Consider the following 72,089-nt stretch of genomic DNA (forward strand, 5'->3'; position numbering starts at 1 on the left):
GTTTATATGTGCCCTACAAATGGTGGCAACCAGTTCAGGATCTACCCCAGCTCCTGCCCGATGATAACTGGGATAGGCTCCAGCATGCCCGCGACCCGAGTGAGGAGAAGCAGTACAGAAAATGGAATGGATGGACTGTTTGTTGTTTCTCACCTCTTAAGTTTGATTGTTTATTTTTTTGTATAATGTTTTGTGCCACATTCTTTAACTTCAGAATTCATTACAAATTATTAACAATGATTACACTGGGGAACAATTTGAAAAAAAAAAATCTGTTACGTTAGATCTTTATGCTGATTAAGACTAAAATTGGCATGCTGATTCCAAAATTGCAGTCAGGTTTTTTTCTAGCACATCAAGTTTACCCTCCAGATCAGCAAAATTCCACTGATGAGCTGTAGTAAGACTTTCCAGCTGATTACGATTGGACTCATCTAAAGCAACGTTGGAACTTGTTTGTGCAGTCACAATTGAGACAGTGCAGTGAGAGGTGTGTGCAGCTCCCAATAGGTCAGTACTATCAATATCTGCATACAGAAAGCTAGCATAGTCGGAATTAAAAGGATTTGTGCTGGCTTTTCTCTTAACCTTGTAACCATGGACATACCATTGTAAGTTCCATTTCGTTTCGTTATGCTGTTTTTTTAGGTTACAAAGCTTGTAAATATTCCATTTTAGTGTTTTATTTACATAGATACATACATTTTTCATATTTTTTAAGAAAACGGGGATCCAATAGTTCAAAAACTTCATGTGATAGAGGAAAACTGAGATCAGTTTTGGATTCCACACCCAAGAATTACTTAAAAACAGGTGTCAGACCTAACCCAACAAAAATTGTGTTCCCTAGTGTTATGATGTGTTGTCGGTTTCTGTGTTTAGCAAGCTTTTAGATGATACTAACTTTTTCAAAATAGGATAAAGATTAAGAAAGTTATTAAAGTTTTGCAGCCGCAATTGTGACTGAACCTCGGCACATTGGCTGAGATGAGTCAAACAAACGCCCTTTCATGGTGAAATAGGGGCGCGGTTTAACTATCACGAGAGTCATTTAGAATGAATTCTGTTCCACTAACATACGCACGTAGTGTGACGAACACTGGCTGATTTTGCATATGCTCTCAACTTGTGCGCAGAGTGACAACATTTCATGTTTTCACCTCTAATGTACCATATTAGCATATACCAAAAAATTTAAATCAGTCCGAATCATTCCTGTGTTCTTCCATCACAGTCTGGTTTGGTGCTGCTACAAAAAAGGACAAACTCCGAATGCAACGGACAACCAAAACTGCTGAAAAGATTGTCGGTACCCCCCTACCCACCCTTGAGGACTTGCACGCTGCCAGAACTAAGACAAGAGCGTGCAAAATCCTCTCGGATCCTCCACATCCCGGTCACCGGCTCTTCCGGCTCCTCCCCTCAGGTAGGCGCTACCGATCAATGCAAACTTGAACTAGCAGACATTCCAACAGCTTCTTCCCTCTTGCAATCAACTTCTTAAACAGCTAACCTACAATTCCATTGCAACATGCTGCCATTTTTTTGTCTTGAGTTTGTTGTCACATTTCTGTCGGGCCATTTATACATACTCGTGCACTCACTGTAGTAGTCTCGCCACGCTGCACTATTTGCATATCTGCTGTTGACCAATACTGGCCACTCATGCCAGAGTACATCTCCCCCATTTGCACACTGACTGAGGAGTATCTGCAACATTTGCACTATCAACATTGTCCCAGATTATCGCGCTACTAGTCACTTTAAACTGCATACATTCCTTGACGTCTCGGCGCCCTATGCACAATGGTCATTGCACCGGACGATTGCAATATTAGTCATTCAAATTGCTCTAAGTGCTAGAGGACTCTGCATCTTTTTGCACAATTGTCGAAAAATAATAATAATAATTTGTACCGACATTACCAGATAACTAGCAACCCTTTATTGCTCAGTGACTGTTTTCTTCTCAATGTCTTTATGTCTCAAAAGTGTTCTCTGTCAATTGACTGTCTGTTGTCGTACTAGAGCGGCTCCAACTACCGGAGACAAATTCCTTGTGTGTTTTTTGGACATACTTGGCAAATCAAGATGATTCTGAGTCTGATTCTGATATTTACACCCTGTATAATATTTAATGTAGCATATTAATAGACTATTTATAATGTATATAGATCTAATTTACTATATTTAAATTATATTAATGTGTAATGTACCATAATTATAATTTTTCATGTCTATAAACCTCTATTTACATCATGTAAAATGTAGTTTGTGTCCTCTCGTAAGAGGTGGTGTACATTTAAGAAATTGCATTCAAAGACACACCTTCAGTGCACACAAACTAAACATGACAAGCTCAAAAGTCCTCTGAAGACTTTTTACCCCCCATGTATTAGCCTGCCTTATTTCATTTGCCTGATCAAAAATCATTTCGAATTGTCATCAATCGCATCCTTCTCATCCTCCTCATCATCATCCTCATCATTCTCATCATCACACGTGCATTTGAGGCTTGTGAAGGATTCATCCTGGGATTTTTATTTATTTCATCACTCCCCGCAGTCTTCTGAGGGAATCAGATAACGACGTCGCTAACGACGATGCAGGCAGCTCATCTGATGCCTGACAGGAAATAGCTGCGGGCGGCGCGGAAACGCCGCACACATAAAAACGTTAAAAAATATATATTTAAATCAGCGAGTACTGAAGTGTTGAAACGTCACTGTGGACGTCGGCTCAAGGTGGAATGTAGCGACATGGAATATGTTACTCTTATATTATACTGATGTGATGCGCATGATACTGGCTGAATGTGGAAAGTAGTGACTTGTAATATATGACAATGAGATTACATTACATTCCCGCTGTGTTACTTTTTAGTATCCATCCATCCATCCATGTTCTGAGCCGCTTCTCCTCACTAGGGTGGCGGGCGTGCTGGAGCCTATCCCAGCTATCATCGGGCAGGAGGCGGGGTACACCCTGAACTGGTTGCGCTTTTTAGTATTTTCACCAAAATTAAAATGTCATTCTCGGTCAACATAAAGACCAGAAATATGCCACAGAGTAAAAAAACAGAAAAATGAAATAGTGCTGAGACTAGCATGGATATCGGCTGAAAGTGGAAGGTAGTGACTTGTAATATGTTGCACTACTAGTCTAACATATCACAAGTCCCTTTTTTGGGGCTGAAAGTAACTACTTTTAGCCTTTCTCGCCGTTGTCAACATTTATTTGCACGCACAACCCAATGTTTACTGAAACTTTAGAGCAGGTGTGTCAAACGTACGGCCTGCGGGCCAGAACCGGCCCATCTAGTGGTCTAAACCGGCCCACGGGCGCTGTTCTGCCCATCACTCAAGTTTTAGTTCATTTCTCTGTATATACTCTTATTTTGAAACTCATGTTTTTATTTTGACACAACTACAATAGAAGCGGAAGTGCTGTGAGTCACGTGATTAAATAAATGCCAGCTTTGTTTTTGTTTTTTCTTCAGTGCAACCTCGCGAAATAATCCATATTTTAACCGAGGCTCTAGAAAGAATCCCCAGAGTAAAAAAATTAAATCCCCGACACTCTCGGACACTTGCGTGTAGTTAATAAGCCTCTCGCCAGTTTTCACAACAACTCTCTCCTTGCACAATAAAAATAATCACGACTAGAAATAATCAATAAATCCAGAGTGTAAATCGCCTTCAGATGAATCGATACAGGATTTAGTGAAGGGATTAAAAAACTTTTGACACTCTCAGGAAAGCCCCAACACTTCATTAAAACGCTAAATAATACAGCAATTGTTTGTTTGTTAATTAGGATGTTGCGCTCTGACTGCTAATTTCTACATTATTTGCGTGTGTGTGCGTGCACGTGTGTGTTTGTGCGTGTGCGTGCGTGCGTGTTTTCATTAAACCCGGGCAGCTATTGTTATGCCGTCTGCTGTTTATCAGTCCGCCGCTATCACTAACACATTTCATCATTCACTGCCATATTGTCGCGGCAAACAATGAGCTGCCGCCACACACAATGGAGTCTGTCGGGAGCCTGTCAACAATTTTATGTTTGTGATCTTCAGGTGTCTCGCTGCTTAGAGGAAGTTTAACAGGAGCGGCCGTGTTAGTCAGAAGACCTTGTGTACTGCATTCCATGCGCTGTACAATTTCTCCTCTTTCTTACATGACAAAAGACAATTCTTGGTCAATTATGTAACTGTTAACAATTGCACATTTGTGATCACGAGGCGTCTCGATGTTTCACCTAAATGCGACAGCAGCTGCTTTCTTACTCAGAAGACCTTGTATACTGCATTTTGTGCATGTCTGCTGTGCAATTTCTCCTTTTTTAAGTCAAATAAGTGTTAACAATTGTATGTTTGTGAAGTCGAGGCAGCTCGATGTTTAGTAGCTGACGTGTGTGTCAAAAGACCTTGTATACTGGATTTGTGTGTTTGCTCCCGACAATTCTGTCCTCCCTCCCTTGCAAGATAAAAGACAAAAATTGTCCGAGTAACTGTCAACAGTTGTATGTTTGCGATCTGAATGTGCCTCAGTGTTTAGTATAAGTCTGACAGCAGCTGCCGTGGAAGCCAGAAGACCTTGTATACTGCGTTCCATGCCCTGTACAAGTTCTTCTATTGGTTGCAACATAAGACACAATACTTAGTCAAGTAACTGTGAACAATTGTATGTTTGTGATCTCGAAGCGACTCAGTGTTTAGTACCTGCCATGTGTGTCAAAAGACATCTTTGTTCAGAAAAAAATATTTTTTCTCTTTTTTGTAAGATACTATCCAACTCTTGGTCGAGTTATTGTTCATAATTGTATGCTTATGATCTCATTGTGGCTCTATGGTTCGCAAAAGCGTGAGAGCATTTGTCGAGTGTGTCAAACGAATATCTTTGGTCAGAATGTAAACAGATGAAGAGAGGAAGTTGCACGGCAACTGTTTGCTGTCGAGTGTTTTCTCAAAGCTTGTTCATTCAAGAGGGCCCAAGGGTGCATTTATTTTATTATTTATTTTGTGCTCCCCGAAGAGACACGCTTGGATGCGCGCTGAGGTGCTGATGATGGTGTCGCAGGAGGAGAAGAACGCATTTACTGGAATGAGGTGTTTATCGGCATGAGACATTCAATAGGATGAGGCATTCATTGGCGTAAGGCATTTCATTACCATGAGGCATTTACTGGAATGTGGCATTCACTGATGGGGGGGCATTCAGTGGCATGAAGCGATTGCTGGAATGAGGTGTTTACTGTCATGAGGCATTCAAGAGGATTAGGTATGCATTGGCGTGAGGCACTTTTCATTGTCACGAGGCATTCACTGGTATTAAACATTGGATGACACGAGGCATTTATTGATGAGAAGTGTTCATTGGCTTGCAGAATTAATTATGGATAGTGTTGGTGCTCTTGTATGAAGCATTCACTAGCGTAAGGCATTCACTGGAATGTGGTGTTAACTGATGGGAGGCGTTCACTGCTGGGAGGCATTCAGTGGAACTGCATGGCGAATGTTGCTATTTTTTTTGTCATCCTGGTGAGTTTCTTTGAGATCCCTGTGTGAAAACAAGACAAGCTTGAAATCTCTTAACATGTTGAAATACTAAAGAGGTGGCGTCAAATTTTCGGTGCTGTCCCCGATGTTGGCGTCAGAGCCAAAGAGGCGAGAGACTCTTTGTGAGAGTTTACCCCCTCGCAGCTGAAGAACCCCGAAAAGGTTACCAGGTGGATGATTGGCGGCTGGTATTTGCCGAGGCGAGGCGAAGGCAAAGCGCTGCCGTGTCGAGGGGAAAAAAAATCTCTCTCCTCTTGATGCCTCGTACTCCTCTTCCTCTTCCTCCTCCTCCTTCCTCTTGATGCCTCTTTGACTCTGCGGTCAGGACAAGCAGCGGAACAGAAAAGATGCAAAAAATAATAATTTAGTGCCACACAAACCTGCCTGCGTTATGGACTGAATGAGGCGTTAACTGACATTAGGCATTTAATGGGGTGAGGCGTTCACATACGTAATGTCTTTAAAACCTTAATTTGAAACCAAAACATTGGCTAACCGGTCATTTCATGACAGTTAGCCAATGTTTTGGAACTCCAAGCCTTGAAACATAACAACAAGCCTTGAAACATAAAGCTTGTCCCTACCTTAAAACCTTACCCCTGTTTAGGTTTTAAAAAATCTATTTTAAAAGCCCAACCCTTTTTTGAAGCACCAATTTGAAACCATAAAACAAACCTAAATCCCTACTTGAAAACCCTCACCCTGGCTTGAAACCATATTTTGAAACTCTGACCCTTCTCTAAAACTAACTTACTTAGGCCACTTACTTAACTGCAATTTACTTAACTTACTGAACTAACTTTAAACACTTACTCTGGCCTAAAACTATAATTTGAAACCTTAACACTGGCTTGCACCACTACTTTGAAACCCTAAGCCTTGTTTAAAACTCTCACCCAGAGAAACCCTTATTTGAAACTCTCACCGTTCCCCTAATTTTCCTGTTGGCTGACCATCATCCTACTTGCGCGCTTCCAAACGTGATATCGCCATGTTGCGTTAGCGTCACGTTCGCATTCCTCTCCTCTCATTTGAACTTTGAACCCCGCTGCAATAGGCTGCGCCGGCCGCCGCCTCCGAACAAATGAACACTGGAAATGTGGCCGCTCGAGGTTAAAAGCAGCCGCCTCGTCGTTTCATTAAAGGTGAGGCGTGACAGCTCACTTCCGACAAGCCTTTCTTTTCGTTTTTCGTTTTTTTGTTTTTTTTTAAAGCAAAGCTCTCACCGCCCGTGTGACATTTGGGCTGAGATTGCTTTTCATTATTGTGCTCCATGGATGCATTGTGGGTAAATATGACAGGTGGAGGTCACCTGGGGAGACGAGAGTCTGTTTTGCAAAGTCAAGCTTGAGGGAAATGTTGTCGCCTGTGTCGCAGAAAGAAAACGCAACACAGTAAAGCTAGGAAAGAGCAAATAAGGAGCAACAATGGGTTATATACAAACACAGTGATGCGCTGACACAACAAAAACGATTGGACAAAACAAAATGTGGGGAAAAAAAACGTTTTGTAACAATAACCCTGGCTTGAAAACCTAACTTGAAATACCAACCCTGATTTGAAACCCTTCTTTGAAACCCTAACCCATGTTTGAAACACTAACCCGGGCTTGAAACCCTAATTCGAAACCCTAACCTTTATTTGAAGCCTAAACAAGTTTGAAACCTTAACTTGACAACCTAACCCTGCCTTGAATGACTAAATTGAAACCACAACCCTTGTTTGAAACACTAATTTCAAACCTTGACCCTTGTTTGAAACCTTAATTCAAAACGCTAACCCCATCTTAAAACTAGAGGTGCAACAATTAATTGGTTAATTGACAACTAATGGATTTTCAAATTAATCTACAACTATTTTGATCATCGATTATATTTCTAGACTATGTTTAACTTAAAATTGTCCAAATCCTCTGAATTTCAGTCTCTCAAGAGTAAATATTCATTATGATTTCTGCAGTCCTCTCAGAAAACAGACTGATTGTTTTTGTGTTGAATCAAAATAAGACTTTTACAAACATCCGCTTTTACTTTGGAAAACAATGATCGAAATTTCTATTTGTGACATTTTACAGACCAAATCAGTAACTGAATCATAATCACTTAATGTTTGTGCATTTTCTGCAATGTCAATGGAAATATTGTCCTGTTTTTGATTAAAGGGATGTAAATCATAAAAAAAATTATTATTCAATTAAGTGAAAAAATATTCAACAGATTATACAATTATTAAAATAATCGTTAAAACCCTTACCCCCACTTGAAACCCAAACTTTAAAACCCTGTGTCTTCATACCCTAATTTAACACCCTAAACCTGGCTTGAACCCCAGCATTTGAATCCTTACCTGTGTTTGAAACCCAAACCAGGCTTGAAAACCTAATTTTAAACCATAACTAGAGAGATGTCTTGATGCAAAAAAGGAATAATAAAATAAAGAGTCCTACCACTGATAAATGTTTCTAAGGATACAGGTATCCAGTGATACACATATCCAGTGACATAGATGTCCAATGATATACAGTAGGTGTCTTTTGATACAAGAGTCCAGTTTTCAATAATACAAATTTGGGTGCATCCTTTCCAGTGATACAGGTTTAAAATTATGCAGCTTTCCAGTGATAAAGGTGTATCTGTCCAATGATAAAGCTGTTTAGTGATATATATTACCATTGGTACATGTTTTCAATGAAAGGCTACCACTTACACGTTTCTAAGATGTGGGTGTCCAATGATACAGGTGTCTATTGGTACAGGTGTCTGAGAGTGAGCAGAAGTGTAGTCAGTCCCAATTGTGAATTTTTTTAAGTCCAGGTTAAAAACTATTCTTTTTTTGTACAGTGATACAGGTGTAGAGTAATACGTTAACACTGACAAGTATTTAAGATACAGGTGTCCAATGATGCAGGTATGCAGTGATACGTTGCCACTGACAAATGATTCTAAGATGCAGGTGTCCAGTGATACAGATGTCAATTGGTGTAAATCACAAACGATTCGGGTGTACCTTTCCAGGTGTTCACTGGTGCAGGTGTCCAGGAGTACAGCATTCCAGTAATATATATGTTCAGTGGTACAATTATCCAGTCATACAGGTGTCCAATGGTGCAGGTGTCCAGTGATACAGCTGTTCAATGATACAGATGTACTGTGATACAGATGTTCAGTGATATAAGGGTCCAGTCATACAGGTGTCTTATGATATAGGTGAAATACAGCAGTCTAGTGATATCAGTGTCCAGTAGTACCGGTGTCCAGTGATACAGGTATTTAGTTATACATTAGTCCAATGATACTGGTGTCCAGTGATACAGGTTCCCTTTCAATAAAACAGGTGCACAAGTCCCTCCATACAAAAGTCATTTGATACAGCTGCACCTGTCTAATGATAAAGGTGTCCATACACATTTCTAAGGATACAAGTGTCCTTGATACAGGTTTCCAATGAAACAGGTGTCCAATGGTACAGGAGTTTAGTGATGCAGGTATCTTTTGCTACAGGTGCACCTGTTCAGTAACACAGGTGTACAATAATACAGGTGTTCAATACATGTTAGCTGAGTTACATGTTTATCAAGATATAGATGTCCACTACTACAGGTATTATGTCTACACAGTTTTGGTCATTCAAGTGTCCTTCAAAAAAGGTGCTCCTGGCCAACAATAAAGGTGATAAATGATATAGGTGTCCACTAATACTGGTGCCCAATGATACAGCTCTTCAATGACAAAGGTCTCCAATGATACAGGTGTTTCGGGATACACGTTTCTAATGATACAGGTTTACAGTGTTATATGTTTTCAATGACGTGTCCAGTGATACAGGTGTCCTTTGAAGTCTTATCTTTGTCAATTAAAGGTTTGCTTTTTTTTAAATTGTAAAACACAAGCCCTCATGCAGTGCACAGTGATTTAGTTGTGCTGTGACGTTATGTCAGACTGACACAATCAGAGCTTGTTTTGCTCTTCACGTCTCAGAGAGAAGATGAATGTCCTGGAGGTGAAATACTTGCGCATCAACTTCACCCTTGTCTGTAACATTTTCGGCTTCAAAGCAGGAGACGCGGTTAAACCGGCGTGTTCTCCTCGGGGGGCAGCAATGAGAAGTTGAAAAACAAAACAGGCGGTATGTGAAGAATAACTTTCTTCTTCTGTCAGATGAAAATGATTACACGTGTCTGCTTCATTCTTTAACAAGACCCAAAAACAAAGCACAAAAACTAGTTTGGAGTTCCCCATGGACCTTTACTAGGGCCTCCTGTGTTTGACATGGAGCTGACACAATCTTAATTTTTTTTTTTGTTTGTTGTTTTTTCATTCAATTCATGTGTGGATGCCATATTATATATACAGTCGTAGTAACAGTAAATTGTCCAGGCCTTAGGCCTCTTTGCTGGTGTCAATCAAAAGGGAGCATTACTATCAGTCGTGAACTGTCAGAAAACATCCAAAAACAATGTAAAAAAAAAACGAATCAAAAAGCAAGTCAAGAACTGTCAGAAAACAGTAAGAAATCAAGTACTGTCAGAAAACAGTCAAAAATCTAATTTAAAAAACAGTTACAGTAAAACCATGTCAAGTACTGTCAGAAAACGGTCAAAAACCAAGTCAAATACAGTTAAAACCAAGTCAAGAACTGTCCGCCAATTTTGCCTACTCTGAGCCTGGTGTCGAATCTTCATGATCTTTCTGAGGATTCTCAGAAAGTAAAAAAAAATCTAATTAGCCCCCCACACCAGTTTCACAGATCGACATGAAATTGGGTGGACATGTCTTTCAGAATAGGATGAAGGGAAAAGTCTGAGCGACTCATGCACGAAATAGAACAGTAAGTTATGTGTTTTGGTTTGAAGTTTTGGGTCATTTTGGTCATTCAGGCAAACTCGACAGATTCACCCCGAAAACCAGTTCAACCAATTGCCACGAAATTGGGTGGATATACCGTACCTATCCTAACAGCATATGCAAAATTGTCTGAAAGACCTAAGCCTGAAAATAGAAAAGGAAGCTGGCCATTTTGTTTTTAAACAGTCATTTTGGGAAATTTCCAGAGCTTGTAGTTTGACAAACTCTAAGTCCCAGTCAGAAGCAAATAGACAAATGAAATACTCGGTGATTCTTTTTTTGTCCCTACCATGCAGTATATGTGGAGCGTGGTGTCAAAAGTTTACGGTCTTTAAAAAAATATATATATTTAAATAGCCCCAACACCAGTTTCACCAATCAACACAAAATTTGGTGGACACCTCTATCACAAGAGGTTGTACAAAAAAGTCTCAGGGACTAATGCACGGAATTGGACAGGAAGTTGTCCATTTTGGTTTGAAGCAGCTATTTTGGGTCAATTCAAGGACTCCTACCACGTAATTTGCCAAAATGAGCTCCAATTAAAAGCAGGTATCCTAGACAGATGAGCGACGCTGAATTTTCGAAAACCTTTTTACTGATGCCATCTAATGTGGGTAGAGCATGGCATGAAAGTTAGAACAACATACAGTAAAAGGATTGGCTTTAAAAATAAAAAAAGGTAGAAGCAAGGGCTTATTCATCACTAGTTGCCGCTTTAGTCATTATAATTATTTGTATTGTTATCTGAATCACATTGGCAAGGTCAACGGAGGGTCATTGGGGGTTGTTCATGTTTTGAACCTCGTTAAATATTGACGTGTGAATGTGGTAGCATTGAAAAGCCTCGTCACTCAAGTGCGTGTGTCCGTGTGTGTGTGTGTGTGTGTGTCTGTGTATGTGAATAATTAGAAGATGAAGTGCCTCCTCTTTTCATGGCAAACACAAGCCGACTGAATTCCCTTCAATGACTCATTATCAAAGTTCAGTGTGAGGTTGGCCCGGACACAAAAGAGCCGCTGCTGATGTTCAGCCGCATTCAAATGAAAGATTTCAAGAACACGCCGCAGACTCACCAACAATTTGTGTCAATAACATATTTTTTTCCTCGACACCTGAGAGCCAAAGTGCACTTTAATCCACCAGCCCTGAAGACACATGAAAGGTAAAAGGTTCGACGGCGACGCTTCAGCAACTGCAGGACACGCGCTTGTCCTGTCAACAAGGAGCACAGCATGTACTGTTTTCTACTGATAACAGTTCACAACGGCATAAGTGTTCAGACATACAGGTGTCCAGTCATACAGGTGTCTAGGGATGCATGTGTCTAACGATGCAGGTGCCTGATAATACCATCCATCTATCCATTTTCCGTACCACTTATCCTCACTAGGGTCATGGGCGTGCTGGAGCCTATCCCAGCTATCTTCGGGCGAGGGTACACCCTGAACTGGTCACCAGCCAATCGCAGGGCACATATAAACAAACAACCAGTCACACTCACACTCACACCTACGGGCAATTTAGAGTCTTCAATCAACCTACCACGGCTGTTTTCGGAATGTGGGAGGAAACCAGAGTAAACGGAGAAAACCCACGCAGGCATGGGGAGAACATGCACACTCCAAACAGGCAAGGCCGGATATGAACCCGGGACCTCAGAACTGTGAAGCAAATGTGCTAACCAGTTGTCCACCGTGCCGCGCCTGATAGTACCGTCGTCCGATATCTATTTCAGTTGTCGGACAGTGCAAGTGAAAAGACAGATGTCAAATGACACTGGTGTCTCATCATACAGTTGTCTAATGATAAACAGTAAGTGTCTGAGGATACAGTTTGTGCAGTGATACATGTGTCCAATAATACAAGTATCCCGGGATAAAGGTGTCCAATGACACGGGCGTCCAGTGATAGAGGTGTCAAATGGTACATGTCCAAACTTACAGGTGTCTAATGATATACTGTAACTGTCAAGGGATACTGTACAATTGTTCAGTGATATCGAAATTTGGTGATACAGGTGTCCAATGATACAAGCATACAGAGAGACAGGTGTCAAGTGATGCAGGTTTCTAAGGATTTAGTTGTCTAACCATGCCTGATAATGCAGATGTTCAACGATACAGGAATTCTAATGATCCCGTGGTGATCAAGGTGTCCGAAGATGCAGATGTCCTATCGTACAGGAGTTTATGATACAAGATGATACAAGTGTCCAGTAATACAGGTCTCTAATGATACAGGTGTCCATTAATAAAGGTGTCCAGTGATACAGTCATCGAATGGTACAAGTCTACAGTGAAAGTCAGAAAGTCATTGATAGGGTTCTCATGTCAAGTGGCAGGTGTACAGGTGTGCAATGATGCAGATTTCCAAGGATATACCTGTAAGTGTCTGACGATTTATGTGTCCAATAATACACATGTACAAAGATACAGGTGTCGAGCATTACAGGTGTTTAATCAAACTGGTTTGCAGTGATACAGGTGTGTGGCGATACCAGTATCAAGTGATACAGGTGTCCAATGATATAGGTGCCCAATAGTACATACAATATGTTTCTAGTGATACAGATGTCGAGGAATAGCATTATCAAGTGGTATAGGTGTCCGATCATATACAGCAGGTGTCAATACAAAACATACAATACATGTACACAAGAGACATGTACTGTATCTAATAACACTTTCAGTATGTACAATGCTACAGGTGTCAAGTGTGCAGGTGTCCATTGATAAAAGCAGGGACATGGATTCCCTATGGTGTCCAGATACAGATACAGGTGTCCAGTGTACAAGCATCGACTGAGACTGATGTCTGACAACAAATACGGGTTCCAAATGCTACAGGCATGCAGTGTGCAAGTGTCATAATTAAGGTCTCCAATGATACACGTGTAAGTGCGGGAAATATCCTCGTGGGACCAATATGTATCTAAGCTCAAGTGTAGGATTAATTATGTGAGCTTTCCCAGGTTTTCTCATTTGTTATTTTTAATCGGGAGTCACAAGCTTGTATGCTTCCTGTTGTGCAAACACGTATGACGATGATGATGACAATGATGAGTCCCTCACGGCCACGTGCGTATCAAGAAGTTAGCCGAGGCCTAATGTGTCACATCCGGCAGAACACGGCCAATGGTCACATTTCATGCGTGTCCATCCTCGACCGGGAAGAAATAAAACACACAAACAGTTGAGTACACTGACCAGCTACACCAAGAGGTGCCATAGTCCGCAGCCGCAGAGGATGTCGTCACAGAGACCACCAAGACCCGTGTAGACCAGGATGGACAGTCCTCCGGGCCTGGGGAAACTGCAGGAGACATCCCAGCTGGCAGACCCGGAACACACCTTCCAGCGTGGAAGCTCCCGTGAGGCGGCGCTGGAGTTAAAAAGACTAAAAGATAATAGCACAGGAAAAAAAAAAAAAAACTGAAGGACCATAATAAATGCAATAAAATAGGATTTAAAAAAATGAATATACGTATGAATAAGTAAGTCGTAAATACAGTAAGTGTCCAAATAAATAATGAAGAAATCAGTCTTGAGCCTCGTTTTACAAACATCAACAGTCTCTGCGGTCCTGATGGCCTCTGGCAGGCTGTTCCAAAGGTGCGGACTATAGTGGCTGAATGCCGCCTCTCCGCTAGTTTTTGTTGTAGCTGTTGGAATAATTAAAAGGCCGGTGCCAGAGTACCTCAGGATCCGGAAGGGTTGATATTTGATGAAAGCATATCAGATATATAAGCTAGACCAAGACTGTTAAGATATTTTTACCAAAATAGTATAAGAACCTTCAAATCGATCACAAAACACACGGGGGAGACAATGCAGTGATCTTAAAACCGGTGTAATGTGTTCCTGCCCTCTGGTCTTCTTCAGCACACAAACATCTAAATTCTGCAGTAATTGTAGGTTAGATGGTCTTTTTTGGGAAGACCAAAGAGCAGGGCATTGCAATAGTCTAAACAACTTGTTGGATATGTTGTACATTTGATATAATAAGAAATGTCTTTATATTACATAACTTGGAATTACACAGTAACTAGACATTACTGCGATGCATTTTAATGATTTATTTGTTCAATTATGCCAATTTGTTCCACTCATGATACACAATACTCACATTATTAATGCTATATTGACAATAAACTAGAAAGTGTAATTTCTGTAGAAATTGCATGTGAAAGCTGAAGAGCTGATGTTGGATTGAAATGCTGGGAAAGGCCAAATGGAAGAAAAGACTGAAATTTCTAATGATAGTGCTACATTTGTAAAATTTAGTCATGGAAAGTGTGGAAATTTGGGAAAATCTGTCACAAATCGTGCGCAATATTTGCTGTAGGAGCTGAACAGCTAGAAGTTGGGATTGTTTCAATCAGTTCAGAAATGTGAAAGCAGGAAGTTATCATGTCAAATCTCTGGATTTATGAATGTTATTGCGAAAATGTGGGAATTTCAGGAATAGGTCCGTATATGTCCTGAATGAGTTTAACAGTTTGAAGTTGAAAATGGTTTGAACCGGTCAAAAAATGTGGAAGGAAGCGGTGTAAAATGTCTGCATTCATTTGGGAATGTTGATATGGAAAATGTGGAATTCTGAAAAATGTGACCATGTGGGAAATGTGAAAAATAGTTGCCAAGATGTTGTGAAGGCTCTTAAATTTGGGAATTTCATTCCGAAAATCTGGTAATTTTGGAAATGTTGTAAATAGGTCCACATATGTCCTGAATGAGTTTAACATTTTAAAGTTGCAATTGTTTGAAGTGGTCGAGAACTGTGAAAGGAGGAGGTCAACGTGTAAAATGTTTGCATTAATTTGGGGATTTTGACATGGAAAATGGGGAAAAAAATAAACGTGAATTTTGGGAATGCGGTACTGTAAATAGTTCCCACGATTTCATTAATGTGCTAAAAGATTTTAAAGTTGGAATGATTTGAATTGGGAATGAAATGTGGAAGGAGGAGATCTGTAAAAACCCCTGGTTTCAGAATTTTAATCTCAAAAAGTGAACATTTTGGAAATTTGATAAATAAAGCCATACAGGACATACAGTACTTAATAAGATGAACATTTTCAAGAAATGTGAAAAGGAAATGTGTAAAATGTCTGCGATAATTTAAGAATTTTGAAACGGAAAATGTAGAATAACGAAAAATGTAGGAATTTTGGGAATGTGGAAAATAGTTCCCTTAATGACCTGAACAGTTTGAAATTTTAATTGGAAAAACTTTAATGTTGAAGGTCTCAGTCACTTGATTTTTTTTTCTTTTTTTAAATGTGGAATTGAGGGGAAACTATGAATTTTTGGAAGATGAAAATACAAGCCTGAATGTCTTTAATTTTGTGAATATTTGAATAGTTTGAATCAATTGAGAAATGTGGAAGGACATAAAAAAGTGGACAGAATAATAAAATTAAAATCTTTTGAGGCAGATTAACATTAGTGGATGCTCTGCAGAATTCTTATTTATTAAATAATCATTATTAATAATAAATAATTAATTAAATTGTCAACTAAAAGAATACTGTGTCCAAATCAGGATACCTCAAGCTCAGCTCAGGTCATGCCTCATATACTGCATGAAAGGTCTCGGAATGCTTTTCACGTAAAAAAAAAAAAGAAATACTTTCTAGAACTTTCTCCCATCTCCTGACTGCATCTCTGGAGCTCAGCCACAGTGATCTTTGGGTTCTTCTTGACCTCTCTCACCAAGGCTCTTCTCCCCCGATTTTCTAGGAAGTTCTAGGAAGGGTTCTGGTCGTCCCAAACGTCTTCCATTTCAGGATTATGGAGGCCACTGTGCTCTTAGGAACCCTAAGTGCAGCAGTAATGTTTTTGTAACCTTGGCCAGATCTGTGCCTTGCCACAATTCTTTCTCTGAGCTCTTCAGGCAGTTCCTTTGACCTCATGATTCTCATTTGCTCTGACAGTGAGCTGGAAGGTTTTATATAGACAGGGGTGGGGCTTTCCTAATCAAGTCAATCATCCATCCATCCATCCATTTTCTGAGCCGCTTCTCCTCACTAGGGTCACAGGTGTGCTGGAGCCTATCCCAGCTGTCATCGGGCAGGAGGCGGGGTACACCCTAAACTGGTTGCCAGCCAATCCCAGGGCACATACAAACAAACAACCATCCGCACTCACATTCACAGCTACGGGCAATTTAGAGTCTCCAATTAATGCATGTTTTTGGGATGTGGGAGGAAACCGGAGTGCCCGGAGAAAACCCACGCAGGCATGGGAAGAACATGCAAACTCCACACAGGCGGGGCCGGGGATTGAACCCAGGTCCTCAGAACTGCGAGGCTGTCGTTCTAACCAGTCGTCCACCGTGCCGCCTTCAAGTCAATAAGTATAATCAAACACAGCTGGACTCCAGTGAAGGTGTAGAACCATCTTAAGAATGATCAGAAGAAATGGACAGCATCTGAGTTAAATATATGAGTGTCACAGCAAATGGTCCGAATACTTATGGCTGTGTGATATTTCTGTTTTTCTTTTTTAATAAATTAGCAAAAATTTCAACAATTACGTTTTTTTTTGTCAATATGGGGTGCTGTGTGTACATTAATGAGGAAAAAATTACTTAAATGGTTTTAACAAATGGCTGCAATATAACAAAGAGTGAAAGATTTAAGGGGGTGTGAAAACCTTCCGTACCCACTGTACGTTCACAGTGGGGGTGGGTTGCAAAAAGAGCCCATATTTGCAGCTTAATCGCGTCCTTTAAACCAAGTGACTCTTCTGGGAGGACATTTTTTGCAGCGAAAAACAAAAAAAGTGATCCATGAGGAGCCTCCGGGGGCCTCCCAGGAACGTTCTCTCAACACACTTGGTTGGGGGGAGTTGTGGGAAAAGATGTTTTCAGTCGGTGGTCATCCGCTGGTGGCGAGGGCGAAGGGGAAGTTCTCAGAGGAGAATGTTTCCGGAGCTTTTTGAAGGGCCCGGGTAAGAGAGCGTTTATGTGCGGGAATTGAAATGAGCTTGTTCCCACAGGATGAGACTGATGATGGGAATAGGGATGGGAGTGAGGAAGGGAGGGAGGTTCGGGGTGCAAGTGGGGGAGCTCCAATTATTTCTTCATGGGAAAACACTTGAGGAAAGACACAAGATGAAAGGAGATCAAAACGCTCTTTTTTTTGTTGAGTTATCATAAATACAGAACTCACAGAGGACAACAGAACAGTCGTCACATACGTACAACGCCGAGAACTATTCTTGCTGCTTTTGTTTACATTAAAATCTGTTGACACCGTATGCAGAATTATTAGGCTTATTAAGTCTCATTTTTGAAGATATTTTTTATTAATTATCAACCACAGTGCTTGAGGTTAATCCAAAATGTGAATATAATGCTGGCTATTGTCAGGAGTCGGGTTGGGAGTTGGACCTAGATGCAGAGAGGAGAGGGAAGGCAGTTTGTGAACAAATGTTTATTGTAGATTGGAAGCAAACAAAAGGGGCTGCGAGAACTAGATCCGGGATTAGCAGGGTTCTAAGGAGGACCAGTCTGGCAGCATATGAGTCCGGGTTGTCGGTGGGCCACAAGAGGTGAGCGCTGGTTTGCGGGGACCAAGGGCTGACGGCAGACTGGGGACAAAGAGCAAGAATGGGTTAGAGATAAAATTACGAGGTCTTCGTGAAGCAAAAGGTGGACAAGGCGGCTATGCTACGAACTCGACATAGAGCGTTGATAGCCTGGCGACGAGTTGGAGTCCTACAGAGTCTTAAGAGTAGTCATGTGTAATTCGGATGATAAGATGCAGCTGCTAGACTCCAACATGTCAACCCTGCAAAGCACTCATGACACACACACACGCACACACACACACACACACACACACAAGGGCTGGACTCAGGGTGCTGAAACAGCAGCCCTGGCAGCTATAGTGTTTTTGCGACATACAACCCTACTAACTATTCATGCTGCTGATCACGTTCACTTCTGGATATATACTGTAGTATCTGTTTGTAGCTTTAAAGCTAACTTTCTGACGACAAAGAACAAAATATCTAAACGCCACTTGTGGTTTCCCACAATGCCTTTCTTCCCCGTTCTGTCGTCCAATTAGTGAAGCCTCCCAGGATGCACTGCAGCATTTGTCTCCATTAGTAATGCAGGTTATTGGCGGGAGGTTGGGAGGTCTTAAAAAACTTCTCGGATGCAATTAGGAGGCAAGCGAGGGTGGCGTGTGCCGAGCGACCGGCGGGGGAATTCCTCACGGCAAGAATCCCCCTCGCGCCTCGCCTCGCTGCTGACTTCAGCAAATGTAATAAATCACGAGCGCTCGCCATCGATTAGTCCGCCGCCTACGACAATGTTCTGACTGCAACTAAGTTCGTGGGGCAGCGCTGATGCCATTAACCAGACATTCCGCTGTGGAAAAGTGGCTAAAATGGGGTGAAAAGAAGGTACAGCACACGTGAAACCCAGGGAGAAGGAAACACTTTTTCCTTTACAGGAAGTTTAAAGCCTGAAAGTTGATATTGACTCTAACCTGGGCCTTCCATTGAGATTTAATCCTGATTCAGATTCATAAAACTATTCATTTATCCCTGCTAGGCAATTAAGGCCACCACTTCAGGGCACTGCTTTCACTTTGCAATTATAGAAACCATCAATACGATACAAATACATAACTTTAACCGCATATAACTGTGTTATGTCCATCATCTGGAGCTGTTATCATCCATCCATTTTCTTCTGCTTATCTGAGGTCGGGTCACAGAGGTAGCAGCTTAAGCAGGGAAGCCAAGACTTCCTTTTCCCTAGCCACTTTGTCCATCTCCTCCAGGGGGATCCCGAGGCGTTCCCAGGCCAGTTGAGAGACGTAGCCTCTCCAACATGTTCTGGGTCGTCCCTGGGGCCTCCTTCCGGTGGGACGTGCCAGGAAAATCTTACCAGGGACTGGTACTGGGGACATCCTATCCAGAAGAACCTTATCTACTCTCTCGATGTGGAGGGGCAGTGGCTCGACTCTGAGCCCCTCCCGGATGAACGTGCATCTCACGCTATCTTTGTGCGTCTCACGCTATCTTTAAGGGAGCCCTTGCCCCAGAAAATTATTTCAGTCATTTGTATCCGCGATTGTGTTCATTCGGTCACAACCCACAGCTCGCGAACATAGGTGAGGGTGGGAATGTTGATCGACCAGTAACTCGAGGGCTTAGCCTTTTGGCTCAGCTCCTTCTTCACCACGACAGACCGATACAGAGTCCGCATCACTGCAGACCCTGCTTGGATCTGCCTGTCAATGTCTCACTCCAGTCTTCTTTCACTCGTGAGCAAGACCCCAAGATACTTGAACTCCTCTATTTGGAGGATCTCATTCCTGACCTGGAAAAGGCATTCCACCCTGATACCATGGACTCAGATATGGAGGTGCTGAGTCTCATGCCAACCGCGTCACACTCGGCTACGAACCCCTCTAGTGGGAGTTAAAGATTGTGGCTTGATGAAGCCAACAAAACAACATCATCTGCAAAAAGCAGAGATTTAATACTGTAGTCACCAAACCAGTTCGCCTCAATGCCTTGGCTGTACCTAGAAATTCTGGCCATTAAGGTTATGAACAGAATCGATAACAAAGGGCAGCCTTGGCGGAGTCCAACCCTTACTGGCAAAGAATCTGACTCAATGCCAGCAATGCGGACCAAACTCTCATACAGAAACCGAAGACACCCCGTATCAGGGGGTCCGGTACCCCATACTTCCCAAGTACCATCCACCGAACTCAACGAGGGACACGGTCGAACGCCTTCTCCAGTGTCCACAAAACATACGTAAACTGGTCGGGCGAACTCCCATATGCACCCTCAAGGACCCTGGTGAGGGTGTAGCGCTGGTCCACTGCTCCCCAGCAGGACGAAAACCAGATTTGTCTTCCCGATGGACCCTCCTCTCCAAAATCTGAATAGACCTTACTAAGAAAGCTGAGGAGTGTTGTTGTCCAAACATTTTATTTATCAGAGGGGGTAATTTGACCCTGTACTTTGTCTGGTCCCTCGCCTTGGACCAGTTTGACATGGGTAAGACTGCCAGTGGTATCATTGGTACACACAAACCCCTCCACAAAGATAAGGTGATGGCTCAGGGTGAGATATACACACACACACATAGCACCCAAATCGCCTGCCTGGGGAAAACTCAACAAGACGCCACTGGTTTCAAGCCATGGTTAGGGTTTCAAATTTGTGTCCAGAGACCCTCCTCCTTCTTGATTATCCCCCCCCCCCCCCCTTAAACCATTTCGAATAGAATAAAATCTCTACCAACACCTACTGGACAGATCTGAGGTAAATGTCCACCATTTTCTATTGTGGGTGACTCAAACGTCACAAATTTCAAAGCTTCCTTCCTTCCTTCCTTCCTTCCTTCCTTCCTCCTCCCTCCCTCCCTCCCTCCCTTCCTTCCTTCCTTCCTTCCTCCCTCCCTTCCTTCCTTCCTTCCTTCCTTCCTTCCCCTCTTCCCTCCTGGACTGTCTCAGCCACGCCGTCCTTCCTATCTGTGTTCTCAGCCGCATCACGCTGCACCTGTAATGGAGGAATTAGTCAGCCCTGAAATGAACTTCTTGTCTCCACTCTGCCTGCACGTGAAAAAAAAAAATATATCAACTGACTTGCTGTGGAGAAGGAAGAAGAGGAGGAGACAAGAGCAACAAATCTGTTTTTACCCTTCACTTCCTCCTCTTCCGATTATTCTTGACTGTCGGTGTCCTGTCATTTATTGCTTCAAAGACAACACCTGCAACGTGAGTTGAAAAGGAAAAGAAACTTTCAAAATATCACAGATCACTTTGATGTTTAAAGCACAAAACAGTCAAGTTGTGGTAATATTGCCTGGATCTTTATATTAGAGCAACTTGAGGCAAACTTCATCACCGTTTTGACGGCTTTGCCATACTCCTAACCTCACCAAATTTTGCAGCTGTGTTCATAATGATGATTAATTATATTTGGGAGCAGAAACTGCTATAAACCCCCAAAATTGGCTCATAAGCGCTCCCTGGATTTTTTAAAATTAATTCATTTTATTTGGTAAATATGTGTATGTGAAGGGTCTGGCTCTCCTGGGGGTGGAGGGGGATGGGGTGGTGGGGCGTGTGGAGCGATGGTGGGGGGTGGAGTTCTTGGCTGGGGTGGGTGGCATTGGGTCCCTGCGTGCCCCGCTGGGTGGCCGGTTGTCGGGGCGCCTCAGTGGGGCCGGCAGACCGCCCTGGGTCCCTCGGTGTAGGACGTGTCCCGTCCGCCGGGCTGTTCTCGGGTGGACCCCTGGGCCTGATCCCGCCCCTCGATTGATTGGGTGGGGTCCTCAGCCGCCGCGGTGCAGCCACAGCAATTACAGGACACTTCTGTCAGTCTTTGTGCGTATAAAACGGTATCAATTCAATTGCATGTATCCGCAGGCACACACACCTTACTGTAACAAATAACTCATGAATATGCAAATCGCTTGTGTATCCCCTCACTTATACTCTCGTCCTGTACACTATTATAATTTACATAATTAATACCACCACACTTCAGGTGTACAGCCAGGTTCACGACCCTGGTCCTGCATGCTTTTTCTCCTGTCTTTGTCCTGTTCTATCCTGTCCTGTCCTTCCCTCACAGGGTGTAGCACTACAGCCCCATGCAACACTCATATTTAACGTTTCATTGTTGTAGATAATGTAATGATTTACTTCTCTCATCCTGTTTACAATTAGTGCTTTGTCTTTTGCCTTTGTTTCTTTCTCCCTTCTAGAAAATTTGTTCTGTTCGACTGATCAAGTCTGATTCTCAATAAACCTCAATTATAATACCACACGGGAAGTTTAAAAATTCCACTGTGACACAGTAAAACTGTTTCGGCATAAAAGGGATACAGATTTTCCATTCTGCTTAACCCAACAGCCGAACAGGAAAAAAAAAAAAAAAAAGATAGAACTGTGTATCATGAGTAGATCCGCAAAACAAGTCTCAATAAACCATGCCCCCAAAAAAACCACAGGAAGTTTGTCATTTTGGTTTGATCCATTTTAGGTACATTTTGGCTATTCACATGATTTCAAATTCAGCCCTTACAGTCAGTTTGACTGAGCAACATGAAATTTGGTAGCAATGTCAATTATGAGTAAACCCATGAAAAGTCTCAATAAACCATGCCTGAAAAGACACAGGAAGTCAGGCATTTTGATTTGAAGGATGCATTTTAGGTAACGGTACATTTTACATGAGTGTGAACATACAACTTCCGCAGTCCATTTGACTGAGCAACGTGAAGTTTTGGTAGGAATGTCTATCATGAGTAGACCCAAAAGAAAGTCACATGAATCATGCCAGAAAATACACAGTCAGTTTGATATGAAGGATCCTTTTAGGTACGTCTTGGCCAATCATGTGATTTTGGAAAATGTCGCTCCTGCAATTCATTTTGACTTAGCAACATGAAATATGGTAAGCATGTGTGTCATTAATAGACCCACACAAAAAGTCTCAAGAAGCCATGCCCGAAAAGACACAGAAAGTCAGCCATTTTGATTCAAAGTTGCCATTTTTTGATTCGGTTGCATCCAACATAATTTTTTTTTATTTTTTTTATTCAGCCCCCCAAAAACAGTTTCACTCAACAACATGAAATTTGGCAGGCATGTCTGTCATTAGTACACCAACAAAAAAATCTCAATAAGCCATCCCTGAAAAAAACACAGGAAGTCGTACATTTTCGTTTGCATTTTAGGGAAATTTTGGCCATTCATGTGAATTTAAAAATTTTGCCTAGGAAGACAGTTTGACTTAGCAACATAGAATTTGGGAGGGATGTCTGTCACGAGTAGACCCACAAAATACTCTCAATAAGCCGTGCCTGAAAAGACAAGAAGTCTGCCAATTTGGTTTGAAGCAGTGTCATTAGGTTCGTTTTTGCCCTTTCCAGGTTCCTTTGACTCATTGAGATTTTGTCTGATTGCTATGAACTTTGAAGCATAATGGATAGATGGGCAACGCTAAACTGCAAAAGATTTCAGTTTTTGTCATTGTACGGTACGTCGGTGGCGCGTGGTAGCAACATTTGATGACTAGCCTTAAAACAAGATAACCCTATAATTATACTGCTACACCAAATTTAATCCAGATCTGATCCCGATTTAAAACTTAATATGAACAATCCCATTTGGCATGTCGAGAGCTTCAAGTACAGTATATCTCACAGAAAATCTCATGCTTATCCTTCTGTAGATCCAGAAGGCATGACATATCTGGATGAAATGTGACCTACTTTTAGCGATTCATTTTTCGTTCTTTTTCGACACTAATAATATCATAGTTCACCACTGACAAATATTTAATCTTAACGGAGGTCTGTACTCTCTTGAGTTTGTAATTCACGCAAATCCCTTGCAAAATTAATCCTATTTAACCCTCAGCTGTCACGTACGTGGTTAGGGCGAAGGCGAGGAACGCAAGGGAAGAACATGGTGGGCCCAATTGCAGGGAAGCAGGGAGGCAAGGCAGGAGTGCGGGAGTCTCAAAATAATCATATTTAATCACAATGATAAATACAACTGGCGACTATGACATGGCAAAGACATGTGACAACGACAATGAACCAGAACTGAACTGAAGTCAGACATTTTGGTTTGAAGGATGCATTTTAGGTACATTTTGTCCATTCACATGATTTAAAAAATGTTTTCCCCCGAACGCGGTTTCAATAAGTAACATGAAATTTGGTAGGAATGTCTATCATGAGTAGAGGCGGCTTGTACAAGGTCTTCCACTAGCGGGGGGTTTGTTCCGCCCCGTCTGTGAAGAAGAACAAGTAGAAGAAGAAGACGAAGAAGGATGTTTGCTGATTGAGAGCTTTAAAGCCACAATGAAGGCGTAATTGAAAAGGTGGCTGGAGCACCGACAGCCTTTTGTCATATCTTTTTAATTAACTTTCCTTTTCTGCCGCGCGATCGCGGCCGGTGATATGGCCAAACCACGCTGACACACGCCACAGACGTTTTGTTCATTAAATTGGGCATCTTCAAGCATGCCTGGCTAATTAAAATTCTGCCACACAATAAAGAAGAAGACAAAGAAACGTCCACTCCGCTTTGTACATTATCACATGACCACACAAAGTGAAATAATAGGACAACAATGCACTGCAAGTACTTCAACTTGAATTATAAAAAACTCAAGATATACACACGGGCCTCCACTTCTCCTAATTTCTTCTGTACAAAAACATCAAGTCACAAATAGAGTGCGACTTTTCAACCTAGTGGTGACTGGGGATTGATAAAAACAACAGTTTGGCCAGGATTACGGTTTCTTATTAGGGTTTCAAATTAGGGTTAAAATCAGATTTAGTTTCAAATTAGGGTTCAAATGAGGTTTTCAAGTCACGTTAAGGATTTTAAAGTAGGGTTTGAAGACAGGTTTAGGGTTTTAAACAAGGGCTAGTGTTTCAAATTGGGGTTTCAAACCTGTGTTAGAGTTTTAAATTTGGTTTAGCGTTTGAAGCCAGATGAAGGATTTCCAAGATGCGTTTAGGGTTTCAAACAAGGATTACGATATCAAATTTGAGTTTCAGGTCAGGATTAGGGTTTTAAATAACGGTTTCAAGTTACAGTTTCAAAGAAGGGTTTTAAGTGAGGGTTAGGGTTTCAAAGTCAGGTTTTAAGACAGGATAAGGCTTTCAAATAGGTTTGTTTGTAAAAGTTCAAGTTTGGGTTAGGAATACAAAGTAGGGTTTGAAAAAACAGTTAGTATTTCAAATTAGGGTTTCGGCCCGAATTAGGGTTTCAAATAAGGGTTTCAAGTTACAGTTAGGGTTTTAAAGTAGGTTTAATGATTAGTGTTTCAAAACGGATTAGAGCTTCCAAACAGGGGGTTAGGGTTTTAAATTAGGGTTTTAAACCTAGCTACATTTGTTTTCAAGTGGGGGTTTCAAAGGAACGTGTCAAATCGGGGTTGGGGTCTCACATTAAGATTTCAGGCCAGGGCTAGAATTTTAAAGTGGGGCATCAAGACAGGATTAGGGTTTCAAAAGGGGTTCAGGTTTCAAATCAAGCTTTAAAACCTATATTCAGGGTTTCAAACAAGGCTTGGGGTTATAAATTAGGGCTTCAAATTAAGTAGTTTCAAAGTAGTTTCAAGACATAGTTAGTGTTTCAAGTTCAGGTTTATAAATAGGGTTTCAAACCTCGGTAAGGGTCTCAAGTTAGGGTTTTGAGTCAGGTTTAGGGTTTCAAACAAGACCTCAAACTAGGGTTGGAGAGCATTGGAAACTTTTGTATTGGCCAATGGGGCGGCTTGGTTTGAGCTCGAGGAAGGCTGCCTGGCAACAGGTGACAATGTCTGCTTGATAGTATTTTAGTTCCTTTGTGAAGTTTTAGAATGAAATTTTGTCCTGGCGTGAAAACGCGAGCGGCGCGGGTGGAAATCGGGCCAATGCTTGATAATTTCCCAAACAGAAAGCGAAAGTGAAAATGTGCTCAGAGGTTTTTTTTTGTGCAGTGAACAACAAGATTAAAAATGTTGATGTGGTCTGAAGAAGGATGAACAAAAAGGTCTCTTCACCAGACGAGAGTCCAATCAGAAGAGGTGGAAGTCTGTCAGTTCAAGTTCTGCTTTTCTTTTTCCACACTTGACGGCTGCTCAGACTCTCGACGCCGAAATGGAGGCTCAGGCTGCGGGGCGGGAAGTGGCAGATGCCAAGTTTGGAATAAAGAATGCGGAGTGACGCACTGGGCCTCATTCGCTAATAAATGCGTAGAAATATTCTCACTCTGCGCACAAGTTGAGCGTATATAAAATCATCGTCAGATTCATGAAATATGCTTAGCGGCCAGTTTTCGTCACACCACCGTGCTTTACGTTAGTGAATCCGAATTTATTTATTTAAGAGCCAACAAACGTGGGTTCAAACCATCATATAATCAAATCCGTAGTTCTGCTAGTTATCGCAGCGTACACAGTTTTCGGGCATCCGTAACCCTAACTTCCAACGTCGTGAAAAAGATGATTAATTCATCGGAAGTCACGACATAACGGCTGCACTTAGCATCCTTCTGGAAGTTTCTCTTTCTGTGAAATCAAACAACTGCACCATTAATAAACTCGTCATCAAAAGTTCATCCGTTCAATTAAGACCTGTCACAGAGCGATAGCCCGGTTCATGTTGGTCTCCAGACATCATCGCCTTCGCTAGCAGTGGTTTGTTTACGGAATATTAAGTACCCGTGATTTTGCCAGTCCTCTGTGGGGCGCACAAGGCAGCCTCACACCGAGTCTCAGTTCAACTTGAGTGCGGTTCGTGCCGTCATTAGAATCCCGCCTGCTAATTAGCGCGGTGCTAACAGCGTGGTGGTCAACAAATCTGCAATGCTCAACGTTGCATCTGTCATCAAGGCAGAAAGTATATATTTCCCTTCGAACAAAAGTGCTAATGTGTTTGTGACATCCTGAAAGTATGTATTTGGTTTACTCAATGGGTTTCATGGAAAATCTTTGGTTTCATAACCTTTCGCCGCAGTGATTCTTATTTGGGAAAACAACCCACTTAGGCAGTAGGCTACATTCCAGGAAAAATTAAGCCCTTTCTGATACTGTTTGTCATTTCGCATTTAAATACTTTTAAGTCGTTTTATGAATGAAACCAAAAATAAGGAAATCATTTTTGTATTCCTTTAATATATATATATATAGTGGGTACGGAAAGTTTTCAGACCCCCTTAAATTTTTCACTTTGTTATATTACAGCCATTTGTTAAAACCATTTAAGTTATTTTTTTTTCCTCATTAATGTACACACAAGCACCCCATATTGACAGAAAAAAAATCTCATTGTTGAAATCTTTGATGATTTATTAAAAAAAAAAAAAAAAAAAACTGAAATATCACACAGCCATAAGTATTCAGACCCGTTGCTGTCACACTCATATATTTAACTTTAAATTTCTTCTGATCATCCTTGAGATGGTTCCACACCTTCATTAGAGTCCAGCTGTGTTTGATTATACTGATTGGACTTGATTAGGAAAGCCACACACCTGTCTATATAAGACCTTACAGCTCACAGTGCATGTCAGATAAAATGAAAATCATGAGGTCAAAGGAACTGCCTGAAGAGCTCAGAGACAGAATTGTGGCGAGGCACAGATCTGGCCAAGGTTACAAAACAAATTCTGATGCACTTAAGGTTCCTAAGTGGCCTCCATAATCCTGAAATGGAAGACGTTTGGGACGACCAGAACCCTTCCTAGAGCTGGCCGTCCAGCCAAACTGTCGGGGCTTTATGGCAGAATGGCCCGACGGGAGCCTCTCCTCAGTGCAACACACATGAAAGCCCGCATGGAGTTTGCTTTAAAAAAAAAAAAAATAATAATAATAATAACACCCGAAGGACTCCAAGATGGTGAGAAATAAGATTCTCTGGTCTGATGAGACCAAGATAGAAATTGTTAGCCTTAATTCTAAGTGGCATGTGTGGAGAAAACCAGGCACTGCTCATCACTTGTCCAATACAGTCCCAACAGTGAAGGATGGTGGTGGCAGCATCATGCTGTGGGGGTGTTTTTCAGCTGCAGGGACAGGGAGACTGGCTGCAATCGAAGAAAAGATTAATGTGGCCAAGTACAGGGATATCCTGGATGAAAATCTTCTGCAGAGTGCTCAGAACCTCAGACAGGGCCAAAGGTTCACGTTAAAAAAAAGACAATGACCCTGAGCACACAGCTAAAATACCGAAGGAGTGGCTTCAGAACAACTCCATGACTGTTTTTGAATGGCCCAGCCAGAGCCCTGACTTAAACCCATTTGAGCATCTCTGGAAAGACCTGAAAATGGCTGTTCACCAACCAACCTGACAGAACTGCAGAGAATCTGCAAGGAGGAATGACAGATGATCCCCAAATCCAGGTGTGAAAAACTTGTTGCATCATTCCCAAAAAGACTCATGGCTATATTAGCTCAAAAGGGTGCTTCTCCTAAATACTGAGCAAAGGGTCTGAATAATTATGGCTGTGTGATATTTCAGTTTTTCTTTTTTATTAAATCTGCAAAAATTTCAACAATTATGTCAATTTGGGGAGCTGCGTGTACATTAATGTGGAAAAAATTAACTTAAATGATTTGAGCAAATGGCTGTAATATAACAAAGAGTGAAAAATTTAAGGCGGTCTGAATATTTTCCGTACGCACTGTATATATATATATATATATATATATATACACTTTTGACCTTTATGTAACATTAATTTAAATTATTGCTCACATTTTTCTGGCTGCTTGTTGCGAGGCATAGCTCAGTACCAAAACATTTTTTTTATTTTATTTTTTAGTTTCAAATTATCCTAGTTAAATAAGTCTGCATTGCTGTTTAATTTGCATTTAAAAAACGATTTGGGCCTGAATTAACTGTTACTAGTGACATACTTTAATAATGTCACCAATCTTCCGTCAAGTTAAGTGGCATTATTTGTAAGCTTCTGTTTTTATTTTTCTGAATTCCTAACCTTTTTTTGATGCATATCCAACATTTCCCGAACTGGTCATTTGTGGGTGAATTTCAAGGAGGGGTGGGGCCTTTTCCTCTAAAAAACATTATTAAAAAAACAAACAAACAAAAAAACATCATCTTGACTTACATCATCATGACTCTTGAATAATGCACAATGGCATCAAGTATTCAGAACGTATTGAACAGAGATGCACCTTAAGGCGGACAGCGAACCTGGGCAAGCGTATGCGTGCGTGCCTGTGTGTGTGTGTGTGTGTTTATTGGCAAAGGCTGGTGTTGATATTACAGCCCCGCAGGAGCAACAAAAGGTTAGATTTAACCAAAAGTAGCTTTTGTTGCACTTTATTGACATTTTATGTTCATTCCGGCAGGGAAGAACACAAAAGTTTACACATTCTCAATGCTATTTGTAACGATTGCATGTTGGCTTCTGATCTCATCACTGGGCTACACTTTATATGTGAGTTGTACTGACTGGTAATAATAATAATTTTAAAAAATAATATTGTACAATGAAATGAAGTGTAGAGAGATTCAAGGGTATAATGCTTGGAAGTATGGGAGCTCAATAAGAGCCCAAATTTAGATTACAAAATAATACAATGAAAAATAAATAATAATATTAATAAACATAGTAGTATAAATATTTAAAATAAAAAATATGAACTAATACTTTTAAATCATCCATCCATCAATTTTCTGCACCGCTTATCCTCACTAGGGTTGCGGGGGTGCTGGAGCCTATCCCAGCTATCTTTGGGCGAGAGGCGGGGGTACACCCTGAACCGGATGCCGGCCAATCGCAGGCCACATAGAAACAAACAACCATTCGCACTCACATTCACACCGAGGGGCAATTTAGAGTCTTCAATCAACCTATCATGCATGTTTTTGGGATGTGGGAGGAAACCGGAGTGCCCGCAGAAAACCCACGCAGGCACGGGGAGAATTTGAACCCCGGTCCTCAGAACTGTGAGGCAGATGTGCCAGTCGTCCACCAAGCCGTAATTTAAAATCATATTAAGTAAATAATATAACATAACATACAAATAATTTAATATAAACACTCCCTCCATTCACACATAATCTAAACAATTATCTCTCCAGCCACATATCATGAAAATATGTCTATCCATTCACATACACACATAATGTAAAAAAATAATATATGCAAGACATTATTTCAATAAATAATTTAAAATAAAACCTATTTCTAAATGAATTTTTTTTATGTATTTCATTTAATATATATAACCAAAAAAAAAAAAATATATATATATATATATATAAACATAAAATGATAATGATGATTTTCTTTATTTCTAATAGTTTTTATATAAAAAGGCATGTACACCTAAATATAATCAAATAGAAATACATATATATAGAAATGTAAATATATATTTTTTACGTCTAGACTGAACATGAAAAACTAGTGTTGCGTTTTGTTGTCTATTCTTTTTTGTTGTTGTTGTTTTGTGTTGGTTGTTTTCATGTTCAAATAAACGTGGGTTTTTTTCAAATAAATATGATATACTGATAAAAAGCTTTAAAAAAAAGTTGCTAAAATAAAATATAATCCATGCCCCTATCGTTACCTGCTACAATTTTGACTTTTCCAAAATATTAAAATGATTAATATTCCCAATAAATAATGAAAACAGAATATACAACATTCACCACCATTATGAACCTTTAAGTGCAAGTGAAAATCCGATAAATCCATCGGTAAATCCTTTAACAAACATTGGTAATTCTGATTTGTGCTCAGTTTTGATTCAAATTTGTATTCATTTTATTTTAAGTCCTTTGCACTAGTGTCCAACTACTACTGTCTAAGTTGGCTATTGTTTGTACTTTTTTGGAGGAAAAATCATGACTTTAAGGGTGGCTGGAATCTGCCGTGTTTGTGTCTCCCCCCCACCCCACCCAACGACTCCACCATCTTCCTCCTCCTCGTCGTCTTCCTCAACTTATAATGAAAAGTGTCCTCTGGGTGCAAACATGAAGCAATAACACAGCAGCGGCGGCTAATTGCGTTAGCCGAGCAGCGCAGTGGCTGGCGAGTGGGACAAAGGGCAAAAATCTAATAGTCAGGTGGCAATATGGCAACCAAATTAGAGCATTAGTTTTCATCAGTGTCCCCCCGTCGGCCAGGGGCGGGTGACGAGGGGGGGGCCACAAAACATCCCAATCTAATTGCGTGCATGCAAACGTGACTTGAGGGCCAGCGAGTGGTGGCGTGAAAGATGTGATGTCATCCCTGGGAGACGTGACAAGCTTTGATGGGCGAGTACACCCCCAAGGTCGCTTCATTAGGTACAGCAACGAATTACAGTACAGTGGGACATTGAGTCTGCTGTGTGATCGAGCTCGTAACGCAACTTAGTCGTATATCTATCCATCTATTTTCTGTACCGCTTCTCCTCACTAGGGTCGTGGGCTGCTGGAACCTATCCCAGCTATCTTCGGGCAGAAGGCGGGGTGCACCCTGAACCGGTCGCCAGCCAATTGCAGGGCACACAGAAATAAACAACCATTTGCACTCACATACACACCTACGAGGCATTTAGAGTCTTCAATCAAGCTACCACGCATGTTTTTGGGATGTGAGAGGAAACCGGAGTGCCCGGAGAAAACCCAGCCAGGCACGGGGAGAACATGCAAATTCCACACAACCGGGGCCGGGATTTGAACCCCGCTCCCCAGAACCATGAGGCGGAGGTGCTAACCAGTTGTTCACCGTGCCGGCTAGTCGTATATCATTTTTCATCAATTTTCCCCATGGAAATGAATTAAAATGGCAATAATCTGTTGCAGCTCCCCAAAAAACTTGTTTGCTTTAGTTGGTTGGTTGGTTGGTTGGTTGGTTAGTCCATCGGTGATTATTATAAGTTTACAAAAGAATATCATTGTTTTTACTATTGTCTTTAAATGGTAAGATAAAATCACCCAAGTTAGAATATGAAATCAAATTTGAAATAATTTGATGTTAATTTATAATATCATACGACAATCATGCAGTATTTCTTGTGTGTATACTGTAGGTATATGGTTGTGTGCATTAAATGTTGCTGCTGTGGGAGCAAACTGGAAAACGAAGCTGGATGCGGCAAAGGCGAGGTATTTAGCGCTAATGTCGGCGCTGCAGGGGCGTCGCACGATGTCGGCTGATATCAATAAAGCTGGCACGAGGACGAGGACGGTGCGGTCTCCCTGCACAAAGAGACGCTGACCTTTTGTCCGCTACGCCTCCCCCTCTCGCTCGTCTTTTGTGCCACATCAATGTTGTTTTCCCCGTCGGAGTGAGGCCTCGGCGCAAAGAGCAAAATAATCACCGCCTTCGCTGAAAGCCGCCGCGTTATCGACTGATTTAAAGCAAATGTTCGCCCGGCCAGAAGGTCGCCGTGCCGAGCTCGTTACGTGGAAGGGAAAAAAATAAATAAATACAGAGGAAACAAATAAAAACGTGCAAAGTAAAAGTTGCGGCCTCAAAACTATTAAAGCTTGAAATAGAAGTCTTGTGCAGCCTGCGTTGTATTGATTTTTACAGGTTAGTCACCAGGTGTATAGGTAAAAAAAACAAAAATAGATAATTTAAAACCGAGCTTTGTCTTAAAATATGCTCACTTAATCAGCAACCAGTCGGGTGGTTGTCAGTAAGGTAAGCATTGGATGGTTAGTGTGTTGGTCAGTCAACCAGTTTGTCTGTCAGGCAATTGGTTGGTCAGTGTCTTGTTTGGTTGGTTGGTTGTGTTGATGGTTGGTTGGTCAGTCGGTCGGTAGGTCGGCTGACAGGTTGGTTAGTTGATTATTCGAAGAACCAATTGGTCTGTTGGTTACTCAGCCAATCGGTAGGTTGGTCAGGCATTCGATCTGTTAGTCAGTCAGTCAGTCAGTCAGTCGGTCAGTTGGCTGACAGATTGGTTAGCTGATTATTTGAAGAGTCGGTTGGTCAGTCATCCATATGGTTGGATGATCAGTGGTTCAATTTGTTGGTTGGGTGGTTGGTTGTTGAGTTGTTAGTAAATTGGTCAGTCAGTTAATTAGTTAGTCAGTTAGTCGGTTGGCTGATAGTTTGGTTGTTTGATTATTCGAAGACCCAGTTGGTCTGTTGGTCAGTCAGTCAGCCATTTGGTTGGATGGTCAGTGGTTCAATTTGTTGATTGGTTGGTTGTTTATCTGTCAGTCAGTCAGTCAGTCACTCTGTTAGTTAGTTAGTCAGTTGACCGGCTGACAGTTTGGTTATTTGATTATTTGAAGAACCACAGGGCCACACAATTGATCGTTTGGTCAATGATTGAGTTAGTTAGTTAGTGAGTGAGTGAGTGAGTTAGTTAGTTTTAGGCAAATTGATACTGAAATATCAATACTCAGACACCCCATCTTTACTTTGGACAAAATCATACTGTAATACTCGCATATGTTCCATTTCGATAGTAGTATTGATTCCCACGGAAATAAAATTGAGAACAGAAACCCTCAAATGTCCTTAGACAAAAGTAAACCAAATAACTGTTTCCTGTCGTATAAAATAGTATGTCCAACTTCATCTAAAATGTTGCAGTGGAGGCCATAAGAGTACTTTGAAGTCTTTGTCTTCTCCTTTCAGCCAGACAAACGAGGCTTGCCCGTACTGGAACACTCGTTAGCTCACTGCAACATATTTTGCATTACGCCGACGGACTTTGAAGAACTTGTCCGATGTGCAAACGTGTCGATGAAGAAACGTCACGAAAGGGACGTTGCCACCTCGCTGCGACTGAGTTAATAATTCACAGTGGGAAAGTGGCAGAGTGAGCCAGCTCAAATCAAAGAATAATAAAAGTCTCTTTTTTTTCTTCTTCACACAGCTGCAGGTGAGGCGTCATATCGCTATCTATCAAATATTCACACAGCTGGAGGGGAAGGGGGAGCGGGAGGTGTGTGGGGAGTTTGATGGACCGCACTGAAGCGTCGTCGCTAGCCTCTGTCTCGCTGAATCAAGTCAGCTTTCTCCTCTCTCATTGTCCTTTTGTGAAAGGTACTCACTCCAAACGAGGTGTTGAAGTCAACCACAAATTTGACACTCTGAGGTCGTATCAGAAGCTCTTTTTTAAGAGTTAATTTTTTTTAGAGGAAAGAAATATTTGCGGACGACTGCTTATCACATCTGCCTCACTCACAGTTCTGAGGACCGGGGTTCAAATCCCAGCCCTGCCTGCGTGGAGTTTGCATGTTCTCCCTGTGCCTGCGTGGGTTTACTCCGGGTACTCCGGTTTCCTGCCAAAAACATGAAGGGTCGGTTGAGTGAAGACTCTAAATTGCCCGTAGGTGTAAATGTGACTGTGAATGGTTGTTTGTTTATATGTACCCAGCGATTGGCTGGCGACCAGTTCAGGGTGTAGCCTGCCTCTCGCAAGCAATCATATCTCCAGCACACCCGCATGGGGTTCGGAAAATGAATGGATGTATGGAAATATATCTTTTAAAAAATGAATACTTTTTTTATTTAGAAAATAACAATTTCTGAAAGAAAATGCATTTTTTTTATATTTGGAGGAAAATAGTCAAAGTAATACTTTTTTACAAGTGTCATTTTTTTAGATTGTATTTTTTTCAATTTGTTTTAGATTTTGTTGATGAAAATGTCTCAGTGTTTAGAGAACACAAAAATTCAAGAAACTTTAGTAATTTTAAATAATAAGTACTTTTTTCCATAAATTAAAATTATGACAAACATATTTCTTGACACACCTTTTGAATTTTTACAACAAAATGTAATTTTCATTGGAAAATATTACTATAATATTTATTTTTGAGTGAAAAACAAATATTTATTTCAGAAAATAATACTTTTTTTTAAAAAAAGATTGTTCTGGAAATAACATTAACCATTTCCCAAAACTTTTCTCGAAAAAAAAAAGAACTTTTTTAGAAAGTGCCAGTTTTTTATAAAATATTTTTGTAGGCTTTTATGAGTTTCAAAATTCAAAATCTTTAGAGAACAACAAAAAAACTTTTTTTTTAACCTACAAATAGCAAAAAAAAAAAAAAACAGCATGAAAACATAACAATATTAGACAAAGGCCAATCCGTCTTGGCCTTTTGTGCTCTATCTTTAATCACCAGGCTGGCATGCGACTGATCTTCGCTAAAAGTCGAGCGAGGTGTGACTTTTGTGGCAGCAATTAGATGCATTGTTATCGCCATTATGGCGAAGAGGTGACGTGGCGGAGGCATTGGCGTCGGGGTCTAATTGACGCCCCCAAACAGACTTGATGGCGTTACCGAAGGCGAGGCGAGCACATCCACCGTCGGGAAGTGAGGCGCGATGACAAGCAGATAATGAGACAGCTCAAAGCTTGATCTTGACAATAATTAGCTCCTTTCGCCCAAGCCTGCTTCGCGCTAATCATAGGTTAGCGCCAAATAAACTTTCTCCACAAGGTGCTTTCTCCCTAAACGTTTAATACTCCAAATCCAATTATTTGACTCCTTTAGCACATCACACTCTCGCGCTTTGGCTTGATAATGGCAGATAGTCAGTCACTACACAGGGTCGTTATCCACATTGAATATTTGGAATATATTTGGAATATTGCCATAGCAATATATAGTGGGTACGGAAAGTTTTCAGACCCCCTTAAAGTTTTCACTCTTTGTTATATCACAGCCATTTGTTAAAAATTTGTTAAAATCATTTAAGTTCATTTTTTTCCTCATTAATGTACACACAGCACCCCATATTGACAGAAAAAAAATCTCATTGTTGAAATTTTTGATGATTTATTAAAAAAGAAAAACAGAAATATCACACAACCAGAAGTATTCAGACCCGTTGCTGTCACACTCATATATTTAACTCGGGTGCTCTCCATTTCTTCTGATCATCCTTGAGATGTTTCCACACCTTCATTGGAGTCCAGCTGTGTTTGATTATACTGATTGGACTTGATTAGGAAAGCCACACACCTGTCTATATACGATCTTAAAGCTCACAGTGCATGTCAGAGCAAATGAGAATCGTGAGGTCAAAGGAACTGCCTGAAGAGCTCAGAGACAGCATTGTGGATAGGCACAGATCTGGCCAAGGTTACAAAAACATTTCTGCTGCACTTAAGGTTCCTTAAAGCACAGTGGCCTCCATAATCCTGAAATGGAAGACGTTTGGGATGATCAGAACCCTTCCCAGTGCTGGCCGTCCGGCCGAACTGAGCAATTTGGGGAGAAGAGCCTTGGTGAGAGAGGTAAAGAAGAACCCAAAGATTACTGTGGCTGAGCTCCGAAGATGCAGTCGGGAGATGGGAGAAAGTTCTAGAAAGTCAACCATCACTGCAGCCCTCCACCAGTCGGGGCTTTATGGCAGAGTGGCCCGACGGAAGCCTCTCCTCAGTACAAGACACATGAAAGCCCGTATGGAGTTTGCTAAAAATACACCTGAAGGACTCCAAGATGGTGAGAAATAAGATTCTCTGGTCTGATGAGACCAAGATAGAATTTTATGGCCTTAATTCTAAGTGGCATGTGTGGAGAAAGCCAGGCACTGCTCATCACCTGTCCAATACAGTCCCAACAGTGAAACATGGTGGTGGCAGCATCATGCTGTGGGGGTGTTTTTCAGCTGCAGGGACAGGGAGACGGGTTGAAATTGAAGAAAAGCTGAATGCGGCCAAGTACGGGGATATCCTGGACGAAAACCGTCTCCAGAGTGTTCAGGACCTCAGACTGAGCCGAAGGTTCACGTTAAAAAAAGACAATGACTCGAAGTACACAGCTAAAATACCGAAGGAGTGGCTTCAGAACAACTCTGTGACTGTTTTTGAATGGCCCAGACAGAGCCCCGACTTAAACCTAATTGACCATCTCTGGAAAGACCTGAAAATGGCTGCCCACCAACGTTCACCATCCAACCTGACAGAACTGGAGAGGATCTGCAAGAAGGAATGGCAGATGATCCCCAAATCCAGGTGTGAAAAGCTTGTTGCATCATTCCCAAAAAGACAAATGGCTGTATTAGATCAAAAAGGTCCTTCTACGAAATACTGAGCAAAGGGTCTGAATACTTATGACTGTGTGATATTTCAGTTTTTCCATTTTAATAAATCTGCAAAAATAATTCTGTCAAAATGGGGTGCTGTGTGTACATTAATGTGGAAAAAAATTAACTTAAATTATTTTAGGAAATGGCTGCAATATAAAAAAAGAGTGAACAATTTAAGGGGCTCTGAGTACCCACTGTATATGACGTCCTTGGGGACGTCAACTTATTAGTTTCCTGCTTTATGGCAAGTCATCAAACCTTGCCGGCACGCTGCACCCCAAAAATGGCAGACTTGGCTTCAAGGGCAGAATTTTCATCAAAGGCTAATATGACCCTAAAATGCTGTCTTTAAACCAAAATAGCACACTTCCTGTCTTTTTGGGCATGGATTCTTGAGACCCTTATGTGGGTCTACTCATGATGGAAATGTCTACAAAATTCCATGTTGCTAAATTGAAGTGGCTCTGATGGCTGACTTTCCAAATTACGATATATAATATTAGAAAAATAAAGCTGTAATTTTACAAGGGGAAATAAAGGAAGACTAAAATGATTAATTTTCCTTGATAAATGTGTGTTTTAATCTATTTAAATATTAGGACTTTTTGCAACATTCTCTTGAGATTATGACTTTATTCCAATAGTAAAATGATTTGTAATTATTTCAATTTTGTTTGGTTTATTTAATATTAAAACTGTAGGCTGTTAAATAATAATGATTATGATCAAGAGACTATTATTAAATATTAAGATTATAATATATTAATAGTATTAGTAAGAATGTGTGCTAAATGAATGAATGTAAAATGAATAAAATATTTAACAATTCATCAGGTTTCGGTCCGACGAGGCGCGGTGCCTTCAGGTGCCATCTGAGTTTCAAGTGCTCACGTCGTCTCCATATTTTCGCTTTCCCCTTCAAGCTATTTATTTCTTTTGCAGTTTGATCTTTTTTTTTCTCTCCCCACCGTCGCCTGCCTCCTCCTCGCGTTTAATAGATGCAATTCCTTGTGAAAACGCCATGCCACCTGCGAGCAAATCATCAGGACGTGGCGAGAAGCAAGGGCCGGCGGCGGCTGTGGCGGTGCAGCGGCGGGCAACCAAGCGGCGCAAATATGAAAAACAACAAAAAAGTGGGGGGGGTGAATTTTCCCAGAGTCGGAGCCTGTTGCTAAAGTGATTCTATTAAAATGCCATCTGACCGTTAATAAAAGTAATGATTTGACATCGTCGCCGTGAGCTGGATCGCTTTTTTTTTATTATTATTATTTATTTTGATGTGTGCGTACATAGAAAAACATAAAAAACAATTGCAGCCTGGCCCGTGGTTTGTGACTTAATGAGATTTCGGCGGGCTCGCCCGGGGTGTTATTTGTGTGCGATGGAGGCGGCGGATAAAGTCCACCGTCTCGCCGGCGCCCCAGCAGGATATCAAACTCGCATACGGACGCCGCTAGATGTTTTCATTTGAACTGCAAACGAGTGGAAAGATTTGACAGTCAGACAGGAAATGGACTGACGTCATATACCACCTGCTTCCTTCCAGGTAATTGTCAAAAACAGCGACGACCGCCTGTGCTCTCATTGATGAATTCCAAAGGCCGACTAGCTGTTAATTGCAACTCCCAGTTGAACTTTACTGTAAAAAAGAAATGACACTGACACTTTGTGGATTTAACCAAACCACAGCTTAATGCTAACACACAGCTGAAAACACCATAGACGGGCTAATGAAACTAGCATCAAAGTCGCAGTAGTTATAACACTTAAAGCGACAGATATTCAAACACAAACATTGCAGCAACACATGTAGACAGACAATGTAACAATACTAACAGGCATATAGTGGTGGCTTGAGATACAAGTGACCCAATTTACGGGTTTTTCAAAATACGAGCTGTCGTTTCACCGATTTTTTGCTTTGTCTTGCGAGCAAGAATTTGAGATGAGAGTGCTGTATAGTGGCGGTGAAGGCAAGATTTACGCGTTGTGAATTTAAAACAACCACGTAGCTTTGCCTCAATATCCGCTAGCACTAATGCTGCACATAATGGAAACATAATGGCTAACAAAACTAGCATTAATGTTGCGTAAGTTATAACACTTAAAGCGACGGCTACGTGAACACAAACAGTAACTAGTAAGTCAAGGCACTATTAGTAGTTTCTTTGAGGACACTAATATCAAGTCTAAATTGTCCAACAGGGTCAATTCTGCTGTACTTGGAAGACTATTTTGAAGGCAAATGATGTCGTTACCATGGCCCAATTTGAATTTCATATTTTTTAGAGGATACATAATATAAAGTTCAAACAGTCCACGTGTGTCGATTCTGGTGGGAAAGACGGCATGAAGATTTGAGTCATACAAAAAAAAAAAAAAAAAAATGGACTGACTTCATTTGCCACCTGCTTACTTTCAGGTGATCATTCGAACAGCGACAGCTGCCTGTGTCGTAGTTGATGAAATCGGAAGGCCAAATGGAGACAAGAATAGTGGATGGAACCAAACTTTCAGTGGGGCAACTTTGCTGCACTCTGAGGCTATCCTGAAGGTAGATGACCTCAGAATGTGGTCCCAATTTGAAGATTCTTTCAAAAGCGGCTCTTTTTTAGTTATTTTTTTTTTTTTTTTTTTTTGTGGGTGGGAGAAACCATTCAAATATAAGTCAATCTTGGTCCATTCTCTTGCATTTGGAGGCCAACGTAAAGGAAGGTAAGGTCATGACACTATAAGTTTAAAGTATCCTTCAAATGTGGCCTTCTTTTCATGTTTTTCATGAGAGCATTCAAGTAGTATGTCAAGATATTTAAGTCCATGGCCTATGCCGCCATGAGGATGTTCCAATTTGAAGGTTTCCTTCAAATACAGCCTTGTTTTCACATTTTTAATAGGGGATACATCACTACTGTCATTTGTGATTTTTTATTTTTTTTTTCTTAGGCATACCACCATTCTGTCCTGAGAAATACTAATATTACATGTATGTAAGGTAAACATGACAATCTATATTTGTCATAACAGTGTCTCGATTTAAAGACTCCTTCAAATGTGGCCTTCTCTTCAAATGTTTTTTAAGAATATGTAATATAAAGTCCCAAGGCAGATGAAATAAGGCTGGGCCAATTCCAAAGCTTCTGCAAATGCAGACTTCTTCCTGTTTTTTGTTTGTTTGTTTGTTTGTTTTTTACATAAAGTCCAATTATAAGTTAATTTTGTCAAAACTGCTGCATTTGGAAACCAATTGAAAGGCACATCATGTCATGATTTAATTTTTTTTACAGATATGTCGTAATTATCCTTTGCAACCTCCCAATTAACCTTGTGTGTTGCTACTAAGTCCTGAAAATTATTACAGAATTCTTCCTCCGGTTCAAGTTAATCAATAATTAAAAGCATAGTTTATTATCCAAATATTCTTGATATTTTCATCCATATTTCAGCACTAAGTGAAGCGATTGGCTGTTTGTAAGACCTTCCACGGCGTTCTTCGACGAGCGACTTCCTACAGACGCGAAGGCTGCTGCTGAATGTGTCGCCCTCGCAGCTCTGTGCCGCTTGTTTGTTTTCTTCAGCGGCGAATGAATGGCAGCCTCGTTAGCAACATTAGACGAGACAAAAGACGCCAAAGGTTCAGCTGTTTTTACAGACGAGACCTTGGAGCGAAGTGAACGTACGCTCGCCGAGTTTGAAAAGTGATGCTTGATGATGAAGCTCCATCAAAGCACTCTGGCAATTAGTTGCTACGTACAGACTTTTCATGACTTTTTCCTTTATTTTTTTTGTTCAAGTTGCCACCACAGGAAGTCGATGGCATGTTGTTTTCATATTTAAATTAGTTTTGCCGTCTCCCTCTTTGGAATAAAGCAAAACTAAAAATATGCTTATGCTTATAATGTTGATCACAGTAGGACGCCTGGCTACAGTTAAAAAGAAGACAAGGCGAGATCATTCAGCTGAGATTGTTACTGCGAACGGGTTAGGAGGCAAGGTTGGAGTTTTGGATTCAGGTTGGGGTTTAGTGTTTGGAGGTTCGGGTTACGAGTTTGGGTTAAGAATTAGGGTTGATGTTAAAGAGACAGGATTAGGTACACACATAAAGTTAACCTGGCCGTTTTTGTCCCGATTTTGCCACTTCCCGACCCAGTTCGACAAGAACCAGACGATTTTACGTCTTCTAAGATTATCCTAAAAATTATCCTGTAGTCTAAAGCGTGTTGTTGTGACTTTGTCCCGAAAATAGAGGTCAATATTTACGACCTAAAATCTTCATGTGTTTGGGGAAAACATTTACATAATGAGGCCATTTTTTAATGCAGTGCCGCCTGAGGGATCGAAGGCCACGGACATTCAAAGTTGGTTTTCGGCCTTGCCGCTTACGTGCAGAGATTTCTCCAGATTCTCTGAATCTTTTGATGTTATTATGGACTGCAGATGATGAAATCCCTAAATTCCTCACAACGGTACGTTGAGAAACGGGTTAGGTATGTTCTTAAACTGTTGGACCACATGCTCACACAGTTGTTCACAAAGTGGTGAACCGTCCATCCTGAGTTGTGAACAACTGAGCCTTTTGGGGATGCTCCTTTTATACCCAATCATGACACTCACCTGTTTCCAGTTAACCTGTTCACCTGTGGAATGTTCCAAACAGGTGTTTTTGAGCATTCCTCAACTTTCCCACTCTTTTGTTACCCCTGTCCCAGCTTTTTTGGAACATGCAGCAGGCATCAAATACAAAATGAGAGAATATTTGCCAAAAGAAACATTCATCAGTTCAAAAACTAAATATATTTTCTTTGTGGACTATTCAATTGAATATACGTTGAAAAGGATTTGCAAAGCATTGTAGCAAGGAGTAAAGCAGGGAGGATTACCAGTAAAGATGCTGCAACTTAATGTGTGAAACAAAGACCACAAACAAAATCCAACAAGGGCAGAATCCAAAATGCTAACGCAAATTAGCATCTATGTTGCAGTGCGTTAACCCTTTAAGCAACTGACTGAACAGAAATGGTTCAGCAACAACATGTAGGGAGACATATGTTCCCCCAGTCCTCTGCTCTTTATCCTCTGCGTAGAACAACAAATATTAGGGTTGCACTGATAAGCTCAGAGGAATTGAAACTTTATTATGAATCCCGGTTTGAGTTCTCGACAGGATATGCCCCACTGTAATATGACTGGCTGCTGCAAAGAGGCAAGTACTGCTATTTTTCCTCATTAAAATGAACATTTTAACACTGTTGTTGTTGGGGGTAAGGCTGGAACAGATTTATGGCATTTCCAGTCATTGCAATAGGAAAAGGTGATTTGAGATATGCATGTTTTGAGTTACGAGCATGGTTATGGGACAAATTAAACTCTTACCTCATGGCACCACTGTACTAAGCAGCTGTCTGTGCTTTACATTTCAACTGCTTTTATTTCTTTATATTTTTTATTTTATTTGTTGTTTTTTTGTTATTTTGCTGTTTTATATTCATATTTATGTATTCATTTTGTTTGATTTTAATTTCATCCATCCATCCATTTTCTGAGCCGCTTCTCCTCACTAGGGTCGCGGTTGTGCTGGAGCCTATCCCAGCTGTCATCGGGCAGGAGGCGGGGTACACCCTGAACTGGTTGCCAGCCAATCGCAGTGATTTTAATTTTTTCCAGTTTTTATATATATTTTAATTGTCAGAATTAAATCATAATACAATAAAAGTGTATTTTCTTGATTTTTTTTTTGTTGCCTCAAGTTGGTCTGATGCTCAAAAAGGTCATTTTTTGGGGGGTTTTTTTCAGTTTTTTTTTTTTTTTTTGAATTATTTTCGAGCGTAACTCAGCAGCAGGTCGCCACTTTTAAACGCCGTTGGTTCATTTCGCCACGGTTAAAAAAAATAAATAAATAAATAAAAAAAGACAACAGTGTAATTACACGGAGCTTTGAGGGGCTAATGCGGGATTGATTCGTAACTGCGGGACATCCTTGAACCAGATCCTCACAAATGAAGCCAGCCGGCTAGTGGTGCCTTAAGTGAATTTAAAAATGCAAGAATAATTACACATACGGCGCAAACTAATTAAGACGGCGTGAACTCTGCAGCCCGGCTCGTCGCTCACGGTGATTAGCACGCTCGTATTTCACCACCAACCCAAAATGGAGTCTGTGACATCGAACGTGGACTGGTGGAAATATATAGGGAAAAAAAAAAAGGAAGAAAGTAAGACTGTGGTTACTATTTCCAAGTCGTCATATTAATCGTGAAAAAAGCGGACGACTGTCTACGAAGAAACATGAATATTTTTATAATTCAATGGATGTAATTTATTCCCTGGCCAAATCATCAGAATAGCTCCTCTTTTTTTAATAATATCATCTGGAGAAATATATTCATAAATAAGATGTGAGCAGAATATAGTCACAGAGAGCACCTTATTCTATTTCATGAGATGATTAACTTAACTACATATACAAGTTTATAGATAATACAAACATTGTGCCGTTAGGTAATAAGATTGACTTTTATTGACTCTGTCAGAGGGGTATGCATTTTAATATTTTTACATAAATATGTACATTAAAGTACAGTCTAAAATGATTAAACAAACAGTTTTTTCGATATTCATTTCATAGTATTGTATTAAACAGGCTGGATCAAATTGGAATTCTAATGAATACATACAAATTGAATGAGTACTAAATTGATAAATAGAACCACTTCCCTTAAATAATTTTTATTTCTATATTTTAACACAAGCTGGATCAAATTTGAATTATACTAAATCAATACAAATTTAATAAGAACTAAATTCATCTACAAACATAAATTTGAGCCGTTTTTATGATATTTTATTTATTGGACTAATTTGAATAATGAGTAAAAAAGTAAAAAAAAGTAAAAAAAAAAAAAATCACATACATTTATAGATATTACATTAAGATTTTAAAAAATATTAAAGTCTTCCAAAGACACAAAAATGTTTTTGTAAATTTGACACACCACCGAGAAGTGTATTGTTAACAAGATGGACACATTTGAATGAATAAAAAAACTGCAAAGAATGTGAAATCAGGCTTCAAAATGGTCAACAACTGAGACGTTCTTTCAGCTTGCAGATGCTGTGGGCGTGTCACTGAATGCTCTGAAGACCCCGCCTCCTCTGAACTACGGTCTGTCAATCAAGTACGTGCCTACTCTCACGACTCCTAAGCGGGGGGAGAATTCCCCGCAATGCGCCTTGCACATGCATGGGGACAGATGCAGATAAACTGTAGCCCAAATAATACAAAACACATAACACTTCAGGGAAGATTATTTCTTCGAGTTGTAGGCATAGTTTGATGGCCAATTGCACGCTGATTAATACGGAAATGTTAATTCTGCCAAATGGCCACTGATTGGAATTAGAGCACTGGGTGTTTACTGTTTATAGTGGGGGAGGGAACTTGCGCCATAAAGTATATGCCGAACAATCCGGCCAGCTGAGATGGTGAAGAGTTTTAAGATACTGTATACCTCAACAATTCAGTAACTTCAAACATATTAAATGTATTTAGAAACAACACACAAATATTGGGGGGGACTTTTTAAGAATTTTCACAATGTTCATAAAAACAAATGGGCATTTTGTTTTTTTAATATAATTGTAATCCGTGTATTTCGTCATTTGTCATTTATTACAAATATAAAGTAACACACAAAGGGAAGATCAGTGAAAACTTTCCTTTGTGAAGGCAATAAAAAGGCAACAAAAATGCAAGATTTTTCAGACAAAGATCAATTGTATATTTATGACAATAAAGCAAGAGAGCAAGAAATATGGAATTCTATAAATATATTCGCCATGATTTAAGAATTAACAATGCCATGTACCATGCTTATTTTGCTACGCAGTATCCTGGTAGTAGTCTTAGAACTAACACAGTAGCTTATGGCACAATTTTATTAAACATCAAGCCACCTCGTAATCACAATATTGTTGACACGAACTCAAAATAGCAATGGGGGAAGGGCCACATGCTGCTTCACCAAGTCAAAAAACAAGGACATGATGATTTGATGACATGTCAGAAGTCTTTGTAAAGATCTTGGCTAAAGTCATCATCATCTTCGTCTCTTTGTGCCTGCAAATCTTCCGCGTGGATTAAGACAATCTTCAGGCCACTCTTCATCCTCCTCTTACTCTTCATCTTCCTCGGCGCATCTCCACTAAAGCCTAAGATTCCGTTTAGCTTCATCAGCGTCCATACGACTTAAGAAAATCCTTGGCGAAAAGCCCTCGACGGACACTTTGAGACGCACAAACATGCAAAACTAAAGCGATGTGAGCGCTCTATCGGAACTATAACTAATATGTCTTCTACTTTTTGGTTAAAATACGAGAGAGGATTGTGACCAGCAGACTTGTCGGAAAAGCTTCAATTTCCTGGCCGTGCTGGACTGACAAAATGCTCACACGAATGCAGAGCAGTGATTGCAAATGAGATGTGTTTTAATGTGAATTTTCTTTATTTTACTTCTGTGATGATGAACAGTTGCGTTTTCTTGTTAATTTCTTGTTGTATTTCTGTGTTGATGCATGATACTTACAATGGTTTCTCATTTTACTTCAGTGATAATGGACAGCTCCAAAAGTTTAGCGTTTTCTCATTTTACTTTGGACTTTTTACATATGTTGTCAATTGGTGCGAAAGAAATAAACCTGACTTCAGTGTGAACTAAAATGAGAATATCCAAATGGCCATCAAAGAAGTAAAAAGAGAAAAAGAGAAAATTTAACTGTTCATCATCACTGAAATAAATCGAGAAAAACTTTGTGTCCAACACAGAAGTAAAACGTATAAATGAGACAATATCATGTGTGTCCATAATCTTAGAAGGAAATTACAAAATGTGAATTTTTACAATGTGTATCAGCATATATCATAAATGTCTATCATTACATTAGCAAAAATTAGAAAACGAGAAAATTCCAAACTGTCCATCATCACTGAAGTAAAATGAGAAAACAGCGTTATTGTCCATTATCGCAGCAATAAAATGAGAATTAATATGTAATTATCATAAATGTCCATCATCACTGAAGTAAAAGGAGAAAATAGCGTTATTGTCTGTAATCGCATGAATACGAAAATTAGAACATTTTGTAATTGTTATACAGTAAATCTCTGACAGAATTAAAAACAAGAAAATAAATTTCCCAACTGTGCATCATCACTAAAGTAAAACGAGAAATGGCATAACTGTCCATAACCACAGAGTAAAATAAGAACATTTGAACATTTCCTAATTATTATAAACGTCCACCATCACAGAAGTAAAATGAGAATATGGCATAACTGTCCATAATCACACGAGTAAAAATGCGAAAATTAGAAAATGTACATCATCACTGAAGTAAAAACACAAAAACAAGAAAATGCCATGACTGTCCATTAACACTGACGTATAATGACAAAATGGCAAGACTGGCCATAATCACAGAAGTAATACTAAAACCTAAAAAGATGTAACCGTCCATCATCATCATCATCGCCATCATCATCATCATCATCCTCCTTATCCTCATGAGAAACATAACTGTCCATCCATCCATCCATTTTCTTTACCCATTAACGCTGAAATAAAAGATGAAGTAAAATGAGAAAACTTTTGTACCTGCATGATGACAGAAGGAAAACAAGAAAATTTTAAAAATTGTGTCGTGACCATAAATGTCCATCATTACAGAAGTAAAAATGACAAAACAAGTAAATGTCCATAACTGTTCATCGTCACTGAAATAAAACAAGAAAATGTCGTAACTGTCCATCAACACAGAAGTAAAATTAATAAATGGGGAAATGTCAGAACTGTCCATCCTCACTGAAGTAAAACGAGAAAACGTAGAGCTGTGAGTCATCACAGAACTAAAAACCAGAAAACGTCAAAACTGTCCGTCAGCACAAAATGAAAATGATAAAAATGAGTAAACCTGTCATAAGTTTCCATCATCACTGAAGTAAACTGAGAAAATGTCAGAATCGTGCATCATTACAGGAGTAAAAACCACAAAACGATGTTACTGTCCATTAACACAGAAGTAAAACTAAGACCTAAATAACCTCATACTGTAACTGTCCACAAAGAAAAAAATTAAAATAAAGTCACAATTGTCGACTGAGGTAGAATCATTCTGCATGCACCTGGAAATGCGGAGATGCTTCTGTAGGCCACCTGGGAAGTGAAAAAAAAAATCCCTAACAGCACCGTTGACGCGCTAGCTCCCAACACGGCACCCGAGAAAACGAGCTGACAGGGCCCCGCCACTAATCCGGCATTACCAAGTTAGCGCTTTGCCCCGCCTGCCACCCAGCTGGAGCAAATACCTGCATCACACCTTTCAGATCAGCGGCGCAGAACCGCGGCTTTACCACCTCTGCCGCACGACTTTGGCCTTAATTAAGTCCGTCTGGAAGACAGCGCAGCGGGGATGGTGGGCGGAGCGCTAGGAGGATTTGCGCTAGCTCACCAACAGCGTCAAAATAGACTCTGACAACCATGCGCTTTAGAATCAGTAGCATTTTTGGGGAAGACAACGAAGAAGATGAGAAAGTAGTTGAAGTAGTAGTCGTAGAAACAGTAGTAGTTTTTTCTTCTATTATAGAAGAATCTTACTCCTTTTCAAATGTTTTTGTGATCATTGTTAATATTTTGTTCTTTGTCTTGTTAAATTTGCACGAGGCTAGTCAAAAGGAATTATCAATCGATCAGTCAAACTGTAACTGTCCATTTTCTGTCAAGTAAAATGAAAAAAAACAAGAAAATGTTGTAACTGTCCATTGCAACATTGCAACTAACCCTAACCTTAAGAGGTAGTACGAAAAAAATAGAAAATAAAAAATTTTCTTTGTTTAAAGAACTAAGACAAAGAAAAATGGCAAGAAATAAAGCAAGAAAATGTCAGAACTGTCCATCATCACAGAAGTAAACCGGGAAATTGACAAAATCTAACTGCTCAGTGCTAAAGTAAAATGAGAAAATTCATGAATTTCGTACCTGTCCGACGTCACTAAAGTAAAGCGGAAAAACAAGAAAACGTAAACAGTTCGGTCGATTTTCACAGAAGTAAACCAAAAAAAAAGAGAAACTGTAACGGTCCATCACGAAAGTAAAATGAGAAAATGGAATAATTGTTTCTCAGTGGGTAGGCCAGGTTACTAGGTAAAGTAGCTGACTGTAGATAGTTATTTACCTCGCTACCGACCTGTTAGTTTGGTAGGTAGGTAGGTAGGTAGGTAGGTAATTAGGCAGGTGGTAGACAGGCTAGGTAAGTAGCTATTGAGATAGAGAGCAGATGTTTGTACTTGTTCTTATGTTATTTTTGTGTAGTTATGTTTGATCTTTGCAGTTTTCTTGTTCTCGGCCCCCAGAGGGACTGCAGATGGACTCCAGAGGGACTCCAGTGGTTCCGCTTTGTTTTCCCCAATGTGGCCTCTCAGGATGGCCTTCAGGCAGCCGGCCAGCAGCCCTCCTTGTCCGTGGTGTGCTCGTTGTTGTTGTTGTTGTTGTTGTTGTTGTTGTTGAGCCACAAGCTGCGAGGCAAACTTTTAATGGGCCGAGGTACGGGTCGCTTGGCTGCTCTAACTGGTCTCTCCGGACCCTCCCATCCAGTCCCCCCTCTGCCGAGCGGCAAAGCATCATGGGAGGAGGCCACCGCAGCCGCCTCCTAAGTCAAAGCCTGCAGGCTGGCTTCTTTGCCTGTGGGAGCGTCATGGAGCGTTTGTCCTATAAAAGCATCTTTGCCTTTTTTCTCTGCACAAATCCAATCCCGACTACAACGTTCTAAATTTACTTCCTCGCTGCGGAAAGAAGACAGAAAATCAGACGCAAGGGATGACGACACGTGCGCGCAAGCGAGGGAGGAAAAACTTTTCCTGGAAAGAAATGCCCCGGAATTACTTTGTTGTGGCTCGGAGCCACTTGACGCCTCTGTTTACTGTGGATATCTTTCTTTATAGACTGGATTCTTGTTCCTAAAACTTAGGTTTGTGTTTTATGGGCAAATCATCAAACTTCACCCCCATGCTCAGCCCAAATGTAATGACAATAACAGTTTTGTTTTTTTCTGAATTTTATGTTGCCCGTCTGTCCTCTATACGTGGTTAAAATTTGGTAGCAGTCAGATCAAATCTTTAAAATAAGTGTGTCTTTTAAGGACAAGTGGAAACGATAAAAACGTACTTTAAAATTGACGCTTCAAATCCAAATCCCAAACTTTATGTGTCTTTTTGGGTATGGTTTCTTGCATGTTGCTAAGTGAAACTGGCTTCCAGGGCTGAGTTTACAAAAATAATTCCAAGGCGCAAGGAACCAAATTTTCTGTGTCTTTTTGGGCATGGTTTCTTAGGACTTTTTTCTTTAACCAATCATGATAAATATGCTTACCAGATTATATGTTGCTAGGACTGTGTTTTCAAAAAGAAGACATTCTTTGTATTTTGGGAATTAGCTTCTTAAAACTCTACTCATGCACGCCAACCAAATGTCAGGTTGGTTGGCCAAGACTGGCTGCAGGGGCTGAATTTACTAAATTAAATCCACAGGGCAAGGATCCCTGGAAATTACCTGTAAAATAGCTGCTTCCAATCAAAATGCCAGACTTACTGGATATTTTTGGGCATATCTTCTTGAGACCTTTTCGTGTGTCTACTCATGATAAACAGGCCTACCAGATTCCATGCTGCTAGATGAAACTAGCTTTGGGGGCTGAATTTAAAAAAATAATTCCAGAGAGGAAGGATCCCTGGAAAGGATGTCGAAAATGGCCACTTCAAACCAAAATGGCAGACTTTCTGGGTAATTTTGGGCCATAGCTTCTTTTGTGTTTCTCGTGGCTCTACCCATGATGGAGATGCCTACCAAATTTCATGGTGCTCGGTCAAACTGGCTGCAGGGCTGAATTTTCCAAATTAATTTCACAGAGCAAGGATCCCTGGAAATAACCCATAAAATGATCGTTTCAAACTCAAATGAATAAATAGACCTTATTTGAATAGGGACGATACTGTTTAACATAGTTACAGAGTGAAGTTTGCATGTGACGCGCTATACAGAAGGTTTATCGCAAATGCTAGTTTTCAACTCTTGTCCCTAGTTGAGCTTGCACATGGCAGTCCTTTTGTGTATTTGGCTTTTTGTGACTTTTTTTTTTTTATTATTCTCCTCGTCCGACATTAACGCTGGTCACTACACCGCTGTGTCGGGCCACCAACTTTGTATAGACACTGGCCCGCTCCGGCCAGTACAAATTTCTCAGTCACTGAAAATTTTCGCCAGCCGAAAACGGCCCATAACTGTATTTTCAGTGTCGGTCTGAAATTCTTTCATCACCAAAACATTTCATCGAAGATGGGATATTGTGATGACGTAAGGAGAAACTGTGACCAGCACCACCTGACTGGATAAACGGGGAAGCATTTGGGTTAGCCTCAAGACGAATAGCCGAAGCTAACGCTGCTAGCCACGTACAGCAGCTTGTACTTCGAAGCCTGTGGAATGTTAATCTGCCCTCCCTAAGTGTGTTGAAAGGTGTTTATTAATCATTATTTAAATATCAATCAAAACGATCGTGATTGTTTTTTTTTACATAATCACGCAGCCCTAGTGTAGCGTCCCCTCCGCCCTTCACACTGTGCAGGCGAGTAAGAGCTGCGAAGCAAACCCAAACAAACATGTCAGAACATATAGCCAATGGCACTCACCATAAAAAAGTTGAAATTTTTACAGCTAATATATATGATCAGTATCGGCACAATTTACTTGTGGATTATCAGTACTGGAATCGGCAGCAGGCGGCACGGTGGCCGACTGGTTAGAGCGTCAGCCTCACAGTTCTGAGGACCCGGGTTCAATCCCCGGCCCCGACTGTGTGGAGTTTGCATGTTCTCCCCGTGCCTGCGTGGGTTTTCTCCGGGCACTCCGGTTTCCTCCCACATCCCAAAAACATGCATTAATTGGAGACTCTAAATTGCCCTTAGGCATGACTGTGAGTGCGAATGTTTGTCTGTTTCTATGTGCCCTGCGATTGGCTGGCAACCAGTTCAGGGTGTACCCCGCCTCCTGCCCGATGACAGCTGGGATAGGCTCCAGCACGCCCGCGACCCGAGTGAGGATAAGCGGCTCAGAAAATGGATGGATGGATGGATGGATGGAATCGGCAGCATAGAACACCGATCGGCGCACCCCTAATCATACATAGTGTGCACAACATCAAGACACAAGATAAAGCATTGTTGGAATGTTAATGCTAAGTAAATATCTTCATAAATGTTGTGCTTGTTTTATTCTTCTAAGCATTGTTACTCATTTGTGCAATTGCAATGCCTTGATTTTAGTGAGCTTAGTACAGTCATTGCCATGAATGCAGTTGTACAAATAATTTCTTAGAGGGGCTTGAATAATACAGTATAAAGACTGTAAATGTGAATTAAACTCTAAACCTTAACGTATAATATCATGAATATACGGGACCAGTACAGGTTCTGAGAGGGACCACCACAACTTGGCTCATGGTGGCCGGACAGGCTTAACATCGGACCCTGCTAGGTGAAATTGGCTTCAGGGGCTGATTTCTTTTTTGCTGTTTTTTTTGGTCTGGTTGACCACACATGAGCCAATGCAGCCTAAAGTCATAACTTCAAACCAAAATGGCAGACCCTGTATGGGCTCTTGAGGCTTTTTCATTGGTCTACTCAAGGTAGACAATTTAATGTTGCAAAGTGACACTAGCTTTGGGGGCTCAATTTAAAAGAAAAATTTGGTTGGTCGCATTTGACTCAGTTGAGCCTAAAATGGCTGCTTCAAACCAGAATGGCAGCATTCCTGTGTCTTTTCGGGTATGGCTTCTTGACACTTTTTTTGTGGTTCTACTTGTAATTGACATGCCGCTTAAATTTCATGTTGCTAAGTGAAACTAGCTTCAGGGGCTGAATTTTTACACAAACATATGCAAGCTTGAAAAAATAAAAAAATAAAAATCACAAAATCTGACATGCTTTTGCGTCCGAGGAAGTCTGCATGATTGCCTCTCGGCTCCTGATTGGCTGATGACTTTGTGGGCGTGGCCAGGTCATCTGGACGCAGACAGTCACATATCATGTGATTTGTGGCTGATGCTGCGGCGGCGATGGGCCTCTTCATTTAAAACTCATTTAATCCTGTCTCTGACAGAGTAGGGGGGCACTTGGGGGGTGTAGGAGGATGCCTGACAGCTACATTAAGGCCTGCCAGGCCCGCGTCACGCCCGCTCGCCTCTCCCAGCATGCATCAGCGCCCCCTGGAGCCTCTAATGGCGGAGGAGATGGAGGAGGCTTCATTAACATTCAAACACATTTTTGGAATAGTAGCACTGATGACGGTGGAATAACATTAAATATAACAACCCCCAAAGCCAGTTGCACTGAGCAACATGAAATTTAGTTGGCATACCTATCATGTCTACACCCGCAAAAAAATTTTCTCAAGAAGCCAGGCCTGAAAAAACACAAGAAGACTGCCATTTCGGTTTGAAATTCAGCCCCCGAAGCCAGTTTTTACATTGAATTTGGTATGTATGTTTATCATGGATAGGCCTACAAAAAAAGGGACCGGAAGATATGCCAAAAATCTACCATTTTCGTTTGAAGCAGCCATTTTTCAGGTCATTCCCAAGGATCCTTGGTCCATGGAATTTTGACTTAACACCATGAAAATTGGTAGAAATGTCTATCAAGAGTAGAACCACAAAAAAAGTCTCGAGAAGCCAAATCTGAAAAGACAAAGGAAGTCTGTCATTTTGGTTGGAAGTGACCATTTCAGGCTTTAAAGACAAACTACTACCAGAGATTTTGTCCAATTGATACCAAATTTAAACATTGCAGGGCACATATAAACAAACAACCATTTGCACTCACATTTACACCTACGGGCAAGTTAGAGTTGTCAATTAACCGACCATGCATGTTTTTGGGATGTGGGAGGAAACCGGAGTGCCCGGAGAAAACCCACGCAGGCACAGGGAGAACATGCAAACTCCACACAGGCGGGTCCGGGGATTGAACCCGGTCCTCAGAACTGTGAGGCAGACGCGCTAACCAGTCGTCCACCGTGCAGCCTGACTCTGACTGTGTTTGGGCGTAGTAAGGGGACAAAGTCCAGTAACACACCCCTCTAATAAATTGAATGTAAAACAATTCCGCCCCCAAAGCCAGTTTCACTTACCAACATAAAATTTGGTAGTCATTTCAAACATGAGGAGACCCATAAGAAAGTCTCAAGAACCCTGAACTGCAAAGAAGTAGAAGCTACATTAAATAAGTTTTTACCATTTCCTTCAAAGACAAACACATCCCAGATCTACAATCGTTACAAATTTAAACCTTGAATAGTAGACAAACGGAAGACACTAAAACATGAACAAACTATTGTGTGTGGGATGAAGGTCAAGTCCCCTCTCCTACCAGATATGTATCGAATGCAATAATGCTCTATTGAAGTCTGAAGATGCACGTTGGCCATAAACGTGAGCAGCATTGTCGATTCTCACATGAAAACAAATATAATCATGCTGGAGGCCGAGTGTTCGTTTTCACCTCTGTAAAATGAGAAGCTGTTTCTCATCATGACGCCGAAACACCCGCCACGATTGACCCAAGTGCACTCGCGTGTCGCTCGGCTATTTCTCGGGAAGGCCAATCACCGTGTCGTATTTTTACAAAACTAATCAGAGCAAATGCAGTTACAGAGATGCACTTTGGGAGAAATGATTGCTTTTCAGCAAAGAATCAAAGCAAACAAAGGGCACTAATGCTTCCGCCATGTCGAGAAGCGCTCCACGACGAGCCCATTTAATTTGCCTGCTAAATCAAATAAGTTAAATTAGAGAGTGCTCATTTTATCAGCCCTCTGAGAACTAGAGGCGACGCCGAAAGAAAACAAACAACAAGCTGTCGAAATGGCTGAGAAGCGCTTTGTTACCTGGTAACAACACAGACACACGCACGCACACACACAGCAAAACACCGCTTGCTTTTTCAGGTAACCCAAACAACGCTCTGCAACGTCGATGAGAAAAGCTGAGGGCCCAATCAGGAGGTCCCAGCGCTGAGCCGCGGGAAAAGTCTCGCTCCGACAAGTCTTCGACTGCGCTCGGAGCCGCAGGGATGGAAGACCTCAGCTGGCTAATGAAAGACAGCCAATTATCGAGGCGCTCTTGTGTTTGTTTTTTTCAGTGCCCTTCAGCTAAAGCACAGGTATGAAATTGGAGGCCCCTGGGCCCGATCCGGCCCACTGGATCATTCAATGTGGCACATGTTTGAAGAAAGTCACAGTTGCAGGTGGAAGGTCATGTGTCGTTAAGTGATATAGTCAGACCTTGTGGACTTGACTTATTAGAGTTTTGGGGTTCATTGCAAGTACTCAAACGTTTCCCCTACACGCAATGACAAAAATGCAAATGTTTCGCAATTTAGCCTTTCCCATTTGTCTAGTATACGAGGTTCAAGTTTCGAACAAAATATCTTAAGCAAGTATGTCTTTTACAGACCCCCGATAAATTACAAATAACCCCAAAATGGCCAGTTCAAACCAAAATGGCAGCCTTTCTGTGTTGTTTTTCTGGCATGGCTTCTTGGCAAGTTCGCTTTTGAAATACTTTGAAAGACTAAAAATGGCCTAAAGTATACCAAAATTGCTATTTTATACCAAGATGGCAGACTTCCCATGTCTTTTTAAGCATGGCTTTATGAGACTTTTTTGTGGGTCGCTTCATGAAAGACCAGTCTACCAAATTTCATGTTGCGGCATGAAACTGGTTTCTGGGGCTGAGTTTTATGTACAGAGGTCTCTCGAGATACAAGTGACCTGACTTATGAGTATTTTAGTGATAGGAGCTGTCGATTGGCCGAGTTTTTGCTTTGACCCGCGAGCCCCTGTATGGCAGCAGGAGGCGGCTACTCTACACACCTCCGAAGCGGACATCCTCTATTGCTACTTTTACTTTTAAGCAACATTTTTGCTCATCAGATCAGCTGTGTCGTATTTGTTGCACTGGTCTTTTGTATTCTCGCACTAAGGTGCTGTGGGTCGTGGCCCTGGTTGCAGTCTCAGCGGAACCGCGAAGCACACGTAACATTGGCGACAAGAGCTGATCCGCTAGTACATCTTGTATTAATTAGGAAACGCGCCTACAATTATCTAATTAGAGAGAGAGAGAGTGAGAGAGAGAGGGAGAGAGAGAGAGAGAGAGAGAGACACGGTGCATTTACAGGTACAGGCAGGCAAATGAAACCTGTGTGTGTGTGTGTGTGTGTGTGTGTGTGTGTAGCTGTGTGTGTGTGTGTGTGTGTGTGTGATACTTTTGGCTTGATTACACTTCATAAAACCAACCATCCATCCATCCATTTTCTGAGCCGCTTCTCCTCACTCGGGTCGCGGGCGTGCTGGAGCCTATCCCACCTATCATCGGGTAGGAGGCGGGTACACCCTGAACTGTTTGCCAGCCAATCGCAGGGCACATACAAACAAACAAACAACCATTCGCACTCACATTCACAACTACGGCCAATTTAGAGTTGTCAATTAACCTACCATGTCTACTATTGTCTCTTCAGTTCCACTGTCTCTCATCCGTACATCAATGGCTGGCCTTGCCCTTCATCCGAGCAAAGCAAAGCAAATTTATTTGTATCGCGCATTTCATACACAAGGTAACTCAATGTGCTCTACATGATTATAATACATTTATTTATTTAAAATTTTAAATGTATTTATTTATTTAAAAATAAAGGGGGGGAAAGAGCTTATAAACATTTAAAACAAAGAGAGGAGGGAGTACAATTAAAACAGCTTACAGTGCAAGAAATATTTAAAAGTGGAAATTCTCTAAAAAGCATGGAGAAAAAGAAGAGTTTTTAACCTGGACTTAAAAACATTCACATTTGGGGTTAACATTACTTCTGTTGGCAACTTATTCCATTTGTGTGCAGGATAATAGCTAAATGCTGCTTCACCATGTTTGCTTTGGACTCTGTGCTCCACTATTTGACCTGTGTCTGTCGATCTCAGAGCCCTACTGGGTTTATATTCCATGAGCATTTCATTCATGTATTCAGGACCTAAACTGTTTAGTGATATATAGACCAGTACCAGAACTTTAAAATCTATTCTAAAGCTGACTGGGAGTCAGTGTAAAGACTTTAGAATTGGAGTAATATGCTCTAACCTCTTTGTTCTGGTCAGAACCTGAGCTGCAGCATTCTGAATGAGTTGCAGCTGTTTAATGCTCTTTTTGGGGAGTCCACTCAGAAGACCATTACAATAGTCAAGTCTACTTGAGATAAAAGCATGGATGAGCTTCTCCTGGTCTGCTTGACACATGCAAACCTTCACTCTGAATATGTTCTGTTTCTTTATTGCCAAAAACAATTACCTCAGTTTTGTTGTGGTTTAATTGAAGAAAATTTTGGCTCATCCAGTTATTGATCTGTTTTACCCAGTGACACAACACCTCAATTGTACTTCAGTCATCTGGAGACACTGCTAGATGTAACTGTGTGTCATCTGCATAGCTATGCAAAATTAAAATTCTGAAGAATTTGACCCAAGGGTACTGTATGCAGAAACTCTTCTGTCACATACTACACCTGACACCTTCCTCCACCCATTCCAACATGCTTGGACCCATTTCTTCACTTCCTTACCACACTCACCATTACTCTGGACGGTTGACCCCAAGTATTTAAAGTCCTCCACCCATGCTATCTATTCTACCTGTAGCCTCACTCTTCCCCTTTCACCCATCTAATTTATGCACATATATTCTGTGTTACTTCGGCTAATCTTCATTCCTCTCCCTTCCAGTGCATGCCTCCACCTTTCTAACTGTTCCTCCAACTCCTCCCTACTTTTATGGCAGATCACAATATCATCTGCGAACATCAAGGTTAACGGGGACTCCGGTCTAACCTCACCTGTCAGCCTATCCATCACCACTGCAAACAGGAATGGGCTTAGGGCTGATCGCTGATGCAGTCCCACCTCCACTTAAACTCCTCTGTCGCACCTACAGCACACCTCACCGCTGTTCTGCTGCCCTCATACATGTTCTGTATTATTCTAACATACAGTACTTTGCCACTCCAGACTTTTCCGCATGCAGTACGACAGTTCCTCTCTGGGTACTCTGTCATAGGCTTTCTCTAGATCTACAAAGACACAATCTAACTTCTTCTGACAGCCTCTGTACTTTTCCATTAACACCCGCAAGGCAAATAATGCATCTGTGGTACTCTTTCTCGGCATGAAACCATACTGTTTTTCGCAAATACTCACTTCAGTCCTGAGTCGAGCCCCCACAACTCTTTCCCATAACTTCATTGTGTGCCTCGTCAAATTTATTCCTCTATAGTTCCTACAGCTCTGCACATCACCCTTGTTCGGAAAAATGGGCACCAGCACACTTTTCCTCCATTCCTCAGGCATCTTCTCACCTGATAGAATTCTGTTGAAGATGCTGATCTAAACATAGATGTGTACCAAATTGCATATTGATAGGTGAAGTTGCTTTCAGGAGCTCAATTTAAAATGTCCACTTCAAACCAAACTTTTAGCCTTCCTGTGTATTTGCTGGCATGGTTTCTTGAGAGTTTTCTGTGAGTCTACTCATGATACACAAGTCTACCAAATTCCATGTTGCTACGTAAAATTGGGATAGGAGGCTTAATTTTCAAAATATTCCGTGGGGCGTTGCTGAGCCAATTGGTGCAACTCATACCAAACATAAGTTTTCACCAAGGTGAACATGACTGCAAAATTTGTTGTCCATGGCTGCCAACCACCTCCTTGCGTGCCCTCCTGTGCTACACAGCTGTGTCCTCTCTTCTTTTCGACCTTTTTCCGACTGCCCAATTAGCCTCCTGCCTACTCTGCTGTCCTCCCCACCTGTGCCTCATTTGTGTGTGTTTTTTTTGTCTTTTTGTTTTTTTGTTTTGGTTTTTTTCTTGTTTGTTAGTCTTGCTGGCTTTGTTGCTTTATTCACAGGGTAAAATTAACAAATAATAACTCATAATTGCCACGTAATGGTGTGAAAATGAAAATGCCTCAGCAGGTAGGCCTGCTAATGCCTCGCATGTTTAATCTAATTTGACACAGTGACTTTTATGAGCGCAGTTCATTTGCTAGTATATTGACTTGAGTTAGGTGGGTAAGCGTGCTTTGTGAGGAGTGCAATAAAAGGACAGACGTGAGTTTTTGTAAAACGACCCCCGTTTCCATTTCCATGAGTAAATGCAACACAGTAAAATGGCGACAGGTTTGTGATTCAACAACCACTTAAGCATCATGCAATGGCAAGCCAGAGTTAAGGTTTCAAATTTGAGTTTCAAGAGTGTTAGAAATTGAAGTTAGGGTTTCAAAACATGGTTAGTGTTTCGAAGAAGGGTTAAGGATTCAAATTAGGGGGTTAAATTTGGATTAGGGTTTTAAACAACAGTTTCAAACGTCAGTTAGGGTTTCAACAAAGGATTAGAGGTTCGAGACAGAGTTAAGGTTTCAAATTAGAGTTTCACGACAGAGGTAGCGACTCAAATTAGGGTACCAAGATAGGGTTAGGGTGTCAAACAAGGGTTAGTGTTTCAAATTAGGGGTCCATGTCTGGATACGAGTTTTAAACGATTGTTATGGTTTCAAATTAGGGTTTCAAACCTGGGTTAAGGTTGGAAATTAGGGGTTCAAGTCATGATTAGGTTTTCACACCATTCTTAGGGTTTCAAATTTGGGTTTCAAACCTGGGTTAGGGTTGAAAATTAGGGGTTCGATTCTGTATTAGGATTTTAAATAATTTTGTGGGTTTTATATTTAAGATTTCAAGCAATGTTACAGGTTTCAAAATAGAGTTACAAGACAGGGTTACGGTCTCCAATTAATGTTTCAAGACAGCGTTAAGGTTTTAAATCTGGGGCAGGTTTTGAAATTAGGGTATCAAGGCTGGGGTATGGATTTAAACAACAGTGAGGGTTTCAAATTAGGGGTCCAAATCTGCATTGTTTCAAACAGGGGTTTCAAACCAGGGTCTGGGCTTCAAACAATTGTAAGGGTTTCAAAATAGGGTTTCATACCTGGGCTAGGGTTTCAAATGAGGGGTAGGGTTTCAAACTAATATTAGCGTTTCAAATTAAAGGTTTAGATCTGGATTAAGGTTACCATTTTTTTATTTTAAAACAGAGTTAGGGATTCAATTTAAGGTTTCAAACCTGGATTAGGTTTCTGTGAACATCATGGTCCACAGGGATTCCAGCCTAACCTCATCTGTCAGCCTATCCATCACCACTGCAAACAGGAAAGGGGCTCAGGGCTGATTCTTGATGCAGTCCCACCTCCACCTTAAATTCCTCTGTCACACCTACAGCACACCTCACCGCTGTTCTTCTGCCCTCATACATGCCGTATTATTCTAACATACAGTACTTCTCTGCCACTCCAGACTTTTATTTTAAAACAGAGTTAGGGATTCAAATTAGGGTTTCCAACCTGGATTAGGTTTCTGCGAACATCATGGTCCACGGGGATTCCAGTCTAACCACATTAGGGTTTCAAAGAATGGTTGCAAGTTTAATCTAATTTGGCACAGTAGGTTTTGTGAACACAGTTCATTTGCTAGTAAATGACTATTACCATAACTACTCGTATATGACTTTATGAGTAACCACATGCTTTGTGAGGAGTCCAATAAAAGACCAGGATTTTTTTCCCCCCCATTTCCATGAATAATGCTCTGACACAGGTGTGTGATTTATGTGCGACACGCTTGGCTCGTGCGGTCTTTATAACACGCCTCCTCCCCCGCCTTTTTCGCCCTCGCCGCTGTAAAATGGCGACAGATTTGTGATTAAACAGCCACTTTGTCATGCAATGCATCAGTGGAGGTGAGCCGCTCTCCAGGAGTTTATCACCACCGCTGCCTAGCAAATTCAAACAGGTTATTTATTGGCTGTCAGTCATGCCATACCCACACACAGCCCCCTATTGCTGTTATTATTATTATTATTATTGTGATTATTGTTATTGTTAGCAACAGGCCTGCTTGGAATTGCTGTTCGTCATTTTTATTCTACCTTTTGGATGTTGAATGTTGGGTTCTCAACAAGCTCGAAATTACATTGCTCGAAAACTCACCAATTTCAGCTGGCGAAAATTTATGGACTTTAAGGGGTCCCCAACACAACCAACAAAAACTCACACAGTAGCGCCTCCTAGACAGTTTTCAGCACAAGACATGAGTTTTGCAACAGGATGCATGAAAAAGTCTCAAGGATCTGTGCTTGAAATTGAACAGGAAGTCAGCCATTTTGGTGTTCATTTGGCATTTATAGGTGTATTTGGTCTTTCACTTGTATTTTTAAAAAATTCCCCAACACCAGTGTCACCAATCTGCGTGAAATTGGGTGGACATGTCTAGCATACCAGGAAAGGCCAAATTGACCCCCCACAAAAGTCTAGAAAATCCAGGCTTGAATTTGAACAGGAAGTCGACCATTTTGGTTTCAACTGACATTTATGGGTCAATTTGGCCTTTCATGAGACACCAGTTTCTCCGATCGACACAAAATTATGTAGAGATGGCTCTCATAACAGGATTCACCAAAAAGTCTCAAGTACTCAGGCCATAAATTGAGCAGGAAGTCAGTCATTTTGTTTGAAACCGACATTTTGGGTCAATTTGGTCATTCCCATCCATTTGAAAAAAAATAGCTTTGACACTAGTTGCATCAATCGACAAAAAGATGGGTGGACATGACTATCATAACAGGATGCATGAAAAAGTCTCAAGAGGTTATACACAAAATTGAACAGGAAGTCATCCATTTTGGTTTTAAGTAGCGTTTTTGGGGACAATTTGGCCATTCATGCGAATTGGAAAAATTAGCCACCAACTCCATTTTCACAGATTGACGCAAAATTAGGTGGACACGTCTATCATAAGCGGGCGGATGCATTATAAGGTCTCAAGCACTCGTACGTACAATTTAACAGGAAATGAGCCATTATAGTTTGAAACATCCATATTGGGTCGATTTGGCCGTTTCGTAAAATTTGAAAAATTAGCCACCGACACCAGTTTCGCCTCACAACAAGGTGGACGAAAAAGTCTCAAAGACCCATGCCTAAAATGGAACAGAAAAACGTCCAATTTGGTTTGAAATAGCCATTTTCGGCCAAATCCCTGGCCGCCAGTAGTAATTGGCCACCTTTTGTTTATTATTTTCCAGCAGCAGGTAATTGATGGCAGGAAGAACAGAAAGTGTGTCATCTACCTGACCAGGGTCCAAAAAGGATTCGGGTCCAAGCCAATATTAATGTCATCAAAGGCAAATTGTCCAAAGTGATTCCGACGCAGGAGGTGTGACGCAAACGTGCTGTTTGAGATTCATGAGTGTGATTCACATGCAGCAGCAGGAAGAAAAGAAAAAAAAGGAGCAAGAATGGAGAAAATGGCTTGCGTTAATTTCTTTGCTCATAGACTGTAAAGTGTATGCGCAGTTACGCCCTTATCTGCAGGAAGCAAGATTTAACACCTCGCTTTCACTCAATGTGACCACTCTGAGCTCGGTATTTCAAGACTCTTTGTCATCATATTTTTTTGTTGTATTAGAAAAAAAGAAGTCGCGTTTCAGGCTGAAGTTTGAGTTTAAACAAGGATTAAGGTTTGTTTGTAAGTGGGGTTTCAAGCCAGGGTTAGTAATCCAGGACCTCTAATGCTGTGAACATTGACACTTATTCCATAGTTCTGGATTTATAAATGAATAAAAAAATAGACTGGGTAGTAGTTTTAGCCTCGTTTTCTGATTAAATCTTTGATTTTAAGACTGATTTTGGCCCGTCCACATTTTGGTCAAGAAAGCCTGTCACAGCTTGACACGTCAAGTGCACAAGGTGAGGACATTTCCTCTTTGAACTGCTAGGCATTCTGCGGTTTAGTTTTCGCCTATATTAAAAGTATGCATGTTTTATTTAGACAATAACAAGTGAAAATAGTCAGTATAAAACATTTTAGAAGGAATGTTTTTTTTTTTTTAAATCGATCACTGAAATGTCTCATTGAAGAAAGAAGATAGCCACATCATCCCACATGAGGTAAGTACTTGCAGACGAATTTGTTTAACTTTAAAATTAAGGTTTCAAGCAAGGGTTTGGGTTTTAAATCAGGGCTTTAAGCCTGAGTTAGACCTTCGAACTAAGCTTTCACGGTTACAATGTAATTGTTTATACTTCGCAAGTCAGGCTGAATCTCATGTGAGCAACTATGTTGCAAGCGCACGTTTGGGAGCTCATCACGCTAAGTCAAGATGCACGGCGATAGTGCCCATCTGACTCCCATCCGCGGCAGCGTGGAAACAAAAACATTGATCAGCCTGACTGGCAGTCGGCCCGTAAATGGGCAGGGGGCGGGAAGCCGCACGGGCAGGCGGGATGCACGAGACTAGACGAGAGGGAAAAGCTCCAAAGTGTCAAATGAGGCAACAGAGAGTCGCAATGCAAACAAACCACGGCGCAGGACGCGAGAAGTCAAAGAGGACACTCGCAGACCCTCTGCTATTACCTCCTGCAAGGCAGTCCACAGGAAACATGGGACCAAAACAGATAAAGGGTTCAAAATAGGGCTTCAGACTGGGATTAAGGCTTCAAACAAGAGTTAATGTTTCAAAGTAGTGTTTCAAGCCAGTGTTAGGAACTTAAAAAAGGGTTAGTGATTCAAATTGGGCTCTCAAGTCTGGATAATGATTTCAAAATAGGGGTTCAAGCCAGAGTTAAATTTTTAGATTAGCATTGCAGGTTCAACGTAGGGGTTCAAACACTGTAAAAAAAATAAAAATAAAAATAAATTTAAAAACAACAACAACAACCAATAGAATTTACCCAATAAATTTAGCGTAACAATTTGCAGCCACTTGAATTGGGTAAATTTAAACCACATATTTTGGGTGAAGAATTCTTTAATTCAATAGCAATAAAATACTTTAAAAACTTGGATAATGTTTACCACACATTTCTGGTTACATTTCAACCACAGTGCCTGAGTTGAGGTGGGGGCTAGTATACTTTGTGTTCCTCAACATCCATGTTCTCTAAGCATATTTATTTCACTAATGCAGGTATAGTGCCAACTGATTTCTAGAAAGACTCACCTGGGCGCGCGCGCAGTAAGATGCCGACACTGATATCGTCCACATTTACATGAGCATGGCCGAGAAATCATTGTTTTCCATACAATCATCAAACACGGTTTTATGAAATAAAATGTACATATAGTCTGCTAACCTTACCTGACACACTCATAAGATAAGCAAGAACAAATCTAAGTAATGAGCAACGTTTAGCTAACCTTATTGTACCATATAGTGCATTTTTCTTTGTCGTTTTGTTTGCTTTTGCGCTGATTCGCTAGCTAACAACCAATCAGAGTAATCAGTTGTCACCGATGGGCGAGGCCATTTTTTGCTGATGAGCCGACAGCACGTCAGCCAATTAGTGCGGCATGAATGCGTCACATGATGCATATTGTAGTACCAATGGCTTTTAGATGGATTTTACTCAGGTTTCAAACAAGGGTTAGGGATTCAAATTAAAGTTTCAAGCATGGGTTGATGCAATTAAATTTCAATTTCATTTTATTTACTATATATAGCACCAAATCACAGTAGAAATTGTCTTTGGGTACTTTAGAAGGCTAAAACCACACCTTTCAATATGTAATAAATGTGTTCAGCGTTTTAGTAGAACTAGGAGTAAAATGGGAGCGCGTCAGGAAGAACGTACGCTACGAGGTGGGAAGCAAATGAAGCGACAAAGGCGCCAAAGGTACAAAGGGAGAAAGCATGAAAGGTTTAGCGTTGTTATATCGCTTAACGTTTCAAAAAAAAAAAAGGAAGCGGCAGAGTGGAGGTGAAGGATTAGCTTCACGCTTATCAGACGGCAGGCCCAAAAAGCAGCGCTCATTTGCATGGCCAGCCACATGCCACCTTTGCCCCCTGAACAGCAGCCACTCTTATCAGAACAGCCGCCGGTCTTCCACGCGGTCAGAGGGCACAGCCTCGCTGATAGGTGGGCCGCAAACACATAGTTTGCTTTAAAATGTTGACCCAGCGTACTGTTGAGAAGGGTCAGTCTGCGCCGCTTCAAAGTTCAACCGGCATTCAGAGATTGATTTGTATAATTAGCATAAAACGTCCATACATTTACAAACTCTCGGGATTAGCGTACATTAGCATTCTACTCTGCAAAGTACAAAAAGAAGTTAAGCATGGGTCCATAGTAAAAGGTAAAAACAATAAAATTAGTAGGGGTGCTCAAACATTTTCATTTGGCCGGATTTAGAAAAATGAAAGGATGTAAGACCCACTATTAAATTCACCATTAAACAATCCATCAATCAATTATATATTGCTTAGATATATACAGTATGATAATTATTTTAAAACTGCTACGTAACAGCTTTCTGTTAGGGGTGATCAAATAGAAGGCTATAGGATTTTTCAGGATTTTGGGGTGGCCCACTGCCCTATATACCACTAGAATAGATCCGGCCCAGCACCGTGCCGCAGCCAAATCCCATTTCCACATTCAGAACCAATAAAATCGATCTGTGTTAAGATGAGAAATTTTAAAGCAGTTACTTGTGGATCATTTTTGTGATATGTTTACAAATGGGAATTGGACTACCATTTCTGCATTTGAAAGGGTCTCATCTTTTTTCACTGTTTTGAAGAGAAATTTGTATTACTATTTTAGTCTTTGGGTAATTAGAAAAGCTCCATATAGTCAAGTGTATTTGAATAGCCCTTAATCACAAAAGACTCTCAAAGAGCTTCAGAGAGTTCGGGGGTAGGGGTTTGGGTTTAGGGTTAATGAGCTAGTGGTTAGGGTTCAGGTTTATGGTTAGGGTTTACGTATATCTATCTACCTTTGAATTTAAGTTGCGTTCCAATTACACTTTCCCAAGTTAAAGGTTGAAAATTCACAGTTCAGGGTTAGGGTTTTGCTGGTTTTGATACAAAGGTTGTGGATTATGATTAGAGTTACATTTAAGGTTCTGCTGATTTTGGTACAGACTTTGTACTTTGGTATGAGAGTTACGTGTTAAGGGTCGGGGTTTAGGGGTTTATGGTTTGCTGACTTTATTCTGAATGAAGGAATCATGGTCAAAATGGTCCAGATGATGTCCATCTCTTTCCAGGTAAACAAATTCATGGACTCTCGTTGCTGCTGTGTTGTTTCTTTGTCTTTAGCCACCAAAGCAGCGTGTTGGTCCACCTCTTGCCCACCAGTGTTTAACCCGTGGCTCTTGCAATTTAACTCCCATGAAAAGTGAACTTTAACAAGCTGACTCCGGGAATATGGAGCCTCGTATTGTTTTTTTTTTGTCTCCCCCCTTTTCTCTCCTGCACACAGAGGTTGGAATTACCAGCTGCTGCTTTCCTTCTGGGTGCAGTTATGGATCTTATTCTCTCCTGCAGCAGGACGGCAGATTATTAATCAGATTCATAAATAATAAAAGATGGCGGCAGCAGTAGCATTGCCTGCCGGGCCGCCGGGGCCACGGCAGCCGCCTCATTTGAGCAGCGAGCCCGAGTGATGGAGGATAAGTGCCGGAGAACAATATTAACACTAAGCCAGCTGGATTTATCCAGAGTCTGCCGACGCTCCACCTGTGCCGTCTGCACAGATGTTAAATCAGCTCAGGATTCGAGTGGAAATTAGCATGAGGCTAATCTGGCTGCCACCAGACGAGACGGGAAGGTTTTCCGTCACAGTTTCTCTCTCAAAGACAGAGACTAAGACGTTTCATTTTTCTCGTATTAAACATATTATACTCAGCCGGAATGATGCAAACACCAGCCCTGACCTGCTGGGATTTTGGGGGGGAGACACTTATAAAACGAATAAAATCTCTGTATGAAACAGAGGATTTTTAGGATGGATTTAAAACGTAGAGGGGACCTAACGAGTGGAGATAATTGTTTGGGGTCAAAACAACCAGGAATCAACTCATGACTGAACGTCACAGACTTTTCATGTCTGAGGGGACTGAGCGTTTGTTCGTGGTGTGGTACTACTCTCCTCATTTCCTGGTGCTTCCTAGTGTCAGAAAGTGTCTGATGATGCCAAGTGTCTTACAACTTCCTAGTTCTCGGTTGGTCGCTTTGTTGGTTGGTTGGTTGGTTAGTCGGTTGGTCGGACCGTCGGTCTTGTTCGTTTGTTTGTTCATACAATTTAATTCAATTCCATTGACTTTATATAGGGACAAATCACAACAGAAGTTGTCTTGTCTTCCAGAGTAGTTCCATGTGTCTGAATTGCTTGATGTGCCTGACAGTTCCGAGAGGCTAAACGACCCTCAGTGCCTGATGCGTTCTAGTTTGCTGGTGATTCATAGTGTCTTGATGATTTCTAGTGTGATTGGTTTCGTGTGGTTCCTAGTTCCTAATGGCTCAAAGTGGCTGCCCTCATATCATAAAGGTTTGCGCTTCTTATTTTCCAAGTTGATTCTTGTACCAGATAATTCAAAGTCTCTTACAGCTTCCTTGTGTCCGAATGGGTCCTAATGCCAGATAATTCCTGGTGATTAAGGACTCCTATGGCCTGATTGTTCCTAGTAGTTCCTACTCTCATGTGGTTCCTTTGCATATTTTGGAAGTGTGAACTTGCTTCTGAAATGTCTACTGGTTTAAATTTCTTTGTTCCCAAATGCTCTAGCATCATTATGATCCCCAGAGCCTTAAAAGTTGCTTCAGCCCAATGGTTCCTGGTGTTTTAAAGGTTCCTCATACCAGAAGATTCATGTTTTTCTCGGGCCTGATTTCATTGTTCCTGGTATTGCACATGATACAGGAACAAATAGCAACTAATGGTTCCTAGTGGCTCATGGTCAGGGGCGTCACTAGACCCCTTTTACTGCGGCACGTGACCCAGTAAAAATGAGCTGATTAGCGATCTGGAGTACCGAGAGTTTTGGTAATGTGTCGCATCCACCGGAGTGTTTCCCACACATTAATTTATTTGTGACATTCTCACGTTGTCATGCAACCCTCCCCTCCCTGATCATTGCTGTGTTCCGAGCAGCAGGTAAACTACACGAACACGGACGCACACACACACAGTTGCCAAAGTTTCCTGTGTTTCCATGGCTCCTGGTGTCTAAAAGGTTTCTTATGCTCAATTGTTCCTACTGTCTTAAAAGTTTTTAAAGCCAGACAATTTCTAATCTTAAATGGTTCCGAGAGCCAAATTCTTCCTAGTGGCTTATGGTATGGTGTTTATTTACTTAATGGTTTCTATTTTCGTGTTATTCCTTTGCATCTTTTTGAAGCATGAAACTGCTTCCACAAAATCTTAAATTTCTCACACAAATTACACAGGAAGGCCAGATTTGAACGCGCAACCTCAGAACTGTGAGGAGGCTGTGCTATTCAGTCAGCCACCTTAAGTTTCTTTAGTGTGCCATAATTTTCTTTTCTCTTGACTTGTTGACAATCTTTCTGGTAGCTTAAAGGTTTCTTTTGTCAAATGGTTCAGATTAACTAAGAAATTCCTAATGCCAGACAGTTCCTAGCAGAGGTGGGACCAAGTCATTGCCCTCATGCCCCGAGTCCAGTCTCAAGTCGAGACAGGCAAGTCCCGAGTCAAGTGTCCAGAGTCAACTCTCAAGTCCTACACTTTGAGTTTTGAGTCCTTTTGAGTCATTTTAACAACAAATAATATATTTTAATATATATATTAATATTTATATAGTTAATTAATATTTATTATATAATTACACTTAATATATATGTATATATTTAATATTTTAAAATTCCTATTCATCTATCAAAACATATTTGATAAACAAGTTCATTGAACCTTTATAAGAAAACGAGAGGGCTGGTCATAATTTCTGTACCTTCAAAGCGGATCATTGGCGGGGCTTAGTTTTTGCCCCGTCAAAACCGTTTGATACGGTTTCAATTATTCTATGAAACTGCTACGCTTTTACTGACTTTTTCTCACTTTATTTCAAAGGTGAGATTAAAAAGACCTGTCACAAATGAGAATTTGCATTCAGTAGTGCTGCAATTAGTAATCGCGGATCCTAATGACATTTCTAACGAATAATTAAGTACACTGTATTCGGATACAGTATATTTTTGTTTGGTTAAAGAGCATATGAATACACGAGAAAATGAGACATTTCACTTAATGAATGACCAATTGGTTTCCTCTTTTAGATAATCAACTATTTTTCCTAAATTCACATTGTGCATTAAGCAGGGAACTGCGTTTCCTTGTCTACAAACATTTATAGTGAGGCAATTTCAAACACAAATAAAAAAAAAACACACAAATACAAATAGATTTCAGTTTAAACTTGCCATTTCTTGTGAGTATCAAAAACATAAGACATTAATTTAAAAAAAAAGAGGCACACAGGTTTGTCATTTTGTTATAAAGGCACAATTTTATCCAATGGTGGTAACTCAGTCAGAACACTAGGTGGCACTATGTGAAAATACTGTGTTACCTCAAAAAGAGGCGAAGAACAATGTAGCTTCATGTCGAATAGATTCTAGCTGTGTGCAATAAGTGAATCAAAAAAGAAATATAAGATTGATTCTTGAGAACGCTACACTGCCTAAACCATCCTGTAATGAACAGGAAGCCCAGACAATTTTTTAATTTCAATTTTTAAATGTAATTAATTGAGGTTTTTCATTTATTGTTGATTTATGTTGCACTGTTTTTTTTTTTTTTTTTTTTTTTTTTTTAAATGAAACCATTACTTTTTGTAGTGTGGGAAATAGTGACATCCTGGTCTATTCCTTCACATTAACATGCCCTTCAGGGCATTAACTGTTAAAAGAAAGAAAGATTTACTGTTAACATTGTGGGACATTCCCACCTGAATGATATTCACTAAAAATCCCAGCTATCTTCGGGCGAGAGGCGGGGTACACCCTGAACCGGTCGCCAGCCAATCGCATTTACACCGACAGGCAATTTAGAGTCTTCACTTAACCTACCATGCATGTTTTTGAGATGTGGGAGGAAACCGGAGTACCTGGAGAAAACCCACGCAGGCACGGGGAGAACATGCAAACTCCACACAGTCAGGGGTCGGGATTTGAACCACGGTCCTCAGAACTGTGAGGCAGATGTGCTAACCAGTCCCCAACGTGCCACCTCTAATTGACATGTATTTTCTAAATGGTTCCAACTTTCATGTGGTTCCTTTGCATCTTTCGGGAAGCGTGAACCTGCTTTCGAAAGATCTTAAGTTTCTGAAGGTTCCAAATTTAGTTTAGCGTTAACTTTTTTCTCCGCTTTCTTTGCCAAACTTTTTAAAGCAAAGTGCAATCATTAAAAGCTATTGCAGAATCTCTTTGTTCACCTGAACGGTCGCCTTTTTCTCTTTCCTTCAACCTGCGCGTCTCCCCCTGCATTTTCCCCCCCAGTCTTTTGTTTAATTTCTCCTTTAAGCACACAAAGATTAATTGGTGCTTTCTTTCAACTTTTAGCGTGTGCCGTCCTGCCGACCGCTCATTCTGTCTCTCAGGAATGCCTCTCATCATCTTTTCATTAGCGCTACCTCTGCCCTTATACATTATTCAGCCTGGCTCCGTGTGTGCACGGCCTGTCGCCAGAGTGCATTCCGCAAACTCATTAAAAAACTATTACAGCCCGATGATTTCCTGTGATAGAGCCGAGCGAGCGGCTGTGGCGGCCGTGGCGGCTTTTGCGTTTCCGACTGATCTACCGATGAAATGGCGGCGGCAGCGCGTGTCAAGAGGAACACTGGCGGAGCGCATTTGTTTAACCTTTAGAAGCGACGCTTTCATCCTACATGTATGCCTGGAGCGGAACGTACGCGCAATACGACCCGCTGCTTTTGTTTACTCTAAAGCCTCCTCGCTTTACGCTGCACTGTCGGAATGTTCTGGGCTTTCTAGGGGTGTTGTTTAGACGCAGGGGTCCACACTTTTTTGAGTTACAAGCCATCACTTGATCATATTTTTTGCCTTTGTATTATGAGCCAAAATCTTTGCTACAAGTGAGGTTCAGATACAATGCCACTTGAGTGAAAATATTGTCATGCCCTCTCATGTGGGTAAGGAGAGCCACAGTCACTGATGCATTTTCAGACATTTAGTGTACACAACAGTCAAACACAAATACAAAAAGAAACCACTCGCGAGGACCTGCTGTGGGCCGCAACTCACACCCAGACGCTCACATGCATACTAACCGGCCAACCCGACTCCAGATCCTGGCGTGACTCACTAGACCACGCCCCTTAAAAGCACACAAATCCTACAGTACATAGAGTAATTACACTTTATATAAAAAAAATATGTCTTTACCGTCTCTTTACTTTTTTTTTTTTTTTAATTTTTTTTTTACAATTCACAGATATTTTGTTCCCGTTAAAAACGTTTAAAAAGCATTGGTGTTTTTGGGGCGTATGGAACAGATTGATACCATATCATTTCGTTTCAATGAGGAATATTAGACGGCTTCAATCTAAAATGGTCGACTTTTTGCTCAATATGGGGCATGGGTCCTTGAGACTTTTTTGTGTGTTCTGTTATGGTAAATAATAATATATAAGCATAAAACCCAATTCTGTGTCGATCGGTGAAACAGTTGTTGAGGGCAGGTTTTTTTGGCGGGGCGGGGGGTCATCTCACCATGTCACATTAGATGGTGTGGACAAAAAAAAAAAAAAAAGAAAGTCTACACAATTAATGTGTGGAAACCATCTTCTGATTGGGGCTCATTTCAGCAAATTCCCTTATAAGATTTGGTCAAAGACACAAAAATAAATAAATACAAATGGGTGACTTCCAGTTCAGCTTCAGACATGGGTCCTTGAAACCCCTACATTTTCCATCCCTGTATTCTTCAAAAACAGAACATAATGATTGACTACCCTAGGTTACAAAAAAGTGTAAGTTGTCTATGTTTTTCAACTGATTTAGGACAATTTTGCATCACTCAATCCAAATGACATTTTGTTCAGGTCAGGTTTTTATGACAAGTTGTAAACAGTTTATTAATCCAATGTTACAAACTTTGCTTGGCATAAATTGAATAGTAGACATTGATAAATTAAATGTTACTTCATCATTGTTCAAAATTCAAGGCATGAACCTCCGTTTATTCGAAACACTAATACGGAAATACCTGCACATGTTACAAAAACATGGCCAAAGATCAAAAGGTTGACCTGATTGAACAAAACCAACGTGATATTTGGATTCAGCATATCAAAAGTATCCTAAATCTGCTAAAATCTTAGAATACAACAATACGTTTGTTGTCGACCAGTAATCATTTAGTCTTCGGTTAATCGATTAATTGTTGCACCTCTATTTGAATCTCACTTGCAGGTGTACCTAATGAAGTGTCCCGTGAGTGTAGATTGTAACCGGTTCAATTTAAGGTGAAGTTTGTCCTCAAACCATCAAATATTGAGTTGACGCTCTCCAGCAGGCTTTTGGTGGCTTTATTTATTCCGTTTTTCAGTGTATATATTTCACCTGCACACTCTTTCGGTGACGGGTGACACCCATTACGAGCCGATCCTTTCGCCTTTGGAGACGTATCGCAGATGTTTTTTTTTTTTTTCTTCCTCCTCACATCCTCCACAGGGGATGTTTGGGGAGAACAGTTGACATGTTAATTGATGCTTTGCAGACATTTTTTTTTTTCATCTCGCTGCTCTCCAGGGAGCTTCCTCCAACTACTCCTCCTCCTCCTCCTCCTCACTGTGATTTGTGTGACGCTGCTGTGATCAGAGCTACTTTAAGATGATGAGGATGAAATCATCAGAAAGAGACATTCAGGTTAAAAGGGGAGAAGCACCTCCTATTTCTCCTCCTGGAACATCAAAAAGTCATTTTTTAACTTTTTGGCTCCAAACAATGGTTCATTTTGCTATTCATTATTACTACGTATTCTTCTACTGAATGTTTAATTACACAAAACAAATGTTAAATGAATTCAATTATTTTAAAATGCATTATTTGATTTTGTATAAATTTCAAAAAAAAATGTGTAAAAAATTTCATTATGAGAATGTTTTTCTTGGACATAGTGGATTTATTATTTTTATCCATCCATCCATC

The sequence above is a fragment of the Phycodurus eques genome, chromosome 9 (genome assembly GCF_024500275.1).
Source record: "Phycodurus eques isolate BA_2022a chromosome 9, UOR_Pequ_1.1, whole genome shotgun sequence".
NCBI lineage: Eukaryota > Metazoa > Chordata > Actinopteri > Syngnathiformes > Syngnathidae > Phycodurus > Phycodurus eques.